At 43.1% G+C, this 72,089-nt stretch overlaps 1 pseudogene; it reads left to right on the forward strand.

Annotated features, from left to right (window-relative positions):
- Positions 1 to 7,942: 7,942 nt before the first annotated feature.
- On the forward strand, positions 7,943 to 36,116 carry LOC142767509 (luciferin 4-monooxygenase-like; annotated as a pseudogene).
- The last annotated feature ends 35,973 nt before the right edge of the window (positions 36,117 to 72,089 follow it).

Below are 72,089 nucleotides of genomic sequence, written 5' to 3' on the forward strand. Positions count from 1 at the left end.
GCGCCGAACGCCCTCTACTACCCGCCTTGGCGCCCGTCTCGCCCAACATGCTTTTACTGTGGATATCGTGGCCATATATCGCGCTTCTGCCGCAAGCGCCAGCAGGACGAGCGTCGCGGGTACGACATGTGCGAACGGGACTTTTCCAGAGGGGATTCTTACGCTCGGTGGTATTCATCTGGACAGCAGCGGTCTCCATTTCCGCCCGCGTCGACTGAGACGCGGAACACTTACCGTTCAAGCCGACGCCGATCACCTTCGCCTTTCCGTCGCTCCTCCTCTCCTCTTCGGCCAGCCTCGTTTACTACCGACAACCGGTCGGAAATATAAATGATGCAGTTTTCGGAGGAGGAACTGCATGTAACAGTAGGACTCATATTCCTCCAGCACGCCCGTTCATCATGGTTTCTGTTACGGTGGAAGGAGTTCTCGTAGACGCTTTGGTGGACACCGGTGCTACAGTTTCTGTGATTAGGTATGATTTGTGCAAACTCCTAAAAAAGTAATGACAGCTTATAATGGACCCAATCTAGTCGAAGCCCAGGGGAACGCTATCCGCCCTTTTGCTCTTTGTACTGCTCGTGTGTTTATTGATGACATTTTGAATTACATCGAGTTCAATGTGCTTACCCGGTGCTCTCACCAGCTAATTCTAGGATGGGACTTCCTATCTTCTTCTTCAGCCGCTATATGTTGTGGTGAACGGATTCTGCACCTAACTAATACGGACTCCATGTTCGACGAAGGCGTCTACAAGCCTCTACGCCTGTTCGCTCGCGAAGATCTCGAACTACCGCCACATCGAGAACGAATTGTGACCCCGATCTCTAAGGACATCGACCATTGTGACGTCTTGGTGTCCCCTTCGTCGACTTGCGTCACAAAAGGCGTAGCCCTTGCATCAGGTGTCGTACGCTTTCACCATGGCTCCGCGCTCGTCATTGCTACGAATGAAACGCCAGAGAAAGTTCTCCTGCCAGAGGGCACTGCAGTAGCCTGTGTTTTGGATGCTGAGCCTGTCAGCGTCACGCCACTTAACCCTGCCTCTACCAACGACCGTTCTATGAGTAAGCCTACCTCATCATCTCACAGCTCTTATCAGTGATGACTTAACAGCTATGCAGGTGCAGCAGTTGCTTGCGTTATTAACGAAACACGCCGATTCTTTCGACACCTGCTCCTCAACGTTGAGCCGAACTACCACTGCAGCGCATCGCATTCAGACGGAGGGAACATCTATTGTACATCGCCGCCCGTACCGCGTGTCTCTCGCTGAGCGAAAAATCATCGGGGAAAACGTCGCTGACATGCTCCAAAGAGAAATAATTCGTCCATCAACTAGCCCTTGGTCATCCCCTGTTGTTTTGGTACGAAAAAAAGATGGCTCCGTGCGCTTTTGCGTTGATTACCGGGCACTTAACAACATTACACGCAAGGACGTATACCCCATGCCACGCATCGACGACGCCCTTGATTCACTGCAAGGCGCCAAATACTTTTCAAGCCTTGATTTGCGTTCGGGATATTGGCAAATTCCCATGCACGATGACGACAAAAAAAAACGGCATTCGCAACCCCCGATGGCCTATACGAATTTAACGTGATGCCTTTCGGGCTCTGCAATGCGCCCGCGACGTTTGAACGCATGATCGACACCGTCCTGCGTGGTCTGAAATGGAAGACGTGTCTCTGCTACCTTGATGACATTATCATCTTTTCATCAACGTTTTCTCAGCACCTGAGCCGCTTGGATGACGTCCTAACATGCCTCGCCGGTGCGGGTCTGCAGCTCAACACTAAGAAGTGCCGTTTCGCCACCAAATCCATCAAGGTTCTCGGTCATGTCGTCAGCAAGGACGGTATTCGCCCTGACACCGAAAAGATCGCGGCCGTCCTTCAATTTCCATGCCCCACAAGACTTAAGGATTTGCGAAGTTTTCTTGGCCTCGCATCATATTTTCGGCGCTTCATACGAAATTTCGCTTCAATAGCTGCACCACTTCACAAACTACTTGCATCTAATGCACCCTTTGTGTGGTCCGAGGAATGTCAGTCGGCGTTTCACCTATTGATGAAAGCTTTGACGTCAGAGCCTGTACTCTGCCATTTTGATGACACCACCCCAACACTCCTGCATACCGACGCCAGCGGTTGCGGTATAGGTGCTGTTCTCCTCCAACGCGCTAATTCTGGACGGGAAAGGGTCATCGCATATGCTAGCCGAGTGCTAACTTCTACCGAAAAAAACTATACCATCACTGAGCAGGAGTGCCTCGCTGTGGTTTGGTCCATACAAAAGTTCCGTCCTTATCTGTACGGCCGTCAATTCACCATCGTAACGGACCACCATGCCTTATGCTGGCTTTCTACAATGAAGAACTTGTCTAGACGCTTGGGTCGTTAGATTTCACGCCTACAGGAGTATCAGTTTGAGATTATTAAAAAATCGGGCAAAAAACATCAAGACGCCGACGCTCTTTCTCGTTGCCCACTACCTACGGTGTCGTTCGACACTCCAGCTGCCACCTCCAACGACACCAGTGCGGACGTGACTCCCACTTCTGTTGCCTTGCTCGCCTCGCTGTACCAACCGCCAATCGACGATGAACAACCCTTCAGTTCTCGCCAGCAGGCTGACCCATATTGTCGGCGCATTATAGACCACCTTTCAGGAGCTACGCGTCCACCCAATTCACGCCTTCGTCGACAACTCGAGCACTTCAAATTTCAGGACGGTGTGCTGTATCGTCACATATATCATCCTGACGGCCAACGCTGGGTACCTGTTCTGCCACGCGCTCTTCAACATCATGTACTTAACGCCTTTCATGACGATTTGACTGCTGGCCAACTAGGCTTTCACAAAACCTACGACCGCATTCGAAGCCGCTTTTATTGGCCTGGGATTTCTACCAGCGTAGCAAAGTACGTGGGTTCCTGCTCTCCATGGCAACTTCGCAAACTTCCGACATCTCCTCCGGCTGGTCAGTTACAGCCAATGACGTGCCCTACAACACATTCCGAGGTCGTCGGTGTCGATCTTTATGAACCCCTTCCTGTTACTGGTGCTGGAAATCGATGGATAGTCACCGCCGTAGACCATATGACACGCTACGCCGAGACAACTTCAGTAGCTACTGGTTCAGCATCGGAAGTTGCTGACTTCGTCCTTCAGGCCGTAATACTACGTCATGGTGCTCCTCGTGTACTTCTAAGTGACCGTGGAAAGGTGTTCTTATCACAGCTTTTAGGTGAAATTCTTCGCGTTTCTGGTACCACACAAGATGGCATCTAGCTACCATCCTCAAACAAACGGTCTGACCGAGAGATTTCATCGAACCCTTGCCGACATGATCGCCGTATACATTCAACCGGATCACAGAAACTGGGATAAACTTCTACCGTTCCTCACTTTCGCCTACAACACCGCTGTTAAACGCACAACCGGCTACTCACCGTTTTATCTCGTTTACAGACGTTCACCTACTTTTTTTATCGATGTTTCCTTCTTCACCAGCAATGGCCCTCCATCACCATCTTCTTGCGAAGAATATATTTCTCGCTTGCCCAGTGCCGCCAGCGCGCTCGTAAGAACACGGAAGCTACGCAACAAGCAAGGAAGGCCGTCTACGACACCTCTCATTGTGTGGTATCATTCCGACCAGGTGATGAAGTGCTGCTATTGACACCAATTCGCACACCTGGTCTCTGCGACAAGTTCCAGCCTCGATTCATCGGCCCATATGTTGTTTTAGAGCAGACATCACCTGTCAACTATCGTGTGACGCCTCTTGTCGTGCCAACTGACCGCCGTTGCCGCAGCACCGAAGTTGTACACGTTTCCCGCATGAAGCTTTTTACACGACGTTCCTCGTCACCTTGACTACCCGCCCGCAGCGGCCAGGCTGGCCGCTTCCACGGGGGGGGGAATCAGTGTAGGCATCTATTATGCGCTTCATCCTCATCTGAACAGCAGTCAATCATCATCATATGTTCTGGCTGACAATCATCATCTTCTTGGCACGTGCGCTTCTTGGTCGGGTCCGTTGCGCTTGTTCGTTCCCGAGTTCACGACGAATAAACCTCGTTACAACCGAGTCATCATAATATATATATATATATATATATATATATATATATCCTCCTGACTTCCGGGTTGGATTTTGGTCCACGGAATTTCCTGAAACTTTGACAACTGGGTGTGTAGGTGACGAAGATAAAAAGTGAAGCTTATTATTTCCGTTATGCCTGTGCTTTTGGTATGGCGTGATGTCCAGCTAATTGGACGCTGAAACTTAATTAAAACGTTAAGTAGTGGGCCTGAAGCAACACAAAGCAAGGTTACTGAAGAAAATTGTGACAAATTCCGGAATAACTGCAAGCTATTATTCAAAATTTAACAAATAATAAAAAAACAACAGAAAAGTGGACCTTAACTCTCGCCGTTTAACTTCTAGAAGATTGCTCTGTTGAACGCCACCATGTTTTCTTCTTTGTTTCGCGATCTCCTGGCGCAATTTCGACAAAACTTCATGGAGGGCGCCAGTGGATGTCCAAAATATTGGACAAATGGTTTTTGAGGAAGAAAACATGCTGAGATCTTTGTAGTGATGGGGTATTTCATGTCCAATATTTTGGACAAATCCCCATAGCTGGAACTCAGGAGGATATATATATATATATATATATATATATATATATATATATATATATATATATATATATACATCTCTAAGCAATCCAAGAACAAGTCCAGAAAATGCTCAATGATGAAATCATTGAGCTCTTCTCGCTTCTTCTCGTCGATGGACCTGAAAAGCGGTTATTGGCAAATTGAGGTCGATGAGCGGGACAGAGAAAAGACTCTTTTGTTAAGCCTGACAGGCTTTGCGAGTTTAAAGTCCTGCCCTTCGAATTGTGCTCAGCCCCAGCAACATTTCAGAGACTGATGGATACCGTCCTATCAGGCTTTAAGTGGCAGACGTGTCTGGTATACCTCGACGACGTCATTGTTTTCTCACCAACATTCGAGGAACATCTAAGACGGCTGCTATTATTATTTCGAGCAATACGGTCCGCTGGCTTAACGCTGAAACCTGAGAAATGTCATATCAATTTCAAGAAACTCCGATTGCCCCGCCGCGGTGGTCTAGTGGCTAAGGTACTCGGCTGCTGACCTGCAGGTCGCGGTATCGAATCCCGGCTTCGGCGGCTGCAATTCCGATGGAGGCGGAAGTGTTGTAGGCCCGTGTGCTCAGATTTGGGTGCACGTTAAAGACCCCAGGTGGTCGAAATTTTCGGAGCCCTCCACTACGGCGTCTCTCATAATCATATGGTGGTTTTGGGACGTTAAACACCACAAATCAATCAAGGAACTCCGATTCTTAGAACATGTGGTGAGCCATGAATGTGTTCGTCCGAACCCTGACAAGATCGACGGCGTCCGAAAATTTCTGGTGACATTAGAAAAGAAGGCCGTAAGACATTTTCTTACCTTTTGCGCCTACTACCGCAGGTTTATCGCCAATTTCTCGCACATAGCGTCGCCCTTAACACGCATAATGAGAGGCGATGTTCCATTTTTATGGGGCGAAGAGGAACAAGCAGCATTTGACGGTCTACGACAGCGCCTGCAGACATCACCTGTGCTTGCTCACTTTGACGAGGACGCTCCTACCATGATCCACACCGATGCCAGTAACGTAGGTTTAGGTGCTGTACTCGTCCAGTGGCAAGACTTAGCCGAGAGAGTGATTGCATATGCAAGTAGGACGCCCCACCGCGGTGGTCTAGTGGCTAATGTACTCGGCTGCTGACCCGCAGGTCGCGGGTTCAAATCCGGGCTGCGGCGGCTGCATTTCCGATGGAGGCGGAAATGGTGTAGGCCCGTGTGCTCAGATTTGGGTGCACGTTAAAGAACCCCAGGTGGTCGAAATTTCCGGAGCCCTCCACTACGGCGTCTCTCATAATCATATGGTGGTGTTGGGACGTTAAACCCCACATATCAATCATTATGCAAGTAGGACGCTTTCCCGTGCCAAGTCCCATTATTTCACAACGGAAAAGGAATGTCTTGCTGTAGTATGGGCAGTTCTGAAGTTTCGCCCATACCTCTATGGCCGTCCCTTCCACGTAGTCAGCGACCACCACTACCTTTGCTGGCTGACCAACTTGAAGGACCCATCTGGTCGGCTAGCGCGCTGGAGCTTACGTCTACAAGAATCTGATATGACGGTCGTCTATAAGTTGGGACGGCAGCACTCTGATGGTGATTGCTTATCCAGGTCGCCCATAAAGCAAGACGATGTCTCCGAAGATGATGACATGGCATTTTTAGGAGTGGTCGACACGGTCACCGTTTCGTCTAAGCAGAAAGAAGAGAGTGAGTTGCTTCATCTTATTAATTTTATTCACGGCCAGTCTACAAGCGTTCCCAAGATATTTGCAAGGAGCCTGCCATCATTCTGCTTGCGCAGTGGTGTCCTATACAAGAACTTCTCCCCCAGCGGAACTGCCCACTTACTTGTCGTCCCGACATCCATTCGCGATGAGATCCTGAGCACTTGCCACGATAAGCCAACCTCCGGCCACCTCGGATACACGCGCACATTGGCCAAAATCCAACAAAAGTACTACTGGCCGAAGCTTCCAGGCATTGTAAAGCATTACGTCCGCACGTGCCTCGATTGTAAGCGACAAAAATCGCCATCTTTAAAACCAGCCGGATTGTTGCAACCAGTTCAAGTGCCCACCATGCCTTTTGCACAAGCTGGAATGGATCTCCTTGGACCATTTCTGACCTCGCATACTGGAAACAAGTGGGTAATTTTTGCTACGGACTATCTTACTCGCTACGCAGAAACAAAGACTTTATCAAGGGGAACCACAGTAGAAGCGGCACGATTTTTCATTGAAAATATCGTTCTGAGGCATGGTGCTCCTAGAATTATGATAACCGAGAGAGGTGCCACTTTCACGGCCATGCTCCTCAAGTGAGTGCTTGAGTTCAGTGGGACAGCGCATCGAAAAACTACCTCCTACCACCCACAAACCAACGGCTTAACAGAACGCCTTAACAAGACAATTGCTGATATGCTGAGTACGTACATCGACGTGGATCACAAAAATTGGGACGACGATCTAACGTACGTGACGTTTGCCTCTAATACGGCGCTGCAGGAAACTACCCGAAGCACGCCATTTAGTCTTCTTTATGACCGTGAAGTGACGACAATGCTTGATGCCATGTTGCTGCACGACTGCGACGATACAGACACGGATGTTGAAGCCTTTACCCAACGAGCTGAAGAGGCGCGGCAGCTAGCACGCGTGCGAGTCACCCGGCAGCAGAGTTACGACGCACAACGTTATAACCTGCGACACCGATACGTCACTTATCAACCAGGCGAGAAAGTGTGGGTCTGGAGCCCTATTCGCTGACGCGGCCTTTCTGAAAAGTTACTGAAGAAGTACTTTCGTCTCTACAATGTTGTACGGCGCCTAAGTGACGTGAATTATGAGGTCATTCCTGGCAGTTCCTCGCGAACTCAAAAATCTGAAATCGTACACGTTGTGCGGATGAAGCCATATTGCAGTGAGCCAGTTGCGTAATACGTCAACTACATACACCACGTATTCTGTAGCCGAGCATCGGGACGATGCTCTTTCTGGAGGGAGGCAAATGCCGCATTCAACCTGCAGAGGAGAGCTCGCGCAGCCAGAAAGGAAGACGAAGCTCTTGCCTGGTCCTCTTTACGAGCGTCTTTCATTTTAATTAAAGTGAGCTCTTCTATATCGGACTTCTGCTGTGTCTGCGCCGTGACAATATATATTATGTATATATATATATATATATATATATATATATATATATATATATATATGTGTGTGTGTGTGTGTGTGTGTGTTCGTGTGTGTGTGTGTGTGTGTGTGTAAGCCTGAATGTAGGATCATAGGGGGACAGCCAATCAGAAAAGTTGCTAGCTTCGGAGCTGGCCGGTGAAGCACCGCCTGAGAAAGACCGAAGCGGTCTCGAAACGTATGGTCAGTTTTTTTTATACTGTGCACTAAATGCACGTGCACAGTCCACTTATTCGTGTAATTTTACTTAGCCAGACAAATCTGCCGTCATCTTTACTTTTAGGAAAATATCTTGATTGATATGTTGTGTTTAACGTTCGAAAACGACCATAATAATAAGAGAGACCCCGTAGTAAAGGGGTGCGCAATTTTCGGCCAAATGAGGTTCAGTATTATGCACCTAAATCTGAGCAAACGGGCCTGCAGCATTTTCGGCTTCATCGGAAAAGCAGGTACCGCAGTCGGGATTTGATCCCACGACTTCCGAGTCAGCAACCGAGTACCTTAGCCACTAGACCACCGTGGCGGGGCAAAGTGGCTAAACGTAGAATCTTTCCAACTACGCGGGTTAATGTAGTATCTCCCACCGTTCTTATGTGTGTTTCGAGATGGTACTGCGCCGTTTGATGACGCTTGTTTTGGTGAAATAAACCGCGAAACCTCAGTGATGCTACGTCGACTTTATTGTTGCTCTTTTAGGCGCTCATAGAAAAACTAGTTCTTTTATATTTGTTACTTTTGTGGTCTATCATTTCGCAGGAGAGCTGTGTGGGCAGATCGTCGACAGTGACAGCACACATGTTCTTACAGACGTTGAACAGGCCGAAAAAGTGAGGAAAGCAATTTCGTCTCTTGATCTCAAGGTACGTGAATAGAACAAGCATATATTTTTTGAGAGAACATGAACACTTAATTGCATTGAATAAATCTTCGGTCTCAGAAAAACTATTCACTCTGAGCGAACAGTTTCGAGACTAAAGACGTTGGCACAAAATGGTGAATAGTGGAGTGTAGGGGCTTATATTTGTGACTTTTTGGGTGCATCAGGCCCCGTAGTCCATGCCCCGTATTCCATCTCCACTGCGTGGAGATGGATTAGTATAAAATACGGGCATCAGGCCCGGTAATCTATCTCCACTGCGTGGAGATGGATTAGTATAAAATGCGTCACCTATTTTTCAATGTAAAAAGTTATATTTTAGTGGCTTATTCATTTTATTTATTCTAAAATAATCTTATGACGAGGAATTTTCAGCGCAAAGCAGCCTTAAAAATTGTCATTTTACTAAATGTCAATTTTTTGATTACTTTAGAATAGGACTCTTAATTGGAAGCTGATTAAGAGATCACTGAATTATGCTAGATTTGCTGCCACCTTTATTAGCTCATTTCAGAAGCCACGTAACTTCAATTGAAAGTGCATTGCTATGTCGAAGCACATTAAGCAGGTATTCATTTCAATTCAATTCTTTATTTGCAAACTGTGAAACATACAGAAACATCACGACTGGTTGAAGCAATATTTGAAGTTTGAATGCAATATTTTAGAAGCCAAGTGTGCACATAAATGCAAGTATGCACTTTATACTTCACATGCCCACCAAGAATGCCACTGGGTACCACGAGATATTCTCCTCTGTAAAGACTTCACCAGGGTGGAGGAGTGCTGGCTTCTCCACTTCTTCACCAATACTGTACTATGCCCTGCAGTATTGAAGCATTTCAATTCGACCTTCTCGGGCGCGTGCTGCACTGCGTGGAGATGTCTTGTGGCACATATCTAGTGTTGTGGGCATGCCCCTCAAATTCCATCTACCCCCCACTTCTCCCCATGCGAGTGAACTGCGAAGCTGTGCTGCTCAGCTTCTCTGACTTCCAAGCCCAACAGGCGTTAGGGGCTAGAGCCCAAGGCGCCACGGCAGCGGTAAGGATATTGGACTAGGGATCCCTTCTAGTGTTTATCAAAGGCAGGCCCTTTAGACGTGCCTTATTTGCAACTCTCACTGTAAATATAATAGTAAATGCTTTTCACCACCACCACTCGTCGATGGTTATTAAAATGGGTTGGTGTGTTGGTCTGCCATAAAAAAGCTTATCACGCAGCCTTTCGCTATAACCTCATGGAGTTATTAGGGGCTGAACTCCTTAAGATGTGGCTCTGTCACTCATCCGTCGCTTTCCTATAAAGCAACCGGGATGCGAGATGGGAGATAGCGGTACTTGGAGTGTTCACTAGATTAACGCATAGATGAAAGCATGGAGGGATGGACAGACAGACTAGCAGATGGACAGACGGATGGACGGATGCATGGAGCGGGTATGTGCCACAGGGGATGCGAGATGGCGATGCTTGGAGTGTTAACTAGATGGACGCACGGACAGCTGGACAGAGAGACTAGGGGACGGATGGACAAATGGACAGATGGATAGACGCATGGACAGATGGACGGACGCATGGATGGACGCACGGATGGTCGGGCGGACGTACGGAAGCAAGAACGAATGGACGGACGGAAGCATAATGGTCTGACGGACGCTTCGCCCCACTCATCATCATTCACGCTGTGAATATGCCGTGATTTTTTTTCTCGTATATCTCTTCGGTAATTGGTATAGAGGGTGCCAGTGGACACTCGTTTCGAAAGAGTCCAAAAGATTCATCAACATGTTGTTGTGAATCGCAGCATGACTGATCGCACGGCAACGCTGTTGATAACGGAAAAAAGAGAGGGAGAGGTGAAGAAAAGCTGTAGTTTATATCAGCTGAACCGGCCCACGTGTAATGACTGCTTAGATCCTGCTGGTTCCATAAAAGTGGACAAAGTTCAAAAGGGTCGTTAAATTGGAGAGCGTGGGACAAATCCGAATATTCAAAATTTATACGCATGCATGCTTATCCAATAATTGTTTTGTATTTATGCGAAGGCACAGAGCCCTAATTATGATATTCGACACATCCATGACGAATGCAGCGTTCGTCCTCTGTATTCCCGCTCAAGAGCACGCCGAAATAAAAAGTTGCATAAAGCTGTACATGCCAGTGCATGCCGCTAAGTGACTAAATAAGGTGATGCAACAGTGCCACCAGGTTTAATCACACCTTGGCAGACGCGTGACGTCGTGCCTCTGAAGCATCAGCGAAAATTCTTTGCCCCTCAAAATTCTCTAGAAAATGTTCCACTAAGTCATTTATTTCTCTGAATCGACGCTAACAGCGGCACGACAAAATTGCCTGCAGGTACAAATTTAGCTAGCATTTCTGTAAAGCAGGGCCTATAATTAGACAGCTCATAGCTATAGATAGGTGGCTGTGAGGCGAAAGAATTGCGCATGTTTACTGCGATACCGACTGGCTCTGCGGGCTGGCTTCCTTCACTCAATTACTATTATGGGCTAGTGGTTATCTTATCTGCACTTACATACCGTGACAATGCTATATCTTCGTCTAAATTTTGACTGTTATGTCCTTAACAGTAATTTGTTCCCTGGCCCTCCTTGTTATCTCCTTTCACCTTTCACGTTACACTTTAAATTTTCCTTTCAATGACTTCCCATTTTCCGCCCGCCCTGATACGGTGGTGTAGTGGCTAAGGTTTTCAGCGGCTGACCGGCTGCGGAAGCAGGATTAAATTCGGGCTGCGGCGGCTGCATTCTTAATGGAGGCGAAAATGCTGCGGGGCCATGGGCTCATGTTTGAGTGCACGTTAAAGAACCCCAGTTGGTCGATATTTCCAAAGCCCAACCCTACGGCGTCTCTACTAATCATATAGTGGTTTTGAGGCGTTAATCCTCGAATATCTATCTAAATTTCCGCCACGTTTCTGCTCCGTATAAAAGGACCCGTAAGATGCAGCGGCAAATTTAGGCTAACTCTCTTGAGGGATAGTAAACTGCAAATCTTGATTCGAAAATGCCCGCCTAAAGCGCCATACCCCATTACTTAGTACTGTTTGTATGCTCTACAAAAACACGATCTTGTTCAGGGTCCATTATCAATGGGTCCTGTGTCTGGTTTCACAGATGCCGCATCATTCAAGTACCTGGACCAGTCCACCTTCAGGGAGTGCCCTGTCGGAGACCCGAGGGAAGCAGTCTTCGTTGTTGTCTACACGTCGGGCACCACGGGACTTCCGAAGGGCGTCGAGCTCACTCACCATAGCTTCGTTGCAAACTTCTGCATATCAAAGTACGTAGTCTTATGAGTTAATATCTAACGATAAGCTTGTATCACCGTTACATTTGTGTGACCACATAAAGTATCGCAGATGGTAAAGAGCTGAGAAGACATGCTAGTAAACTGTCAAAGGGTGCAGTTGGGCAGAACGAATAATGTCAAAAATAGCGTGAACAGAACAGTGCGCATGGCGGATGAGCTTAGTTACCTTAGACACGCAAGCTGACGACACTAAGGAGAGCGAATGAGCAAGCTTCATCATATAACGCAAATATAGTGCACTTAATGTGCTCGCGCTTCTCGCTTTCCTTGATGAGACGCTTGGCGCACATGAGCTAGCGTATGCACAACAACACTGCAGTCGATGTTGCAAGAAAGAATACAGTCATTATAAATGTCTTCGAAGCTTCGGGAGATTGTTTTTGTTGGTCAGCTCTTTTCGTTGCTGCAGTTGGTTGGTTTGCACCTTTGTGAAGAAAAATCACACAAGCTGGGACCAAGTTTGTCATGTCGTCACTTTGACTTACGACATTCCGGCAGCAGGTATTACGGCACTTTCCCCAGACTTTCTTCAGTAGGGACGTAAACCCTCCAATAGATTCTTTCTTCTAAGGGAGAAACGTTCGAGATTACTTTTATCTCTGAAGCGGCCAGGTTATGCCGTGGGCTCTACAGCTATGTTGACGTTCTTCCAAAATAGGAACGAAAGGTCGTTTCTACTTTCTTCGAAATGTTGAGTTGAACTCACTGAACAGGTTCTTTTATCGAGAAATGAAAGCGTTCCTGTTACATTTAAATAATTGAACCGTTTCGCTGCAATAATGCTATATTTGCACTTCTTTATCTACATGTATTTACCCTGAGCTGTAATAAGTACAGAAACCGCAAACCCATTTCAAAATATGAATGTTATAGGAACGTGAGCATCAACGATAACAATTGCCTTTTCGTGCGGCCACCTTACGTGTCGATGACCCGGGTGGTGCTAAAGTTGATGTGATGGTCCATTTTTCCACTATATTCGACGAGGGCGTTTCGCGACGAGTTCAAGCTACGTACGTCATTTCTCCTCTAGGCCACTTAACCCCTTAACTGCTTCGTACGAACAGAGCTCGTCCTGCCCAAACTGTCACCAAACTTCTTTGGACGAATAGAACTCGTCCAAGCAAAATAATTACTCTCTTCTAGCGTTCAGATGGAGAAGCGCGCACTTACGACTCACATTGCGTGTCATCTTCTAGATAGCGGCATTTTAGCGGGGATTTGTTTTTACCCTGTGGCGTAAGTGCAGTTTTTGTATGGAAAAACGGCGTGCAGTGGCGGCGACACATGCATAGCAGGCACGTGAACATGAAAGAAATGCTATTCATTTTCGTCATCTTCTTTTAGCAATGATGATTAGAGCACAGCTATTTATCGTGTTCCCACTAATAAAGAAAGCGATTACGGTGAATCGAGAAGTTGCTCCGGTGATCATCAAGGCGGCTAGGACACAAACGCTGCAAGTGACCGCCAGTGAAGCCGCCTTGCGATACTACCCATTCGGAAATTGTCCACGCAGTTCCGAAGCTCCTCGAGTGAAATACCCGAAGGATTCGTAGCCTACCGAAGCGAAAAAAGGTGTGGCGCCTGTAACTCTATGCTTCATAAGGTTTTAAACTTTCATTAGCATCATGTAGCTGGTTTTCTTTGTATTGTCCAGAAATACACTTTATTCATTTGATTTCACTGAGCATGTCATGAAAATATTTTTTACCATTGACTAGCTACTTTTTAGTGCAGTCAGATTCTAAATAGGCAGTAAAAATAGGCACTTTTGGATGGAAAATATTAAAAAAAACGAGCATTTAAGGGGTTAAGTCAATAATGATTACCGCAAGCACGTTAACCATGGCGGAGGCTGCACGATCAGCAGATCGTGTGAGCCTGTTCTGCATAAGTGATTGTTACAAGATAAGTGTACTACATTTCTTTGGAATCTAGTTAAACAACATATGTGCACTGAGGAACGCTATCTGACATGTGGCTTCGCATCGAGTCTGCTGATATAGTCAAGCTCGAATCGTTTTCTCTCGTATATGTTCGGCTATGATAAACAACCGCGACGGCCAAACATAACAAACCTTCCTTCTCAGGCCTTGTATGTCATCAGATGAAACGGATACTGTGCTCGCTTCGGCTCCTATCGGCCACCTGTCTGGACTGCTGCTCGGATTGATGGCTGTTCTCGATGGATCGGTCTGCGTCCTTGCGCAGCCAGGCCTGAGCCTTCAAGAAATCACTGAACTTGCTGATGAACACAATGAAAGTTATTCGTTAAGCATTTAAGCCTGATTCTTTATTCCGGACATGCGCAGGCATTTACATGGCTCAGATGAGAAAAAAAGCCGCTCAATAAGGGCTTGACGATTGAACGAAAAAAAAAATGCATTTCTTACGCACCTTGGAAATCGACATTATGCGGAGCCTGCCGATATGAGGACGTTAGCTTCACGCACTACCAGCATGAAGTGAACTAGGCAGAAATGTTTCATTAGCACGTGTTGGTGGTTACGTGTGCACACATCACGAATACGTATACATCTGTGACGTATGTATGACGTCCACGTATTGATAGGTCACTGTGAAATGTGAGCACCATGAGCAGAAGTATAGTTGTTTCTATGATCGTCCGTTAATGCTGTAATGAGGGGTCCATGTACACTGAAGAACTAGTTGATTTAAATTGATAATACTTCTTATAAAGAAGTGACCAATGACACCTGCGTTCCTCGTACTGGGTACGAGATTTTCAAACGCTATGTCTACATAGGCAACGTCTTACATGAATTGTGTGAATCAAGTAAGGTTATTATTTTAAAATTTCCACAATAACGATGTCAGTGACTGATGGATCTAAGTAAGCGAATGACGGAACTTGAGCAACGCTACCAGGCACTCATGCCCTTACGCAACGAATTAGAAGCAGTACATCCTGCTACTGGCGTAACTGGTCACCTGGTGGCTATTCTTGGGGGCCACATAAACGACGCTCACAACCGGTTTCGTAAAAATAACCTAATATTGTATGGAATTCCTGATTCCAATCCTTCTGAAACCTTTACCCAGTGCGAAAAATTATTCATTGATAAGATTCGTGAGCACATGCACATAAGCCTTGATGATAAGGAATTAGAGCGTGCACACCGGCTGGGACGGTACTCACCTGGCCGTAACCGCCCCATCATAGTTAAATTTGCGCTCTACAAAACTAAAGAATTAGTCCTGGCTGGCGGTCGTAAGTTAAAGGGGGTAATTGCGCAATTGGCGAAGATTTTTCACCAGCCTTTCGAAATGCCCCCAAACATCTTACTGCTTTCGGCAAAAGCAAAGGACGACGATTTCATCGACGTCTGTATAAACTTTAATCTTTCACAGCTTGTTTTCGAACCAACACGTGTTACGCATGACTGCGCGAACGTCTTAAACCTTATACTAACTAATCACCCAGACAGCTTATCATCTTTAACCTTTCTTCCTCCTATCAGTGTTCACAAAGTTCTTCACGCCACGTTTTTATTTTCTGCACCACCACGTGCAAAATGTAGCAAACAATCAGCCTATACGATAGAGGAAACTTTCGAGCCATTATTGACGAATTAGCTGCTTTTCTACCTAACTTTGAGTCTCAATTTCAAGAGCAATCTATTGACGATAACTGGGTGCTCTTTAAAAGTAAAATGATTCAATCACCAGAGAAACATATACCGAAAATTACCTTCCGTGAGAATCGGCAGATGCCGTGGTTCACTATTCACTTAAAGCGTTTAGAAAATAAGAAGAAAAGACTTCCGAGCTGCTAAACAGGGTACGAATGCTAACGTTTGGGAAAATATTATTCTCCCGAAAAAATGTATCTTTCTGCTGTTCGTGGTGCCAAGCAAGCTTTTTTTAACAATGACTTGCCCAAAATACTTAGAGAAAACCCAAAGAAATTCTGGCGCTAACATGACCCAAGTCATGTTAGCGCCTTAACACTGGCTGATAATTCGGAGAACAATATGTCTGATACTGACTGCGCCACAACTTTCAACAATGCCTTCGTCTCAGTTTTTACTGAGGATACTAGTGCTCCTCTACCTTTACTGTCTAGCAACAAAGTATCCAGCATGCCGGCCATTATGTTCAGCGTAGATGTATTTCAAATGTGATTGATAACCTAAAACTTTGGTCCTGTGCTGGTATCGATGCTATTAACTCAAAACTCTTAAGAAACACTAAAGATATATCTTCGTCATTTTTGTGTCTGTTGTTTGCTCAGTCGTTTTCAGTAGGTTGCATTCCTCACGACTGGAAAGTGGGAAAAGTGATTCCCATCTACAAAGCAGGTACCAGGCTTCACCCGCTAATTTATCGCCCCATCTCCCTTACGAGTCTGCCAAGTAAAATCATGGAGCACGTCCTGTAATCACTCATTATGTACCATTTGAATGCCAATCATTTCTTTCATCCTGCACAACATGGATTCCGCAAGGGCCTTTCTTGCGAAACGCAGCTAGCTATTTTCATTCACGACCTTCATACGAATCTTGACTGTAACAGACAAACTGACGCTATCTTCCTCGACTATGAAAAATCTTTTGACAAGGTTTCTCACCGACACTTGTTACATAAACTTTCCTTCTTAAACTTAAACTCCGACGTACTAAAATGGCTTGAAGCATTTTTTGTCAACTGTTCGCAATTCGTCAGTGTCAGTGATCAGTCCTCCGTCCCACTTCCGGTTACTTCAGGTGTCCCTCAGGGGTCTGTTCTTGGCCCATTTCTTTTTAATATATATTAATGACTTACCCTTCATGTAACTTGTAAAATCCGTATGTTCGCAGACGACTGCGTGATTTATCATACCATTAACAATATTACTGACGCAGATATATTACAGCAAAATCTTAACCACGTGTCGTCTTGGTGTACCCGGTGGCTAATGACTCTCAATCCAAAAAATGCAAACATATATCAATTACCCCTAGTCACAGCCCCATTACTTGTTCTTACATGATAGCCAATAGTCTCATTGAAACAGTCCCATCATTCAAGTACCTAGGAGTATTATTTTCGTTTGATCCTGACTGGGGCACATATATAAATAGCATTTTGTCAACGGTGAACCAATAGCTCGGCTTTTCGAGGCGCCACTTACGTCATGCCCCACGCGACGTAAGATTACGAGCGTTCATAACACTAATCAGGCCTAAAGTTGAATATGCTTCACCAATCTGGGACCCATATCAAAAATACGTCATCAACGCACTTGAGTCTCTTCAAAATCGCGCAGCAAGATTCATTCATTCATACTACTTATATGACGTAAGCATATTCACCCTAAAAGAAAAATCTAAGCTACAATCCCTCTTACACCGCCTTACGATATCCAGCCTTAGTATTTTTCATAAGTTTTTTACAGTTCACTTTACCGCATGCCGTACATCACCCCACCATCAATAATATCGCAACGCACTGGTCACCCACTACAAGTTTCAAAACCGCACACACACACTGCTACTTTCTCTACTTCAATTTTTTCTCGTACAGCGTCAGAGTGGAATGACCTTCCGCACCATGTTGTATCTACCAATAACTGTCACATGTTCTATGCTGCTGTGTCTTCTGTTTCACCAAATTAGTTGCCATTGATTGTACTTAACGCCAGTCTTTATTTCTACAGTGTTCATTGTGTGTTATTGTTGTATTTATTTGTACAGTGTTATTTTTGTGCAAGATTTTCAATGATTACTACGTTATATTGCCACATCATGTTGTTTCTTCTAATGTTACCAAAAGAATTACTTAGCGCGTGCGCGTGTTCTCGTTTTCACAGTGTATCAACATTTCTTTCTTTTACATTCTCCTCTTTTTCCAAAGTTCTATTGGTTTTTACCTTTATTTGGATTTACCCATTACATGTTGTCCCCACCCCTTATGTAACACCCCTTAAACGGGGCCTTTAAGTAAATAAACTGAACTTAACGGAGCTGAATGAGAAGTGGTAGACTGATATACCTTGCATGTGCAAGCAAGGATGGCGGCCCTGGACACTCCTAGACAAAAGAGCTTAAGTGGATGGCGCTTAACTACAATTGCCGTTACAGGTCGAGGGATCGAATCTTGACTGCAGTGGCTACAATTTCGATGGAGGCGAAATCGTTGTGTGCCCGTGTGCTCCTATGGGCGCTTGTTAAAGAGCCCCAGGTGGTCAAAATTTCCGGAGCCTTTGATTATGACGTCTCTCATAAGCATTAGGTGGTTTCCGAACATTAAGTCCTACTTATCAATCAGTTAATACAATTGTTGTTATCTCAAAGTGACGGGTGTATGATAAAAATACAGATGTACTGTTTATAAGTTTGCATAGCCAGGACTGCAACCACAGGTAACGTTTTACGAACATTGCGAAGTAATTGACAACAAACTCCGAGAACTAAGACTATAATACGATTAGATAATTTTCGAAGGCTGTAGTCGATTTAGCCTACATATAAACTTGCATAGGTTTACATAAATGCGGTATCTTTTGATGGTTAGATGTAACAGCGTTCTTATTATGTTAAAACATCTGAATATTCGTTTGAAATAAGATGGTGTAGGATTTCAGGCTTATATCTTGAAACACTGTGCCATGCTATTCCAATTTTTTTAGTAGTATTCAATAAGTATTCGTAATCGATTTTGCTCGATTACCATTCCCTTCAGTTCTAAATTTCACTCTTCGCACAACACTAAGTAGAGGTGGCTGACATTTCCGGTGTCTCCCATGATCACATCAAAGTCTAGCAGATAGTATTAAGTTAACTAAGGCTTTACACCTTCTTTGTTATACTATCGTCGGGCATTTAAATATGGTACAATTGTATTAGGCCGTTGTCGAAAGAAAACGTTCGTTAGAAAAAGGAGACGAGATTCCGACGTCTCTACATACAAATATGAATTGCTTATTCACACGGTAGATGATAAAAAATGCCATGAGCCGATATGTCCTTGGTTGCTTTTGTATATCGCTCATCAGTAAGAACCTCAGTGATCACTTCAGTGGTCATCACCTCTACGGTGGTGTTAGTGGTAAACAATTCATCAGCCTTTGAAGAAAGCCTCTGCCTCGCCTTATCGTCACTTCTCACTCTTCCATGCAGATTACGTCTATGTTCTCATTTCCGACACGACTTCAGACTTTAGCAGAAGAGATGCTCCATGACGGAAAGCAGATCAGGAGCATCCGTCGCATCGGCGTGGCCGGTTCTTTACTTTCACAAGCAACGTATGATGCGGCCTTCAAGGCATTCGAGAATCTCGACAGCTTGGTCATCATGTACACTATGACGGAGAGCGGTGGCATCGTCTGTTCAACTTCTTTGCACGAGGCGATAGGAATTGGCATGGGTTTTCCAGGGGCCATGGTTGAAATCAAGGTATTTGTATAACTGTTCACAACGAAGTTTTTTTATGCAGTACTGACCGTGTAAACTGAAAAGAATAAGAATTTTGCAGTTTAGAAACTTCGTTCGTGAGAACTATTCTCTTAATCTTGTAGATTTATGAAAGTAACCACCATCAACTCTAAAGCAAATAATATCTCGCCCAAACACTCCTAATTTTTTATTTCGTTTAGAACGTACCTAGCCCAGCTGCATTGTGTTTGTCGTAGAATTTGTGTCTACCTAAAGCGTTGTGGTGCACACAAGTTAGGTGATTTTTAACGCTCTTGCGTAAGGAGCTCGTTTTGCAGAAATTCCGGCGTCGGAATTGTTGGTTGTGAGCGAAAACCCATCTTATGCATGACCGAAAAATTGAGAAAGACACAAGTGAAATAAATACTATTAAGTAAATCCGGGTCTGCGTTTGAGATCAAACCCGGGTCATTTGCGTGTACGGGTCATCTGCTTGCGAATGCGATGAAAACAACTATCTCTGCTTGGAAATGCAGTGATAGTAACTTTCATGTTTTACAAACACACGTGAGCTAATTACGTGCTTCGTAATAAATTATGAAATAAGGCAATAAGAATGCCTGGTACAAGCGTACATGGCCACCGGGCATCAGAACATGCGGGTACTATAATGATTTCCATGCTTAAAGCCAGTCACACACTACAAAAGGCACACACGTTACTGCTCCTATTTCCTAAGTGCGACGTAGCCGGTGCATAATTAGCTCACAAAGATTTATTCATTTAGCATTTGGAGTGTGCAATAAGGACAGGATATAGCTAGCTGTCAAGTGTTAAATTGAAGCCTAAGGAGCCCCAAGTTCTTATTGCAATTGCAATTATGTGGAGACTCTCAGCTGGGTTTTGCCACCGATATCGCCGTCACTACCCATATATGTATACGTATCTGTATATATGAAAACACAAGAAAGAAAAATAATCCTGATAATTGCTTTGATGCTCGGAATCAAAAAACCGAACCTACGTTTGTGAACGCGCGGCCTTAGCCACTGAGCCACCAAAGAGGACCTTTGAACGACAATCTATTTATATCTACCACTGGTAAATGGTGCGTTCTTAGCATTACCAGCGAGATGGCGTGATGAGTGCGTTCAGTGTAGTTCAGCGCAAAGGTCTGCGCCCAGCTCGTCACGATGCATCGATGCGTGCTCAATTCCCACGCATGCTTTGCTCCGCGGAGGCAGGGGGCTTTATCCGTTCATTTATCCTGTGGTGGGGGAGAATCGCGCGCCTTTGGCTTTGATCGAATGATTGCGTTCAGTTGCCGAGCGGACACATATCACTTCGCTCACTGGACAGGCCCTGTTGTCGAAAAGAGCGTGCTAAACAAAACGAAGTAACTGGGACAGTTGTTAGTTTGCATTCATATCTGTACCGATGATTACGTTTTGTGCATTGTTTTTGTTTAAACGGCGCGTTGAGTGCCAATCTGTAAACATTGTTAGTTAGCTGTCATCCTGTGTGTGTTGTTTTCGTGCATTTTTTTGTGCGTGAGCAGCACGCTGCACGTTTCGATGTGCTTGCCATTCTAAATGTTACATTCCAAGTTTTTGATCTCGCATTCATTGATTCGCCCTTGCGGTGAAACTGTGACTTTTTCTTGCTTTAGCAAAACAACGTACTGCTGCGTGGATGGATGGATGGATGGATGGATAGATGAATAAACTTTATTGAGACTTCCGGAACGCGCTTCATCTCGTAGCGGGCCGTTTTCATGTCCAAACAGAAAGACGAAGTCTTTCTACTGCATCGCGTCCGAAGAAAAAAAAGTAGGTTTACACAAGTCTTTCCACAGGACCAAAATAAAGTTCTTTTCCTGCTTCCTTCCTCGCACTCGTTGTGCAAGGCGGCCGCATTGGTGTCTGCGCAAGCAGGTGTTTTGTGAGTGGTGTTACCACGGACCTTAGCCTACGGGCTGGGGGGGGGGGGTAATTAAGTTTTTTTTCACTCTTAGCCGTGCATGTCTTTGCCATGTCTGGGGAAAGGGAATGGGGGGGGGGGGGTGACTTACTCAGGGTGATTGGACTTCTAAGGCCTTCTGGTAAATGCAACGCACCCCTTCAACACCGGCTTGGCGTCTTTTTCGATGTTTCTCTAAATATCTATTTTTCTTTCTCCTTTAAATTACAGCTTTTTCTGTATTGTCTTCTCTTCCATTTACATCCTTGTTTCCTGGCGGCAAGTGAAACTTTTTGAGGTTTTAAGTCAGATTTGGTTATAGTAATGGCGTGCTGCTGGCTTTGTGCAGACCTGCTCACATGTTCTGCCACGTTGTAGGCGCTGTTGCCGAACGAACAACCTTTTCCATGGAATCGAAGAAATTACCCATGAATCGCCCCGCAAGAAGTGGCGCACAGATGCAAGTACACATCCCCCCACAAAAAAATAAACATGACTCGTTCTCCAAGTACCACGTTAGTCATTGTGTGTATCCTGACAAGAATGCTCGAAACATATCACCACTCCTTGCACCCAGTCACCTCACTGGGACAATCGGAAATATGCACAAGGCCACGAAGATGACCACTGGGTACTTTCTGGTGGAGGTCAAGGGGGAAACTTCGTATGAGAAGTTCACTGACCTTGTAGCGTTTCAGGAGAAGCCAATAACCCTCGCCGCTGACCGAGCTATGAACACCGTCGAATAAGTCTTGTCAGACAACAACTTAGGGTCAATTTAGTGGATCTTTCGGATGAGGTAGTTCTAGGTAGCGGATATCCGCGATGAACGACCATGTGATATATAAAGCGATAAGTATTCGTATAGTTCAATTCAGTATATTATGAAACAATTATTAGCGTAGACAACAATACAATGTTTTTTTTTCACATCGTCTAAGTTGTCAGTGTTTCGGGATTATGTATTTCGAATATGAGCAACACCAATGTTTTCTAGATGAGAACTCAGTTCGACAATATAACGTTTCATTTTTGAGCTTCCTGTTAGCAGTTATCTGCCGTTGTATGTGCCTGATTCTGTGTACTTTGTAACCAATACATGTTTGTTTTTAGTTGATGAATTCTGACCTAGAAAACAGTTTATTTTTTCGACAGGGTGGCACCATCAGTTTCTAGTTGAGGTATATTTCTGAAAGTGACTGTGCTAACTAACTAGCAGGCATGTTCATGATCAGGAAATATTCATAAATTAGAGAGCCCAGATTAGAAGAAAACCCCTGCCACACGCAGGTGGTGGACCCTGTGAGTAGAGTCAAGCTGGGTCCAAATGAGCCAGGCGAAATCTGCTTCCGTATACCGACAGTGATGCGTGGCTATTACAACCGGCCAAAAGAGACAGCGGAATTTTTTTGAAGGAAATGGCTGGTGCCGATCAGGTGAGTAGCAGTTTCAGGCACTATAAAGAGACACTAAACAGAAGCAATAACTCGGTATAAATTTATAAATTTTGATTAGTTATAAACTTCAATTGATCAGTATATGCCACTATCAAAAGTTCGTTATCAGCGGAGAAAAGCTCCGTATGTGACGTCAGAAATTTCAAAACGCATTTTTCGCATTTTTTCGACACTGGTATGAAAAAATTGGCTGAAATTTCTTGTGCCAGGTGATTGGCACCCGCAGGTGGCTACGTACTTCATTTTTAGTGATTGGAAGTTGCGTAGGAACTAGTAAACTCCTTCAAAATCTATGACGTCGTGGTGTTCGGTGCGAGGCCGAAAGTCGAGACTCCACCCGCATTTTTTTTCGCGCGTTTTCTTTAGGGATCCTTCATGTGCCGCGGATCCGTGTTTTAGGGTCGTGACAACTTCGATCATGGTTGCTTACTCTGGCTAAACCGGCTGCCATACTTCACGGGTCGCCATGTTGGTTCTGAGTGGTCGCTCATTTACATTAAAGGGAGCGTGGGTTTCGACAAGGTTTGGGGTAGGTTTTTTTTTCCCCTACAGCAAGTTCTGAAGGCTGAAGGGTTGTATTCTGAAGTTAGCCGCGGTTTTGTAGAAGAAGAAAGACATGTTCGTGGCTCTAGTTTGTTTAAAATACTGTTAAAACAGTTCATTTCTCCTACCTGTTAGACCCACCGCATCGGTGGAGTGAGGATATTTAGAGAGCCTTTATATGCGAGGGGGAGAACCTCGATGTCGCTGTCAATGGACTTCAATGCCTGCACGGCATTGCTAAAGCAAGTTCACCTCAGCACTGCAGACACCTCAAATGCCTTCTAGTGCAAAGCTCGAAACCGTGCTGTTTATATGGTGGTACCCATAAAACAGGGAAGGCAGATCAAACATCTGGGTAGCTCGCGATGTTCTATGTCAACCGCATATCTCCGCTAGCTTGTTCCTCGTACCTGAAATGTTGCTTTTGTTCATAATGTATTTTACTGCAGTAATTTTAGTTCCTTCGAACGAATCTGCACATTGGACTCCTTAAAATCCTTACAAGCTGTAAGCATTTCCCGAAAATAGTAAGGCACTCAATCATATTACACCAACCCTAACCCCACAAAAGCCTGCAGATTAGGCTAGAAGAAAACAAAGGGGAGCAACAAGGGACAAACTAAGTTTTTTCAGGTCATGTTTTATTGCAAACTGCATGCAACCGGCATGTGGCCTTAATTTCTTCAAACCATCCTTTCTCCATTGCTAAGATCTCGTGTCCTTGCAGTGGGCCTACAATAAAGCAAGAAGACGAAAAGTCATACACGGCGCCGACCACGTCAGAGTCCATACTTATTTTCTCTACAAGCACTAAATAAAAACTGAGTTTACGATATCAAAGCATCCGTGTGGCTGGTTATGAAACAAATGCAGCACATAGGGCATATTTGAGTTATGGGCCAACAACCAACTTGCTAAGTGCACATAAACTGCACCATTCATACCGACAGACAGACAGAAAAACAGACGGACAGGAACAGTAAATCTGTCGCATTTTATGTTAAAGAGCAATCTTTTTTGTAATTATTGAGCGAGTTTCGGTGTGGTTGCGCGTGTCATTCAAGGGCAGAACGAATACTCCATGGCAAGCTGCACAAAATTTAGTTGTGTTGCAACTGTGCGAGACTTCGAGAGTCTACAGAGAATGCGTTCGTCGGCTCGTCTGTCTACCTTTCCCAATGCCCTTCCACAGCGACCGAGGTGAAATTGCAGGAACACGAACATCTGCAAGCAAAAGAAGATATGAACACGAGCTTCTCTAGATGGTTCACGGGCCTGGTGTTTTCCGCAACGAATGCGGTGACGGCTTCGGAAATAAATGAAGCGCAGATAGTGAATGCGTGCAGGACCACTCATTCGACTAGTCATATCATTCGGTTGGTGAACTGTGCTTCGACTACAGGAATAAACAAGCATACTAAACCAGCTTTCGCTCGCATAGCCCGGCGTAGCCGAACGAAGCCTGATTCATTTTTAAACTGTGCACGTTGTCGTGTTTTTTTTCCTCAGACTGCTTTTCATCTCATGGCTAAGTCAGCCTTTTCAAGAAGTGTGCGGTAATATACTCAACCCACTCGCAATACAACGGGTACTCACCTCACAAACACGGGGAAGTGATCGGCTCCAAGCAGTCTCAGTTCACTTGTGTAATCTAGGTTTTCCGTTGGATAGCGCAAGTCGGAAAGTGGGGAAGTCTCATTGCGGCACGCAGCGCCCTGGTATTTACACTTCAAAGTCATTGCAGGTGTGCTCAGCGCGGAGCTGGTGTCGTAGTGGAAGATACGTGTACGGTGTAGCCAAACGTAGCTCATACCGCAGCTTGCTCGCCCGCGCCATCATGCAGCTGGTCAAGTGCGACGCAGCAGGAACGGCTGGCCGCAAGAACCAACATGGCGCTAGTTTCCATGAAAACCGGGACTGGCAACAATGTGTTTTAGCAGACGGCGGCAAGTCAAGACAAGTCAAGATTATTAAATAATTCATTTGAGTTACAAGGTTAGGGGTGGGTCGTCAAAGACTGACACCACCCTAAAACACGGAGACGCGTGCACATGAAGGCTCCCTAGTTTTTTTAGCTTACCAAGTGTCATGTCGCGGTAACAGTGGTGTTTACGCGGTTTTAGAAATGTACTTTATTATTGAGCGAAAATTAATTTAGCTGTTTAGTGGCCCGTTATGTCGATGTATATTTTCTTTGCAAAGCGGTGCCTCGACTATCAGTCCTCGCGTCACTTTAATATATCAAAACAGTGGCCCACATGTTGGAGTTGTCGCCGATTTCTCTATAGTAAGAGGATGGCGTCTGTTTATGAAAAGTGTTTAATGATTTCAAGTACATCGCACTCAACTATGACAGAGCAGTGAGTCATCCCAGATGTACAGTAAACATGCAAATACTGTCTAAAGCACAAAAAGCATCGCCCTGTAGGTGAACAGTCATTCGATCGTGCGATCCTGGCCTGTGTTATATTGCTCCAAAGGTGGATTAATCAGTTTTTTAAAAAACTCAGCAGCCAATTTCTAATCAGTTAGCTCTATCTAAAAAACCACAGCGCATATGTCCGTCACTTTCGAATGACAGTCATGCTCGTTTGTTTTTTCACTTGAACCGTTAGTATGTTTTCTCGGATAACTCAACCACGCGCATTAAGAGGTAAAGGTTCGTCATAATACCTAAAACACTGTTTCGTGAAGGAGCAATCTTGCGATCTCTAGAGAAAGATTAGGCCATTCATGTTTATGACCAAAAACTTGTGCCACAAAGATGGGTCATTACTCAGTTATCCAAAATGCGCGAGAGGTGCTTAACATGTATATTTAAAAACTCATAGTGCTCTTCCTCCGATTTTTTTCAGGTGACATTGGTTATTACGACGAGGACGGGCGTTTCTATTTCGTCCAGAGGCTGAAAGAGATGATAAAATGCATGGACAACCAAGTTGTTCCTGCTGAGCTTGAGCAATTGCTGCTTCAGGAGCACTCCGTAGACATTGCCGAAGTGACAGTGGTGGGGCTACCGCACCCTTTATACGGAGAAGCACCAGCGGCTGCGGTAGTGCCCCGGGACCAGTACATGTGTCACAAGGCCGCGGCGTCTTTGGCAGACAAGATTAAGGCTACCATCGCAGGTACGGTTCCGCTTTGATACCAATAGTGTTTTTTATATATTTTGAATACTGCTCGCCTCTTTCCGAGACCATAGTAGATGGGCATACAAGTTTGACACACAGCTACAAAAATTAAATCGAGACTCGACGAATTTCTGTCGTCGTGTTCATGTCTTGTATGTATGTATGTATGTATGTATGTATGTATGTATGTATGTATGTATGTATGTATGTATGTATGTATGTATGTATGTATGTATGTATGTATGTATGTATGTATGTATGTATGTATGTATGTGTGCATGTATGTATGTACGTATGTATGTAATGTATGTATGTATGTATGTATGTATGTATGTATGTATGTATGTATGTATGTGCGTATGTACATACGTAGGTAGATAGGTAGGTAATACATGTAGGTAGCTAAGACAGGTAGGTAGGTAAAGCCACGAACAAAAATAAATTGGTCGAAGGAGTTTGCGACCGGCGCTGTTGAGACTTCAATCTGTGACTCCTAACTCCGCAGCCTACCGCTTTCGAAAGCTCTGCCACGTGCCACTGGTTACTTGGAATGGTAACGGTGAGCATTTACCGCTGCTGGTACGCAGATCTCGGAAGCGCTTCGGCATGTTCAGTACCACCCTCCAGGTGTTGCTAAGGATGCGCTTTAAAGCAACGCTACTAGATCTTGTTTCAGCTGTTTTTGAAAGGTCCATGGAAGAGAAACCCGTTTTTGTACCAATTCACACTGTGCGACGCCGAACAAGCAATGCTTGGAACGCCATACGCCGAAGGCGGCGCTGAGGGACACCCCACGCGTCGCAATGTCCAGTGAGGAGGCGCTGGCGTAGTCATCATCCGCTGATCAATCAGGAAGAAGTAATAACTGTTCCAGCTGTATATGTGCACGTGTTCTGTGTATACCTGTGCATTCTTATCAAGCGTCATTCTTTGAGATTGAGCTGCGGGCTGGCCCCGCCGCGGTGGTCTAGTGGCTAAGGTACTCGGCTGCTGACCCGCAGGCCGTGGGTTCAAATCCCGGCTGCGACGGCTGCATTTCCGATGGAGGCGGTAATGTCGTAGGCCCGTGTGCTCAGATTTGGGTGCACGTTAAAGAACCCCAGGCGGTCAAAATTTTCGGAGCCCTCCGCTACGGCGTCTCTCATAATCATATGGTGGTTTTGGAACGTTAAACCGCACAAATCAGTCAATCAATGAGCTGCGGGCTGAGAGTGTTGCCCTGACCAAGCATTAATAATGGCGTCCCACTAGTCTGTAAGCTGATCAAGGTTCTTCAAAGAATGGTTCCGGCTACAACGCAGAGGCCAAAACAATGTACGTTTACATGGAGTTGTTTACCAAGAGGGTCCTTACAAAACCTTGATTTACCTCATGATTTTATTCCTAGCTTTCGGCTTGGTAGGGGGCTGGTGTATCTCAGATATCATGAGATCTTTTACACCAGCGACATTACGGCAGGTGGTGTTCCACGTACTAAATATTTCCAGGTTTTGTTTAACAATGTCAATTTCTAACGCAGTTCAGTTCCGGCTAAGTATTTCCCATGTCTCTGTTGAGTCACCTGTATTGCTAGCTAAGGGTAGCACTTAAGACAAGTTTTGTCTGAAGATGTAGACACCTGCGAATGCACCCGCTTACAAAAAGTACCAAAAAAAAAACATCCATAATAGCAGGTCGAGTGGTGTGCAAAGAAGATTTGCCTCAGATGAGTTGTCAGTGTAATTTGCAGCGTAAATAAATTGTACATGGCTGTAAATAAATTACAGCCAAGTTCTTTCGAGGATCCCTTCTCTTGTAATATTATTTCACCATGATTAGAGTGTCGTTCTCACTTTCCGAAAAGTACTAAGTCCGGACGTCCTCAATAGCTGCTATATTAGTGGGCATACTGTGGAATATATGATATTCTAAATTTACACTAGAGGGAACTCTGACGCTAGTGTATATGTTAGCTGCAAGGCATGGTACTTAAGCTAGCAAGGGAATCATGAGTAGTACCGAAATTTGTATGATCTTTGTTCTATCGGCTCCGTTTGACTTCGCGTGGCATGGAGCCCATTTGTAACAGGGCGACCATCGGAAAATGTGCAGCAGTTGCAATTCACTGAAGTTCACATCATGAAGGTCATGAAGTTCAGAACCAATTGCTCTTTTACTTCAAACACAAACAAACTAGAACAATAAACATAGCCGCCAGTGCGCTCGAAGCTCGCAGGCATGAAGACTAGGCAAATTAGTGTACATACCGTCATTCTCTTGGTGGTGGAACGATAACAGCGCCAGAGTCCCTCTAGTTAGTTTCAGGAAGTTATGCTTCGGAAGATTTCGTTCTATTATAAAAGCACGTGAATCTTGTGCCCTCCTAATGTATTGAACTTAAAACCTGTGTGTGTCTCCCGGCCAGAGAGAAAGGCGTGCAGAAGCAATGGAGGTTACAGTTACGAATGCGAGTGATTGGAGGGAAAGTCGTGGTAGATCAAAAATGTTGCAGTGTTTTATTAGTTTATATTTGCTGTGGCTAAGCTATATTTGGTACAGCTGAGCAATTCTGCCCAATCTTTTCGCAGGAAAACTGGCTATCCACAAGCACCTTTACGGAGGCGTCTTTCTGTTCGACTCCTTGCCGAAGACAGAAACGGCAAAAGTAAACCGAAGAGCAATAGTGGAACAGTGTGCTCATAAAGTAAGTTAGTAATAAATAAAGAAGTTACAGTCTTTTAAACACACGTGTTCAAATTTTCATGGTGTTTCCTTTTCTAAGGAGATTATACTGCTGGCTTATAGTGTAGGCCGCATAGTCGTTGCTCAAACTCCGAGCACTTTCTTACAAATTTATCGAACTGGTGAAGACAGAGCAAGGATATATAGAATATATGATAAACAGTCATGTGATTATTTTTCTAAAGTCCAAGGAGCCGCACAGTATGTGGATGCAATCGACACCAGTTAAGTATTTTCCGCCTCGTCGTGGCCCACACGTGTCTCTCGGAGAGGTGGCATATTTATTTATTTTATTTATTTATTTAGGTACCCTAAGGGCCCAAATGGGCATTACATAGGGGGGGGGGGAATGGGTTTAAAGCCGATACAACGTACAAAATTGTTAAAAGAAAGAATCAACACAACAAAAGTGACATTACAATATCATAAAGGCAGCAAAAGTACACAATTGCAAAGTACAGCGTGAAACATATAAAAAAGTGTAAATGTGACAGAAAATCTGGTATTTGGAAGGCAGGAACACACATTTACAGCCTAGAAAAGATGAGCATGATGAAGACAAGTTACAGGGTATTTTGATTAGCTAGAAAAGCGAGGAGTGCGGTTTGAAAAGAAGAGGTGTCTGTTTGGTCCACTAGGCTACTAGGTAAAGAATTCCATTCATTGATTGCCAGAACAAGGGGTGAGTTCTGATATTTGTTTGTTCGGGCAAAAATTGGGCCAACTTTGTGAGCGTGGTCAGCGCGTGCGGACGTATGGGGTGCCGGGAGTATAAATTTGCGAGCGAATGGTGTTGGATGATGGTACAGTGTGTGAAAAAAAAAATTAATCTTGACAACTGCCTGCGTTGGGTGAGAGGGGGGAGATTAAGTTCGTCCTTCAAGGCAGATACACTCTGGTATCTTGAGTACGATGACAGAATGAAGCGCGCGGCCTTGTTCTGTACGGATTCAAGCATGTTAGTCAGACGCATCTCAAGTGGATGCCAGATGATTTGCGCGTATTCTAGTGAAGAGCGGATAAGAGCATTATACGCGTGGAGTCGTGTCTCTGAATTAGCTAAATAAAGGTGACGCTTCAGCAGGCCGAGCTTTTTACACGCCTTCGATGTGATTTTTTCTATATGGGGGGCCCAGCTGAAATCGGAGGTGAATGCAACTCCCAGATATTTGAAAGATGAAACTGTTTCTATTTTGGCATTATCTATTAAGTAATTATAAGTTTCGGATCTTGTCCTAGAAGAAAATTGCACATGCTTAGTTTTTTCTACGTTTATTTTCATCAGCCATTTTTCGCACCATTCAGTCACAAAGCGAGATGTTGCGTTGTGCTTGCGTTCAAGCATAATCATCATTAATATAGTTAGAGCAGTAGCGCTGGTAGTGCCGCCCAGCGGCGAGGCTAGGTGACCGCACAGAGATGATTCGGGGCTCTCTTTGGCGAGGGACGGCTGACGCGATTGGTCGTCTTTTCACGGGTATTCGCGGGATCCGAAAACTGTGGGCCGTCTCCTGTAGGTGCCTTGTGGTGATTCGATCATTGGGGATGGCATCTTCGCGTAACCTTCTGTTAGTTTTTCTGTTTGAGTGTCTTATTGGGATTATTGTATAAGGTTGTTTCTAGCGTGTCACCAGTGAGGTTTTCGATCGGCTGGCGATATTGTTGTTTGTAACGGTTGTTGAATAAATGTTCACGATGTATGGATTAATTATAGTGCATCTCTCTGTGCGTGCGTTTCAAGAGCGGCACTCTGGTCCGCGACTCCACAACAAATATTTTAATAATGCTATATTATAGTATTGCTAAACAAAAAAATTGAGGACCCTTAGCTTCACCTTTCAAAGTTAAACGCGATCGTGGATCTGGCCCTTAGTGCGCCCTTCAACTGCAAAGGGCATACCTGATAATGTTTTGTTACATACACACACACGCACACAGTAGATTGTACCAGCGCGCGCGCGCGAATATAACATACAATTTTTTTTATCTAAAGCAAGATTTGCAAAGCCTCTAAGATACATGTCGCACGCTTGCCATCTTGGAGACCATAAAGAGTCTCACAATGCCTCACAGATGGCAGCACATTATCTAGCGTTTGCCATTTGCTTGATCAATGCCTCTGGAAAGTCATGATAGGTTTTCCGCGATATCGACATAGTTTTCTATTTTTACAGCTATTTGAAAGTTCCGGTGTGTTTTTAGCGTTGATGGCTCCACTATCTCGGCCTTTTTCTACATAACTGAAGGCCTCCCAAAGGCGCGTACAAATTACCAAATGAGCTTGTTTTCGTCATGACACCTGCCGAACAAAATGCGTTCACCTCATGATCACCAGCGCGCGCGCTAAACACTGGAACACAAAGCGTACTTTTTTCCTTTAATCCATGAAATCATCACCAGTAATGGTGAACTAAAAGCGTACGTTATCATGGCTGCTAACGGCAAGCCATTCATATACACCATATACTATTTGGCAGTCTTCAGAGCTCAGCCTCTTTAGCGTATTTTAGTCATCAGTAGCGAGCAAGTAACCGAAACAGGACGTCTTGGTTTGTGTTTCCTTTTTTTGGATAATCTTTTCGCGTAATATTGCGCCTGCATTGCGAAACATTTCATTAGGTGCATGACCTTCGTGTACACTAGTTCAGTTTGAATATTAGCAGGAAATACGGTGGTTTTATTGGCAATAGGGTTCATGAATGTATGACGGCAATGCCTGAGAACTGGATGTTGCTGCCGCTGAAGATTCAATGAGCGTTAGCAAAAATGTGGAGGGGCACGAACAATGTCAGCTCGCCCGCCGAAGATTTCACCTGCGTATTCAGTTCTGTTTTATAGCCTATATAATTGTAATATTTATGACTTTAGACTTGAAATGTAATGCTATCAAAGTATGCAAGTTCTTCTTTCTTGCCTGTATATATTACGATGGCAACGCTCATATGTCTTGCATACAGTTCGCCTTGTCGATTGTCCACACCTTTAAAACGCGATACGGTCAATTCTACTGGGCGTATCGTTGCTACTAAGTAATGCACTGCAGAGGGCACTGTCTGCCTTTCGGACATGGTGTTGCTCACAATTAAATCATAGGTCTGTATCTAAGTGATCGTACCTGAATACTACCGATGGTAACATCGTTTTCGTATATGTAAATTTCTCGCATACAACCTCCCCCCCCCCCCAAAGAAATGAAAGCAAGAGAAAACGAGAGATTGGTCTTAAAAAGTTTAGGGGCATATTCGGGGTTATGTACATGCATTTTGTTGCATTCATTTGTAGAAATGAAGTTGCGGGCTTTGTGACAGGGCACATTATACACGGCAGAATGTGGTACATGTACATTGATGTGTGAGACTTTTAAAAATGACGGATTACCGGAAACCCTTGAAACACGCTATAGGTACAGACATTTCCAAGATTGTGATTCTTGTTACGTGGAAAAATCGCTGTTTATCCGTCTCTTTACACCTCACCAAAATACAAATATTCAAAACATTTTCAGTGGCCAGTCCGCGCTAAACTTCCTGCTGTCTGGCCTTCTGCTTTTCGTTGTCCTCCTTTTCGGCATGGCAGTCATGATGGCCTAGGCTATGGCAGGTAAGCCACAGGATATGCACTCAATGGCACTAGCAAGCTTAAAAAAGTCCTGACACGAATATATTTTCGGGTTTTTGCTCTATATAGAAACACCAGTATTGAGAACCCTATGGAAAAGTTTTGTAGTGCTTGGAATTGGATTCATCATATTTTATAGCCACTACCTTAAAACAGCAATTACGGTGTTGGTATCGAGAAATGGCTTCTCAGCGTTGTGTCAACCCAAGTAGGACGTCACCAGGAGACTGCAAGGCATGACGTACTAACGAGAGCTGTCAATTCGCTGTCAGTCACACGTGTAAGCAACGGAGAGTGAATTGTCATTAAAAAGCTTTGGACTCTCGCAGCGAATTCCATCAATTTAGACTGCATGCCCGACACAGATTACGCTAACTCGGGGAATTCTAGTAACGTGTCTTGGCAACGTCCACAGCAGTGACATTCGTTTTCAAGTAATCGCAGACGACAACCCTAAATAAACTAAAATATTTATACTTGTTATCTCACTGCGGTGTGTGGAGAATGTTGATAGTGCACACCTTGGAAACGAAAAATCTCACTTTTGGGATTGCTGAAGATCATGTCAGTGGTCCTGTATGTGTAGTCTCTAGCACTAAGTCCTAGCGAAAAAACTTTAGTCAGTGTTGCCAGATTTGTGATGTTTTCTGACTAAGGTGGCTATTTGGCTTCGTTTGGCAAGCGGGTTTAATAAAATCGGTCGTCTATAACTTACCACCACAAGGTAAGCCGCTCGCACTGAAGAACGTTGGGTACGTCACAGGTTTTCAGGAACCAGTTATAGCTTTTAAATAAATAAAAACATATTACCGACACTGAATAAATCTTTTCATGACGCCGGCATTGATAGTACAAGTATAACAAAGTCTGAACCACGGTCTCTCATTTAAACTCTGTAGATCTCCATGACTTACGCGTAATTTCTTCCGCCATTGTACTTGCATTCAAATATATAGACGGTCAGTAACTTAAGTACATGCTTTTGAGTTTACCTTGTGAGATTGTGCATTATTGTTGCTGTAAATGTTCTACTTGCCACTGTTATATTGCGTTGTTTTTAATTGATTGCCTTTCATTGTATTGCACAAACAATGCAGTTTTTTACTTTTCTTTTAACACCGTTTTTCTTTATTATGAATGCGCAACTCACTGCCGCAGTGTACATCATGGGCTAAGGGCACCTCAAGCTGTCCCATTACAGTAGAACCCTTCTGTTTTGTTCATCACTGCTACGCTTTTCCGGCTGCTACGTCGCTTTTGTTGGTCAGGGCACTGTATCCTTAGGACCCAGTGTATTGGGAACCTCGCTGTTGGGAACAATCGCAAGACAAATGCCGTATAATACACCATAAAAGGCGCTCTATGCCAAACCAGAACCGCGAAAATGGGTGATCATGTCGCCTCTTCACGCAGCATGTCCTGGCTTGGCTGTAGGATTATTCACACGAGTGTTGCAAGCGACAAGCATAATGTACATAGGTTTCGACGAACACAATCATAGTCGTCGAGATTCTTATTGCGGAGACGGCGTATGGGACGTCATTGGTTTTCATATTGCTTAAGCTCTAGAGAAAGAAAGGCTTTCGAGATTGGCGTTCGTTTCCATCGTATATTTTTGGTTTCGTCGTATACGCGTTGATTTTCCTACATGCGCATGTTGAAACCAGTTCACCGAAGAGATTGGACAAGTCTAGTTATTTGGTTAACTCGGGCCTCGTTCGAAATTTTAAATTGTAAAGTATCGACACCTCAAAGCTACCGCGGTATTTTATTCACACTAACATATGCCTGCAGGTGCGAAAAGACCGAGTGGGCGTCCTGAGCATGAAGTACTCCCGTTTCAAATCAATACAGGCTGGGTTGACTGTCATGTGATGCGTCGGCATGCAGTCGAGATTCCAAGGCAGGCGGAGTGAATGCATTAAACGTTCAAGTAGACAAAGCAAGAAAGCTCTAAGGTAACCATCAGACCACATTTGTGTAAACCAATAAATAACAAAATCAACTACCATCTTTCTGTAGGAGTACTTGCAAGTAAAACAAACCACTACCACCTAGTGCCACATAATACGTAAAAGTGCTACCAACTGCACCGGGAGCTTCCCCTGATAAAACTAATATTGTTTCTACATTGCTCAGATGTTTTAATGATATACTGTTATGAAGCACGTCCGAATTGAAACCGTCTGTGAAAAATTGAGAATAAATAAAAAAACAAGGCAATGTATTAACACAACACAAAGATACGATGGGGTTTTTGCGCCAACCCTGTCCTTCGATCAGCATACACCTAATAGTCCCACAGGTAGCATTATATACTGAAGTATTTAACAGCGTAGCTGTTTTTAATGCTCTTAGTCGTGCCTTGAACGTCCAGTATTCTTGGTAATTAGAGTGGGTATCGTAAACGGGTATGCATGACAGATACTCGATAAAGTCGTCCTTGGTCCACTAAACATGAAGGCAGCAGTTCGCAGAACAACCAGGTATATGCTACAAAAATTTGTGCAGCCCTTCAGAAAATTATAAACGCGTATTTACCAGAGTAGTTGGCTAAAATCGCTTCACACGTAACTCCCGCTGAAAACAAAGGCGTCGTAGCCAATGGCATGCGTATCACCATAGTCACTCTGTTGTGACGTTATACCTCGTCGTTTTAAAAGGTAGTGGTTGTACTATACCATAGTCACAATAATGGGACGTTATACCTCGTGGTTTCAAAAGATAGTGCATATATCATACCATCTAGCCACACTACTGTGAGGTTATACCTCGTGGTTTTAAAAAAGTAGTGAATATATTATACCACCTAGTCACACTACGGTGACGCTATGGCTCGTGGTCTCCGTTTTGCGGTGATGGCCGTGGAGCATGCCAGAGGCCTGTCTGGTCACAGGTTCTCACACCCGTCAACCGCAAGGAAGCGAGCTGGCTCTCCCAATGACACTGAGGATACTGATCTCTATTCTATGCCGAAAAACGAAACATCCGATGGCAGCTTTATACCTGTCCGGGGTAAGAGGGCGAAGAGAAGGACGGTGAATACAGCAGCATCAGCTCCTGCTAGCACAGCAACTGTGCAGTCAAGGCCTGCGCGCTGGCCGCACGTCATCATCTTCATGCTCAAAGATCCATCAAGCAACCTACGGCTTCTGAACAGGCAAGCCCTTTCCGTTGCTCTCGAATGTGCGGTGCCACATGAAATTAAGGACGTACGAGTAAACCCAAGGAAGAACACTCTCGCCATAGACGTGCACGATGCGAGTGCGCTAGGACAGCTGCAGCAAATGACTGAGCTAGGTGGCATTAAAATGCGCCCCTTTATCCCGATGGATGACAAATCAATTGCCGGGGTAATTTATGACATCGACACTGCCATTCCTAATGCTGACTTGTCTACCCTCATCAAGCCTGCAAACGAGGGAACTGTCATTACGCAAGCGCGGCGCCTTGGAAATACGCGCTGCGTAAAAGTGTTTTTCAAGGAAGATTGCATACCGTCCCACGTTAAAGTTGGACATTTTTGACATCCCGTTCAACCATTGATCCAAAAGCCATCTCAATGTCATCAGTGCCTCAGGCTAGGACACGTCAAGGGAGCATGCCCCAACTCACAACTGTGTCCCCGCTGCGCTGAACCTCATGCTGAAGACGCCTGTCGGGCGACTACTCTGAAGTGCGCCAACTGCAGCAGTCCTCATGCTGCCTCGTCGAAAGACTGTCCTCGAATCCAAAAGAAGCGCGCGGTTCTCAGACAAATAGCCCGAGACAACTCGACAAACAGGGAGGCAGGCGAAGTAGTCCGGCGTCGGCGTCGACGTCGGCATCAACGAAAGTCTTCAAAAATGGCACATTCCCGAGACGTTCTTTCCCACTCTTTAGCGGTTCCATCCAGTATTTTAGCGGTTCCATCCAGGTTCCATCCAGTATTTTTGTTCCATTGGAAACACTTTTTTAGGGTGTCTAGGAACACCCTTAACAATAAGGTGTTTATAAACACCCTAAAACTTTAGGGTGTAAAGAAACCTTACAACCTTCTATAATAGTTGTTTATGAACACCCCAAACAATGTGTGTTGGATGAAGCTACACCCATGCGAGTGGGCTGTAACACTAAAAGCCCCCTTGAAACCATGGCAGTTACACGGATAAGCATACTAGAGTCAAATGAAGCGCGATTAACGGGACAACACAAGCAGACAGAGGAGGTGACGCTTAGTCTTGTGTTTTGAGGAGAGCCGTTCATAGCACTTCATTCCATCAAATATGCATCACCAACTGGCCCAAGCCTCAATTGTTTTCAGGGAGGAGCATATATGAACCTTCTCTGCGGCTGACAGGGAAGAAGGAAGATACTGGTGTCACCCACTGCACTTATACCTGCATGCATGCAGCTGATAAAATAAGGTGCCATGGTCTTGAATGAGCTGCATGAAACCAGTGTATATATGTGTACGTAGACTGGGCCGAAAACGACAAAGTAAGACGTGGAAGGCACTTAGACATACACACACACACACACACACACACACACACACACACACACACACACACACACACACACCACACCACAGTAGTGCAAGCAGTAACCTGTAGCGTAAGGTTCGACCAAACATAACGCCGAAGCAAAAAACAATTAAGACCATATGTTAACATCTGCCTTTATTATAGGAAAACTGCAAGTCGGACAAACAGGACTCTGATGGCATTCTGAAACATTTTGAAATATATCACGTGACCAAGTTTTTTTTCTGTACTAGAAATTCATTGTTTTCAATACAATAAATCTTCACAACTTTCACAAACATTACCGCTAGTCGGGCAAACGACTGAGAGGTATCGCGTTGATTGACACCTATAAAATATTAAAAAAACACGTAGAAAGAGTAAGCGAGTTTCTGGGGTCACTTTTACAACCTATTACATCTCGAAGTATAAATTTCGACATTAAAAAGAGAAAATTCGACAAGGTAGTCTAAGCTTGTTGTAATAATGTAATGTCAGTGTTGGTATACTTCTAACTGCAAAACCACTCGTCACTGCTGCGTGCACAATAATCTTCAGCTGATAAGATGACTGGTGCCTTCGAGAGAAGTGGGGCGAAGCTGTTCTTTCTGTACAGGAAATTCAATCCTCGGAACCTAAAATAAATACACAAGGAACAACAAGCGAAATTTCACAAAGAGTGAAACCTACAGTATGCACCCTGCATAACTAACTGCTTTCTTATGTGTAAGTATAAACTGAGTGAATAGCAAGCATATTCAGTGGTATCGGGCTCCACTACAGTGAGAAATACTAGAAAAGGTATGCCGAGCAATAAACGCCATAAAAAGCGCACTGTGGCAGAATCAATATACCTTTCGTGCCATAGATATGAACCTTACTTTACCCTTTCAGCTTGCTCGCGCAGTCAAATAAAAAGGTGCTGCTCCAAGTTGATAATGTTCCATTAGCTGCATGCATCGACCAATCTAAGTGAATGTCAAATTCTATGCTTAAGTATGCATCAACACAGCTGCATGTGTATTTCTGCAGATCTACCATGGTACTCATTCGATTAGTTTATTAAAAGGCATACAGTATGACGCGCAACAACATATATATATAACTATATATATATATATATATATATATATATATATATATATATATATATATATATAATCTCTATTGCACAAAAGGACAATGCCACTGAGCATACATGACGGAATGAGCATTGAGAAAATATTCAGTGCAGGTAACTTGTTAAACAAGTACTGAATAGTTACGTATTAAAATGCGAATGATACTAGTGTTCTTGAACTGGCTCACATTTACACGATCATGTAATGAAAGAATTTGCCATTGAGTCATTCCATGTCAAACATCCCAGCCATTTTGGCGACCACCTGAAATGTATTCGAAAACCATCGCGCTGATTTTACTGCTTTAAAAAAGGTAACTGCTAGAATATTTTGCAGACAAATAATTTTTGATCACGTGGCTGCCTCTTGAACTTCCCGGAATCTCGTCTAGATGTTTGTGAAAAAAAATTTATTCGTAAGTGTCTCTTTTTCCGTGCGAAATTCGGTCTACAAGTTAAGTGAAGGACTTGCGTTAAGTGTTTGTAGCTCAGTAATATTATTAGCATTTTTCGACTGCATACGTCGCCAATAATTTAGCCGAAATGTGTTATATCTGCATTTTTCTATATCAATACTTCACTTCGAATGAATATCTGAGGAGTGAATACTTAATCCACATAAGGTATATTTGCAGGAAAAATATTTTAGACCTCTCAAGCTGTCAAGCTTTACGAGAAAAAATCGCAAATTTCACAAAATAGTTGTTTTGTATTTAATGAGACGCAACTTGCACCATATGGGGGTTGAATGAAAAAGACTTCGTACCTAAGTCTAAAGCAAATAAACAGTTCTTTTCATGTGGCAAATTTTGTCACAGCAGTTTATGTTTTGAGAAAAATATCACAGCATACCCACGGAGTGAATGATGATGAGTGGGGCATAGCGTTCGTCCGTCCGGACGTACAAACGAATGGACAGACAGTCTGACGCCAGTATGGACGGACAGAAAGACGGACGGACTCACGGACAGACCGACACACGGAAGCCCGGACGGATGAATGCACAGACGAACGTACGAAAGTACAAATGTACGGACGAAGGATTCGCCCCACGAATCATCATTTTGCCCATGTATATGCTGTGAAAACCAGTAACGCTATCGATTGTGCAACTCATCAAGTGGCTACATAATACTACTACGACTTCAGAGGAGGGAACGACCCACTGCCTCAAGAGCTTTGCCCCTAAATGATTTTCGAAGTTCCAAGTTCCTCATTTGCCATTTGCTCATATGGCAGCCGACGCCTCGAAGCTCCTCAATGCTGCTGATGGGAAAATTAAAAAATTATTTTATTCCTTGAAATAGAAATTGTAAAGATGAAACTTGTCACATAAAAAGAGCTGTTTATTTGCTTTCAATTTAGGTAAAAGGTGATTTTTAATTGGACCACCACATGGTGCAAATTGCGTCTCAATACGGACAAAAATGACAATTCTTTGAAATGAGTGATCTTTTCTCGTAGAAGTTAACAGCTTAAGATGTCTAAAAATAATTTTTCATCAAAATATCTTTTCTGTGAAGTAAGTAGTCTCAGCAAAGATATTCAAACAAAGTAAAGTATCGCAATGAGAAAATGCAAACATAACACATTTTGACTAAATTGGTGCAGACGTATGTGGCCCAAAATTCGTGTTAACATTGCCGAGTTTCAAACACCCTACATAAGCCCCGTTACTTAACATGTACCAAGCTTGGTATAAAAAAAAGAAGCAGTACTTGTAAAATATTTTTTTCACAAACAACAGTCAAACAACATTCTGGAAAGTTGGAAAGGCAACCACGTGACCAAAAACTTTTTTCTCCAAAATATTCAAGCAGTTCAATGTTTTCAGTGCATTACATCAGCACGATTTTTTTTCAAACACATTTGCCATATCCGCGAAATTGGCTGGGAAATTTCGAATAAAGTGGTCCTTTACCTTTAACCAATGACCATCGCATACTGCTAAATTAGGACCATTTTTTTCAATCATGCTGGCAGGCTGAGAAAGCATAACTCTTTCCCGATGCAGCATAGGCTGTTCAGTGACTGTGCTTGTTGTGCTCCAAGATAAATATGCTGCCCAGTCTTACATTTTGGCTGCAACACATGCTTAGATATCGTTCAGTATGTATAACATTAAAGTGTTTTTGTTAGCGTTTCGTTTTCATATATCACATCAAGCTGATACTGTTACTGACACTGACAGCTTAGTCTCACTCATAGAAAGCAAATTAAATTATTGTTCAAGTTTGTTAAAATTCCTGAAGGTTACGTTGGAGTAGACGCTGAATACGAAAGACTTAGGGCCATTCGCCGCAAGGCTGAAAGAAAATATAGACGCACGGGTCTACTTGAAGATTACCGCGACTGTCAAAAAACACATGACCGCATAAGACGAGAACTAGATAGACTAGGTAAAAAGCGCTGGCGGGAATTCTGCACTTCGCTAACGCCATTTGCACCCGAGTCAAAATAATGGAATTCTCTGCGCTCTTTAAATTGGACAGTAACACTTCAACAACCATTTAGAGCCTGAGCTTTAGTGAAGAATGTACCGGAAACAACCGTTGCGGACGAATTGTGTCAGCATAATACACGGCCTAGTGCAGCCGGGCACACGCCTGAATACATTAGGTCTGTTGGGGATATTAAAGCATGGATTATTTTTTCTCTCAATAGACATCATGATGACCTAGATCATCCGTTTTTACTGCAAGAATTAAATAATGCTCTTGCAGTGTGCCGACAGAGGAGAGCAGCTGGTCTCGATGGGATAACGTATGCAGCATTAAAAAAACTTGGGTCCTGTGGCCACATATACTTTGTTGAAGATACTTATTGATGCATGAACAACAGAGTGCGGCCACCCTCCTGGAAAGTTGCAAGAGTGGTCCCAATTCTCAAACCCGGAAAAACGCCTTCATTTATAGATTTTTTCCGTCCTGTCAGCCTGACTAGCTGTCTTTGTAAACTTAAGGAAAAGATGATCGACGCTAGACTTCAGTGGTGGGTGGAATGTACGAAAGTGCTTCCAGAAAATATGGCCGGCTTTCGTAAACGCCGCTGCATCATGGATGCCATTCTAGACATTGTAACTTATGTGGATCATGAGAGGAGCTGTGGAAGATTCGTCGTTGCAGTGTTTTTAGATATAAAGCGAGCATTTGACACAACCAACGACGCTCTTGTATTACACGGTTTAATTCAGTTGGGAATAGTAGGCAGGACACTAAGATGGATTGCAGAATTCTTAAGAGACAGGAAAATCTTCATTGACACGGCTGACGGTAGAAGTAAAGAGCATGAAGTTAGTAAAGGAGTTCCACGGGGGAGCATACTAAGCCCATTTTTATTTGTTTGCGTTAGGGCTGAAATATCCCATATCTTACCTACTAGTTTGAAATATTCCATATATGCAGACGATCTGTGCATTTGGGCATTAGACACGAGCATTCAAGCAGTTCAGCAAAAACTTCAAGATGGTCTGACAATAATCAATGGCTTTTTCAAGAGTAGAGGCATGATTCTTTCGCATGAGAAAACGTCTGTACTTGCGCTCAGAAGGAAATGCCTTAAGAAATTCAAACTTCAGATAGACTCTCAGCGCTTACAACTTGTGCTGCAGCACAAATTTTTAGAGGTTATTTTAGACAGACGTCTGTCTAGGGCACCACAGATAATATCACTAGAGGACAAAGTCAACTCTCTAATCAATATATTACGTCGACTGACCGGAGTGAGAGGGGGAAGTTCATGTTCTTCTTTATTGCTTGTACATTCAGGAATAATTCGACAAAGAATAGCTTACTCTGCCCCGGTTTTACATGAGATATCACGTAACTTAGAGGAGAGGATTCAAAGATTGTTGGCCAGAAGCCTTCGTGTATGTCTTGGTGTACCGCGAGCGTCTGCCAGTGCTTTAGTAATTGCAGAGTCTAGTCAACCGACTTTCCATGCTATGAGATTTACAGAACCTTGCCGGCATTATCTTCGGTTGGCAACTCAACACGCTAATCATCATCTATAGCGAGATATTCAGGAGAGATCAGCTGCAAGAATACATAAAAATATAGTATAATTCAAAAGTTTACTGCCTACGCACGAATACTGGCCTACATGTGCATTCCACCCACCATGGCGACTCTCTATCCTAGATATTAAATCATAGATTCCGGGAAAAAATGTAAGAACGATCTGCCCATAATCGTATTAAAGCAATTAACTTTAACACTCCTTTATGCTAACAATGAAGACTATATTCACGTGTACACCGACAGATCATGTCTGAATCAAAGCTCTACGTCGGCATTCTTTGTACCTGCATACCGAGCGAGAAAAGCTTTTAAACTCAGCCATTTCACAACATCCACAACGGCAGAACTCTATGCAATACTCTGCACTTTACGCTTCATAAGTTTACAGCCAGGTCCCCTTCGATGGGTAGTTATTAGTGATTCACAGTCCTCACTAGTTTCTTCAAAAGGAATGAGCTTTGGAAACAAAGCTAGTGAGCTCGCCTATAATATACAGAGGACGTAAGCTATAGCAAAAGATTTAAACCACACCATAATGTTTCAGTGGGTGCCAAGCCACTGTGGAATCACAGGAAACGACATACCTGATCATATTGCACGTGCAGCACATCAAGAAAATAATATATCACTGCTACCTCTATCGATGAGCGATGCACGGTGACTAATAAATAAGCTGAGCTGTCAACTGTCTAAGGAAACCTGGTTCAAAAATGGTGCGCAAAACTCTCTGTTGTATAACATTGATCCCGGTATAGAACTGAATATTCCGTTAAAGGTTAGCCGATCGGTAGAAACAGTCATTCATAGGCTTCGACTTGGTACAGCCTACACGAAGGCTTTCCTGTATAGAATAAGGAAAGCTGGCAGTCCAACCTGCTCATGTAGAGAAGCTCAAGAAGAGGTGGAGCACATTCTTTTGCATTGTAAAATTCATAAAGTACCTCAAAAGAACCTTTTTCAAAAACTCAAGTCTTTAGATAGAGACCTCCATCAATTGCAAAAATCTTGGGTCCATGGCCAAAAGGAAAGCTACAAGTCACTGCAGCGCGTGCAGTCGTTCACTTTTTGGAGGAATCAGAAATAGCTCAAAAGTACTAAAAAAAAACAAATGTTATCCGCGGTATGTTTCAAAACAGTATTTTCGTGTTTCACTACGATATTTTTAGGAAAACCTTTCTGAAAACATGCCAGTATTTAAGCGACAAGTACACCTTAGACATTTTATTGAACTTTCACGTTTTTGTGTGAACACTTAAATTGGCGTGATTACTTGTGGTTTTTTTTACAAACTCAGTGTGGTGCGGACACAGTTCTATGCAGTGTGGACCCATTTCTCTTTAGTGTGGACACTCAGTGTGGAAAAAAACGTTAATTCAATGTGTAAGTATTGTGCTATGTACATATGTATAGCCTTGTGTTTGCTACAAAATGTGCGATGTTGGCAAGAGAAGAGGAGTAGCCGGCGCCACGCATTGGCACCAACCTCTCCTTACATACATTTTTGTTTTTGTTACAAACATTTTTGTTTTTTATTAGTGTTTTTGTACAACAAAAAAACTAATTATACGCTTCACATAGCAAAATACCTTTAAAACTGAAGTACTTGGCGAATTTACACGCCAAAGCGAGCCGATGGCAATATAACTCTGAATAACAAGAATATTTTGAAAGTTACACATGATGGAAACAATCTGAATAAAATGTGCTCGAACTTTAGCAGTTATGTTCAAACAAGCGTTTGCGCTGTTCAAGTAGGCAATTCGACCACACACAAAGACGAAAGGTCTGTTCAAACAAAAGTCCAGCTTCAGTGCTCGATCCGCTACACAGGCACGGTTGTCGGCAGTGTCACGCTTCGTTGCGGGTGAACGAAAATACCGGTGAAGACAAATTTAACGAAATTGAATGTATTAGCAAGTAGGCAAACTTCGCGAGGCGCACCTAACGCGAAGAAATATGCTGTGTTGTCACCCGATGCATCAACCCGAGTTATCACGGTAGTGTTACCGCACAAAACGAAAAAGAACCGAAAAAAACGACATGGACACTACGCCCTTGTTTTCCGTTCTCAATCTTTTTGTGCAATAGGAAAAAAAAGAGAGTAGGTGAATTACCAACAAGCCCAAGCATATGCGTCTAAGATACGGCTGATGCTTAGAGCTAACAGGCGCCGTCCCCACACATGTATTAATTATTAAACTAAAATTGATGTACATAACAAGCGGGCCCCGTTAAAAACAGCTGCCAACAAAGGGCACCGCAAAAATCTTTTCAATTTCTTCGCTGAACTTCAGCGGTGCACGCTCACTCTGCTTTGTACTCCAAACTATCTAAACAAACAAACAAAAATTGCCCACATTCACACTTCGCCATCATCCCCGTCTAACAGTTCGTACAAATATTCTCGCTAAGTAAACAAATGCTGATTTGTCATCAACTAGTTGAAAACAAAATTGTTTGAAGGCGTTATTCTCGTGTTCACGCAGTTAACAAAGCGCTGAACGGAACAACGTGAAAGCGGTACTCACTGTTTCACTTCATGTGCTCCACAATATGAATCCACAGGTCCAGTCTTCATGATGGTGCACCTTCGCAATAATCAGCACTGACAGAACCCACAGGTCGATCACAGAGCGCAGGCACATCTCAAACTAAACACCGACTAATAAACTCTACCGATCGAGACGCCACGCGCACAACACACACACACACAAGGGAGGGTTTTTCGGCAGCTCACGCAGTGACATATAAGACGATCTGGGTCCCTTTCCCGCGCTCTGCGCCCGGCGCGCAGCAATACCGGGAAGCAAAGGTTGTCTCGGCGACGAGACTTGATGGCGCCTTGTGGCGCTCTCAGACCGGCTATATGTTGTTTAACGCTAGCTTCGGCTCTCTGCTAATAGCGCAGGCACTGCTTTTTTTGCGGCAGCGATTTGTTGCGTTATACTCGTTTTTTTAACAGTGCATCTGAATCGCAGTAAACCTTGTGACTGCGCAGTGCGGCCAGCGTGGCGCCGGCTACTCCTCTTCTCTTGCCAACATCGCACATTTTGTAGCAAACACAAGGCTATACATATGTACATAGCACAATACTTACACATTGAATTAACGTTTTTTTCCACACTGAGTGTCCACACTAAAGAGAAATGGGTCCACACTGCATAGAACTGTGTCCGCACCACACTGAGTTTGTAAAAAAAACCACAAGTAATCACGCCAATTTAAGTGTTCACACAAAAACGTGAAAGTTCAATAAAATGTCTAAGGTGTACTTGTCGCTTAAATACTGGCATGTTTTCAGAAAGGTTTTCCTAAAAATATCGTAGTGAAACACGAAAATACTGTTTTGAAACATACCGCGGATAACATTTGTTTTTTTTTAGTACTTTTGAGCTATTTCTGATTCCTCCAAAAAGTGAACGACTGCACGCGCTGCAGTGACTTGTAGCTTTCCTTTTGGCCATGGACCCAAGATTTTTGCAATTGATGGAGGTCTCTATCTAAAGACTTGAGTTTTTGAAAAAGGTTCTTTTGAGGTACTTTATGAATTTTACAATGCAAAAGAATGTGCTCCACCTCTTCTTGAGCTTCTCTACATGAGCAGGTTGGACTGCCAGCTTTCCTTATTCTATACAGGAAAGCCTTCGTGTAGGCTGTACCAAGTCGAAGCCTATGAATGACTGTTTCTACCGATCGGCTAACCTTTAACGGAATATTCAGTTCTATACCGGGATCAATGTTATACAACAGAGAGTTTTGCGCACCATTTTTGAACCAGGTTTCCTTAGACAGTTGACAGCTCAGCTTATTTATTAGTCACCGTGCATCGCTCATCGATAGAGGTAGCAGTGATATATTATTTTCTTGATGTGCTGCACGTGCAATATGATCAGGTATGTCGTTTCCTGTGATTCCACAGTGGCTTGGCACCCACTGAAACATTATGGTGTGGTTTAAATCTTTTGCTATAGCTTACGTCCTCTGTATATTATAGGCGAGCTCACTAGCTTTGTTTCCAAAGCTCATTCCTTTTGAAGAAACTAGTGAGGACTGTGAATCACTAATAACTACCCATCGAAGGGGACCTGGCTGTAAACTTATGAAGCGTAAAGTGCAGAGTATTGCATAGAGTTCTGCCGTTGTGGATGTTGTGAAATGGCTGAGTTTAAAAGCTTTTCTCGCTCGGTATGCAGGTACAAAGAATGCCGACGTAGAGCTTTGATTCAGACATGATCTGTCGGTGTACACGTGAATATAGTCTTCATTGTTAGCATAAAGGAGTGTTAAAGTTAATTGCTTTAATACGATTATGGGCAGATCGTTCTTACATTTTTTCCCGGAATCTATGATTTAATATCTAGGATAGAGAGTCGCCATGGTGGGTGGAATGCACATGTAGGCCAGTATTCGTGCGTAGGCAGTAAACTTTTGAATTATACTATATTTTTATGTATTCTTGCAGCTGATCTCTCCTGAATATCTCGCTATAGATGATGATTAGCGTGTTGAGTTGCCAACCGAAGATAATGCCGGCAAGGTTCTGTAAATCTCATAGCATGGAAAGTCGGTTGACTAGACTCTGCAATTACTAAAGCACTGGCAGACGCTCGCGGTACACCAAGACATACACGAAGGCTTCTGGCCAACAATCTTTGAATCCTCTCCTCTAAGTTACGTGATATCTCATGTAAAACCGGGGCAGAGTAAGCTATTCTTTGTCGAATTATTCCTGAATGTACAAGCAATAAAGAAGAACATGAACTTCCCCCTCTCACTCCGGTCAGTCGACGTAATATATTGATTAGAGAGTTGACTTTGTCCTCTAGTGATATTATCTGTGGTGCCCTAGACAGACGTCTGTCTAAAATAACCTCTAAAAATTTGTGCTGCAGCACAAGTTGTAAGCGCTGAGAGTCTATCTGAAGTTTGAATTTCTTAAGGCATTTCCTTCTGAGCGCAAGTACAGACGTTTTCTCATGCGAAAGAATCATGCCTCTACTCTTGAAAAAGCCATTGATTATTGTCAGACCATCTTGAAGTTTTTGCTGAACTGCTTGAATGCTCGTGTCTAATGCCCAAATGCACAGATCGTCTGCATATATGGAATATTTCAAACTAGTAGGTAAGATATGGGATATTTCAGCCCTAACGCAAACAAATAAAAATGGGCTTAGTATGCTCCCCCGTGGAACTCCTTTACTAACTTCATGCTCTTTACTTCTACCGTCAGCCGTGTCAATGAAGATTTTCCTGTCTCTTAAGAATTCTGCAATCCATCTTAGTGTCCTGCCTACTATTCCCAACTGAATTAAACCGTGTAATACAAGAGCGTCGTTGGTTGTGTCAAATGCTCGCTTTATATCTAAAAACACTGCAACGACGAATCTTCCACAGCTCCTCTCATGATCCACATAAGTTACAATGTCTAGAATGGCATCCATGATGCAGCGGCGTTTACGAAAGCCGGCCATATTTTCTGGAAGCACTTTCGTACATTCCACCCACCACTGAAGTCTAGCGTCGATCATCTTTTCCTTAAGTTTACAAAGACAGCTAGTCAGGCTGACAGGACGGAAAAAATCTATAAATGAAGGCGTTTTTCCGGGTTTGAGAATTGGGACCACTCTTGCAACTTTCCAGGAGGGTGGCCGCACTCTGTTGTTCATGCATCAATAAGTATCTTCAACAAAGTATATGTGGCCACAGGACCCAAGTTTTTTTAATGCTGCATACGTTATCCCATCGAGACCAGCTGCTCTCCTCTGTCGGCACACTGCAAGAGCATTATTTAATTCTTGCAGTAAAAACGGATGATCTAGGTCATCATGATGTCTATTGAGAGAAAAAATAATCCATGCTTTAATATCCCCAACAGACCTAATGTATTCAGGCGTGTGCCCGGCTGCACTAGGCCGTGTATTATGCTGACACAATTCGTCCGCAACGGTTGTTTCCGGTACATTCTTCACTAAAGCTCAGGCTCTAAATGGTTGTTGAAGTGTTACTGTCCAATTTAAAGAGCGCAGAGAATTCCATTATTTTGACTCGGGTGCAAATGGCGTTAGCGAAGTGCAGAATTCCCGCCAGCGCTTTTTACCTAGTCTATCTAGTTCTCGTCTTATGCGGTCATGTGTTTTTTGACAGTCGCGGTAATCTTCAAGTAGACCCGTGCGTCTATATTTTCTTTCAGCCTTGCGGCGAATGGCCCTAAGTCTTTCGTATTCAGCGTCTACTCCAACGTAACCTTCAGGAATTTTAACAAACTTGAACAATAATTTAATTTGCTTTCTATGAGTGAGACTAAGCTGTCAGTGTCAGTAACAGTATCAGCTTGATGTGATATATGAAAACGAAACGCTAACAAAAACACTTTAATGTTATACATACTGAACGATATCTAAGCATGTGTTGCAGCCAAAATGTAAGACTGGGCAGCATATTTATCTTGGAGCACAACAAGCACAGTCACTGAACAGCCTATGCTGCATCGGGAAAGAGTTATGCTTTCTCAGCCTGCCAGCATGATTGAAAAAAATGGTCCTAATTTAGCAGTATGCGATGGTCATTGGTTAAAGGTAAAGGACCACTTTATTCGAAATTTCCCAGCCAATTTCGCGGATATGGCAAATGTGTTTGAAAAAAAATCGTGCTGATGTAATGCACTGAAAACATTGAACTGCTTGAATATTTTGGAGAAAAAAGTTTTTGGTCACGTGGTTGCCTTTCCAACTTTCCAGAATGTTGTTTGACTGTTGTTTGTGAAAAAAATATTTTACAAGTACTGCTTCTTTTTTTTATACCAAGCTTGGTACATGTTAAGTAACGGGGCTTATGTAGGGTGTTTGAAACTCGGCAATGTTAACACGAATTTTGGGCCACATACGTCTGCACCAATTTAGTCAAAATGTGTTATGTTTGCATTTTCTCATTGCGATACTTTACTTTGTTTGAATATCTTTGCTGAGACTACTTACTTCACAGAAAAGATATTTTGATGAAAAATTATTTTTAGACATCTTAAGCTGTTAACTTCTACGAGAAAAGATCACTCATTTCAAAGAATTGTCATTTTTGTCCGTATTGAGACGCAATTTGCACCATGTGGTGGTCCAATTAAAAATCACCTTTTACCTAAATTGAAAGCAAATAAACAGCTCTTTTTATGTGACAAGTTTCATCTTTACAATTTCTATTTCAAGGAATAAAATAATTTTTTAATTTTCCCATCAGCAGCATTGAGGAGCTTCGAGGCGTCGGCTGCCATATGAGCAAATGGCAAATGAGGAACTTGGAACTTCGAAAATCATTTAGGGGCAAAGCTCTTGAGGCAGTGGGTCGTTCCCTCCTCTGAAGTCGTAGTAGTATTATGTAGCCACTTGATGAGTTGCACAATCGATAGCGTTACTGGTTTTCACAGCATATACATGGGCAAAATGATGATTCGTGGGGCGAATCCTTCGTCCGTACATTTGTACTTTCGTACGTTCGTCTGTGCATTCATCCGTCCGGGCTTCCGTGTGTCGGTCTGTCCGTGAGTCCGTCCGTCTTTCTGTCCGTCCATACTGGCGTCAGACTGTCTGTCCATTCGTTTGTACGTCCGGACGGACGAACGCTATGCCCCACTCATCATCATTCACTCCGTGGGTATGCTGTGATATTTTTCTCAAAACATAAACTGCTGTGACAAAATTTGCCACATGAAAAGAACTGTTTATTTGCTTTAGACTTAGGTACGAAGTCTTTTTCATTCAACCCCCATATGGTGCAAGTTGCGTCTCATTAAATACAAAACAACTATTTTGTGAAATTTGCGATTTTTTCTCGTAAAGCTTGACAGCTTGAGAGGTCTAAAATATTTTTCCTGCAAATATACCTTATGTGGATTAAGTATTCACTCCTCAGATATTCATTCGAAGTGAAGTATTGATATAGAAAAATGCAGATATAACACATTTCGGCTAAATTATTGGCGACGTATGCAGTCGAAAAATGCTAATAATATTACTGAGCTACAAACACTTAACGCAAGTCCTTCACTTAACTTGTAGACCGAATTTCGCACGGAAAAAGAGACACTTACGAATAAATTTTTTTTCACAAACATCTAGACGAGATTCCGGGAAGTTCAAGAGGCAGCCACGTGATCAAAAATTATTTGTCTGCAAAATATTCTAGCAGTTACCTTTTTTAAAGCAGTAAAATCAGCGCGATGGTTTTCGAATACATTTCAGGTGGTCGCCAAAATGGCTGGGATGTTTGACATGGAATGACTCAATGGCAAATTCTTTCATTACATGATCGTGTAAATGTGAGCCAGTTCAAGAACACTAGTATCATTCGCATTTTAATACGTAACTATTCAGTACTTGTTTAACAAGTTACCTGCACTGAATATTTTCTCAATGCTCATTCCGTCATGTATGCTCAGTGGCATTGTCCTTTTGTGCAATAGAGATTATATATATATATATATATATATATATATATATATATATATATATATATATATATAGTTATATATATATGTTGTTGCGCGTCATACTGTATGCCTTTTAATAAACTAATCGAATGAGTACCATGGTAGATCTGCAGAAATACACATGCAGCTGTGTTGATGCATACTTAAGCATAGAATTTGACATTCACTTAGATTGGTCGATGCATGCAGCTAATGGAACATTATCAACTTGGAGCAGCACCTTTTTATTTGACTGCGCGAGCAAGCTGAAAGGGTAAAGTAAGGTTCATATCTATGGCACGAAAGGTATATTGATTCTGCCACAGTGCGCTTTTTATGGCGTTTATTGCTCGGCATACCTTTTCTAGTATTTCTCACTGTAGTGGAGCCCGATACCACTGAATATGCTTGCTATTCACTCAGTTTATACTTACACATAAGAAAGCAGTTAGTTATGCAGGGTGCATACTGTAGGTTTCACTCTTTGTGAAATTTCGCTTGTTGTTCCTTGTGTATTTATTTTAGGTTCCGAGGATTGAATTTCCTGTACAGAAAGAACAGCTTCGCCCCACTTCTCTCGAAGGCACCAGTCATCTTATCAGCTGAAGATTATTGTGCACGCAGCAGTGACGAGTGGTTTTGCAGTTAGAAGTATACCAACACTGACATTACATTATTACAACAAGCTTAGACTACCTTGTCGAATTTTCTCTTTTTAATGTCGAAATTTATACTTCGAGATGTAATAGGTTGTAAAAGTGACCCCAGAAACTCGCTTACTCTTTCTACGTGTTTTTTTAATATTTTATAGGTGTCAATCAACGCGATACCTCTCAGTCGTTTGCCCGACTAGCGGTAATGTTTGTGAAAGTTGTGAAGATTTATTGTATTGAAAACAATGAATTTCTAGTACAGAAAAAAAACTTGGTCACGTGATATATTTCAAAATGTTTCAGAATGCCATCAGAGTCCTGTTTGTCCGACTTGCAGTTTTCCTATAATAAAGGCAGATGTTAACATATGGTCTTAATTGTTTTTTGCTTCGGCGTTATGTTTGGTCGAACCTTACGCTACAGGTTACTGCTTGCACTACTGTGGTGTGGTGTGTGTGTGTGTGTGTGTGTGTGTGTGTGTGTGTGTGTGTGTATGTCTAAGTGCCTTCCACGTCTTACTTTGTCGTTTTCGGCCCAGTCTACGTACACATATATACACTGGTTTCATGCAGCTCATTCAAGACCATGGCACCTTATTTTATCAGCTGCATGCATGCAGGTATAAGTGCAGTGGGTGACACCAGTATCTAGATAGATAGAAATGCTTGAGGTGCCTTCAGTACGCAAAGGAATATTTATTAAACAGACCTGTGCAGCCGCATGCTTTACTGTTGCTGTTTCTGATAGTGATAAATAAAGATGCCTTTTTGCTTTTTAATGAGAGAGTTTAAAAACACACCTTTGTTGTGCAAATGACCTGGCACGACACCTGGTGCAATTTTGCGCCTCCAATTTACATATGTTAAGGTGAAAAGCAAAATGTCTAGTTTTTGATTTCGGCTCGAAACTCCTAAGTTTGTATTTTCTACCAATCGCAATTTTTCATTCATGAACACCACTGTTTTTTTACACTACACACTAAAAATATGGACGCCCTGAAAGGTGTAAAACAGGTGTACTCAATAAAAGCATCCATATGAATGCCCTTGTTACACCCTATACTTATATTTTGAGGTGTTCGTGAAAAAAACACCCCCAAACACCCCATTTACACCCTTATATTTGGGATGTATTGAAGACGGCTACAAATGATTGATTGATATGTGTGGTTTAACGTCCCAAAACCACCATACGAATATAAGAGACGCTGTAGCGGAGGGCGCCGGAAATTTCGACAACCTGTGGTTCTTTAACGTGTACCCAAATACCAAAATTCCAAGTACCCAAATCTTAGCACACGTGCCTACAGAAGGCTACAAATGCACGACATTTTCGGGCTGTTTTGCTTATGCTGTTAGTACAAATTAGCCATCTCGATACTAGCAAGGCTCCTACTACTAGCTGCTTGCGAGTCTAGTAATGAATCGAACCAGGAAGTAGTGTGACCGAAACGCAGTTTTCATCGATAAAGCACGCAAACTACTATAAGATGGAACATACAATGGGAGCGCCACTTGTTGAATAGAGTAAGGGCCAATTGTCCTGTACCTGTTTCTTTCATCTGTGTCATTTGCGTGATAAGTCGACAGTCACAAAGAGCACTGATTTGCCTGAACAAGGTAATGTGGCGCACATTGGTGTAGCCATGCATAGAACACTCCCCCCCCCCCTCCCCCGTCCCCCATAAGATCGAAACTTTTAAAGCTGGAGATAAAATGTCCGTCACCTGCAAAAAAAACAAAAAAAAACAACAACAGCACAGTTGTTTGGTCATAACCACTACGTCAGGAGGCCATCAGGTCCCTTAAAAACGAACATTGACGTCATCTATTTTTAGCAGGACGTTTTAGTTATTTACTGTAGCAAATGTTCCTCTTTTTGTGTCCTTAAAAGTGCGTCATGGAAATTAGGAAGAGGACACCGACCATAAAGAAAAATGCAGAATAAGGACATTTCGGTGACCTTGACTAAGCCTTGCACACAATGACGGGAGCCTTGATGACTAACTTGCGAAGAAAGCTCTCCTCAGGTGGGCTGAAACGCATTCCCTAGTTCTCTTTCTCTCTCTCTTCGTATTCTTTGTGGATTCCTTTTTTTATTTGTGTAACTTTCCCAGCAGACGTGCTTCGGTCAATGCGTTGACTTTGTAGGTAGTGAGAAAATAACATTGATGAAATATTTTCAGCCGTGGTCTTGTTCCAAGGACTGAAAGCTAAGTACAAATGTATTGCCGCAACGTGAAGACAGAAGTAGTATTTAACAGGTTGAGAAAGTAGCAGCAGGTCAGTATTTTTATTTAGTGCGCGCCAGAGCGTTCCTCTTCTTTCTTGTTATCGCTTGCTGCCTAAAAGCGTGTAGATGTGCGTATGCGCTGTCGTCTTCGTCTTCCTAACAGTACGCACGTGGCAATATGTTCTGATCAAATAGTGTGACGGCCGATGCATGCAATGTTGCAATGTCTTTACGGAAATGGAAGTGCTGATAAAATATCGCCTGCGTGACCCTGAATGTGCAGTCCCTAAAGACCCATAGAGCTAAGCAAACAGCATGAGCTTAGCTTTTTCACCAAAATTTACTACATTAGGTCGGTGAAGGTGCGCTAAATATTGCTGCTGAATATCACAAATGCGGGTTCTGACTAGTAGGTCATGCTGGCCGCACTGCGCAGTCACAAGGTTTACTGCGATTCAGATGCACTGTTAAAAAAACGAGTATAACGCAACAAATCGCTGCCGCAAAAAAAGCAGTGCCTGCGCTATTAGCAGAGAGCCGAAGCTAGCGTTAAACAACATATAGCCGGTCTGAGAGCGCCACAAGGCGCCATCAAGTCTCGTCGCCGAGACAACCTTTGCTTCCCGGTATTGCTGCGCGCCGGGCGCAGAGCGCGGGAAAGGGACCCAGATCGTCTTATATGTCACTGCGTGAGCTGCCGAAAAACCCTCCCTTGTGTGTGTGTGTGTTGTGCGCGTGGCGTCTCGATCGGTAGAGTTTATTAGTCGGTGTTTAGTTTGAGATGTGCCTGCGCTCTGTGATCGACCTGTGGGTTCTGTCAGTGCTGATTATTGCGAAGGTGCACCATCATGAAGACTGGACCTGTGGATTCATATTGTGGAGCACATGAAGTGAAACAGTGAGTACCGCTTTCACGTTGTTCCGTTCAGCGCTTTGTTAACTGCGTGAACACGAGAATAACGCCTTCAAACAATTTTGTTTTCAACTAGTTGATGACAAATCAGCATTTGTTTACTTAGCGAGAATATTTGTACGAACTGTTAGACGGGGATGATGGCGAAGTGTGAATGTGGGCAATTTTTGTTTGTTTGTTTAGATAGTTTGGAGTACAAAGCAGAGTGAGCGTGCACCGCTGAAGTTCAGCGAAGAAATTGAAAAGATTTTTGCGGTGCCCTTTGTTGGCAGCTGTTTTTAACGGGGCCCGCTTGTTATGTACATCAATTTTAGTTTAATAATTAATACATGTGTGGGGACGGCGCCTGTTAGCTCTAAGCATCAGCCGTATCTTAGACGCATATGCTTGGGCTTGTTGGTAATTCACCTACTCTCTTTTTTTTCCTATTGCACAAAAAGATTGAGAACGGAAAACAAGGGCGTAGTGTCCATGTCGTTTTTTTCGGTTCTTTTTCGTTTTGTGCGGTAACACTACCGTGATAACTCGGGTTGATGCATCGGGTGACAACACAGCATATTTCTTCGCGTTAGGTGCGCCTCGCGAAGTTTGCCTACTTGCTAATACATTCAATTTCGTTAAATTTGTCTTCACCGGTATTTTCGTTCACCCGCAACGAAGCGTGACACTGCCGACAACCGTGCCTGTGTAGCGGATCGAGCACTGAAGCTGGACTTTTGTTTGAACAGACCTTTCGTCTTTGTGTGTGGTCGAATTGCCTACTTGAACAGCGCAAACGCTTGTTTGAACATAACTGCTAAAGTTCGAGCACATTTTATTCAGATTGTTTCCATCATGTGTAACTTTCAAAATATTCTTGTTATTCAGAGTTATATTGCCATCGGCTCGCTTTGGCGTGTAAATTCGCCAAGTACTTCAGTTTTAAAGGTATTTTGCTATGTGAAGCGTATAATTAGTTTTTTTGTTGTACAAAAACACTAATAAAAAACAAAAATGTTTGTAACAAAAACAAAAATGTATGTAAGGAGAGGTTGGTGCCAATGCGTGGCGCCGGCTACTCCTCTTCTCTTGCCAACATCGCACATTTTGTAGCAAACACAAGGCTATACATATGTACATAGCACAATACTTACACATTGAATTAACGTTTTTTTCCACACTGAGTGTCCACACTAAAGAGAAATGGGTCCACACTGCATAGAACTGTGTCCGCACCACACTGAGTTTGTAAAAAAAACCACAAGTAATCACGCCAATTTAAGTGTTCACACAAAAACGTGAAAGTTCAATAAAATGTCTAAGGTGTACTTGTCGCTTAAATACTGGCATGTTTTCAGAAAGGTTTTCCTAAAAATATCGTAGTGAAACACGAAAATACTGTTTTGAAACATACCGCGGATAACATTTGTTTTTTTTTAGTACTTTTGAGCTATTTCTGATTCCTCCAAAAAGTGAACGACTGCACGCGCTGCAGTGACTTGTAGCTTTCCTTTTGGCCATGGACCCAAGATTTTTGCAATTGATGGAGGTCTCTATCTAAAGACTTGAGTTTTTGAAAAAGGTTCTTTTGAGGTACTTTATGAATTTTACAATGCAAAAGAATGTGCTCCACCTCTTCTTGAGCTTCTCTACATGAGCAGGTTGGACTGCCAGCTTTCCTTATTCTATACAGGAAAGCCTTCGTGTAGGCTGTACCAAGTCGAAGCCTATGAATGACTGTTTCTACCGATCGGCTAACCTTTAACGGAATATTCAGTTCTATACCGGGATCAATGTTATACAACAGAGAGTTTTGCGCACCATTTTTGAACCAGGTTTCCTTAGACAGTTGACAGCTCAGCTTATTTATTAGTCACCGTGCATCGCTCATCGATAGAGGTAGCAGTGATATATTATTTTCTTGATGTGCTGCACGTGCAATATGATCAGGTATGTCGTTTCCTGTGATTCCACAGTGGCTTGGCACCCACTGAAACATTATGGTGTGGTTTAAATCTTTTGCTATAGCTTACGTCCTCTGTATATTATAGGCGAGCTCACTAGCTTTGTTTCCAAAGCTCATTCCTTTTGAAGAAACTAGTGAGGACTGTGAATCACTAATAACTACCCATCGAAGGGGACCTGGCTGTAAACTTATGAAGCGTAAAGTGCAGAGTATTGCATAGAGTTCTGCCGTTGTGGATGTTGTGAAATGGCTGAGTTTAAAAGCTTTTCTCGCTCGGTATGCAGGTACAAAGAATGCCGACGTAGAGCTTTGATTCAGACATGATCTGTCGGTGTACACGTGAATATAGTCTTCATTGTTAGCATAAAGGAGTGTTAAAGTTAATTGCTTTAATACGATTATGGGCAGATCGTTCTTACATTTTTTCCCGGAATCTATGATTTAATATCTAGGATAGAGAGTCGCCATGGTGGGTGGAATGCACATGTAGGCCAGTATTCGTGCGTAGGCAGTAAACTTTTGAATTATACTATATTTTTATGTATTCTTGCAGCTGATCTCTCCTGAATATCTCGCTATAGATGATGATTAGCGTGTTGAGTTGCCAACCGAAGATAATGCCGGCAAGGTTCTGTAAATCTCATAGCATGGAAAGTCGGTTGACTAGACTCTGCAATTACTAAAGCACTGGCAGACGCTCGCGGTACACCAAGACATACACGAAGGCTTCTGGCCAACAATCTTTGAATCCTCTCCTCTAAGTTACGTGATATCTCATGTAAAACCGGGGCAGAGTAAGCTATTCTTTGTCGAATTATTCCTGAATGTACAAGCAATAAAGAAGAACATGAACTTCCCCCTCTCACTCCGGTCAGTCGACGTAATATATTGATTAGAGAGTTGACTTTGTCCTCTAGTGATATTATCTGTGGTGCCCTAGACAGACGTCTGTCTAAAATAACCTCTAAAAATTTGTGCTGCAGCACAAGTTGTAAGCGCTGAGAGTCTATCTGAAGTTTGAATTTCTTAAGGCATTTCCTTCTGAGCGCAAGTACAGACGTTTTCTCATGCGAAAGAATCATGCCTCTACTCTTGAAAAAGCCATTGATTATTGTCAGACCATCTTGAAGTTTTTGCTGAACTGCTTGAATGCTCGTGTCTAATGCCCAAATGCACAGATCGTCTGCATATATGGAATATTTCAAACTAGTAGGTAAGATATGGGATATTTCAGCCCTAACGCAAACAAATAAAAATGGGCTTAGTATGCTCCCCCGTGGAACTCCTTTACTAACTTCATGCTCTTTACTTCTACCGTCAGCCGTGTCAATGAAGATTTTCCTGTCTCTTAAGAATTCTGCAATCCATCTTAGTGTCCTGCCTACTATTCCCAACTGAATTAAACCGTGTAATACAAGAGCGTCGTTGGTTGTGTCAAATGCTCGCTTTATATCTAAAAACACTGCAACGACGAATCTTCCACAGCTCCTCTCATGATCCACATAAGTTACAATGTCTAGAATGGCATCCATGATGCAGCGGCGTTTACGAAAGCCGGCCATATTTTCTGGAAGCACTTTCGTACATTCCACCCACCACTGAAGTCTAGCGTCGATCATCTTTTCCTTAAGTTTACAAAGACAGCTAGTCAGGCTGACAGGACGGAAAAAATCTATAAATGAAGGCGTTTTTCCGGGTTTGAGAATTGGGACCACTCTTGCAACTTTCCAGGAGGGTGGCCGCACTCTGTTGTTCATGCATCAATAAGTATCTTCAACAAAGTATATGTGGCCACAGGACCCAAGTTTTTTTAATGCTGCATACGTTATCCCATCGAGACCAGCTGCTCTCCTCTGTCGGCACACTGCAAGAGCATTATTTAATTCTTGCAGTAAAAACGGATGATCTAGGTCATCATGATGTCTATTGAGAGAAAAAATAATCCATGCTTTAATATCCCCAACAGACCTAATGTATTCAGGCGTGTGCCCGGCTGCACTAGGCCGTGTATTATGCTGACACAATTCGTCCGCAACGGTTGTTTCCGGTACATTCTTCACTAAAGCTCAGGCTCTAAATGGTTGTTGAAGTGTTACTGTCCAATTTAAAGAGCGCAGAGAATTCCATTATTTTGACTCGGGTGCAAATGGCGTTAGCGAAGTGCAGAATTCCCGCCAGCGCTTTTTACCTAGTCTATCTAGTTCTCGTCTTATGCGGTCATGTGTTTTTTGACAGTCGCGGTAATCTTCAAGTAGACCCGTGCGTCTATATTTTCTTTCAGCCTTGCGGCGAATGGCCCTAAGTCTTTCGTATTCAGCGTCTACTCCAACGTAACCTTCAGGAATTTTAACAAACTTGAACAATAATTTAATTTGCTTTCTATGAGTGAGACTAAGCTGTCAGTGTCAGTAACAGTATCAGCTTGATGTGATATATGAAAACGAAACGCTAACAAAAACACTTTAATGTTATACATACTGAACGATATCTAAGCATGTGTTGCAGCCAAAATGTAAGACTGGGCAGCATATTTATCTTGGAGCACAACAAGCACAGTCACTGAACAGCCTATGCTGCATCGGGAAAGAGTTATGCTTTCTCAGCCTGCCAGCATGATTGAAAAAAATGGTCCTAATTTAGCAGTATGCGATGGTCATTGGTTAAAGGTAAAGGACCACTTTATTCGAAATTTCCCAGCCAATTTCGCGGATATGGCAAATGTGTTTGAAAAAAAATCGTGCTGATGTAATGCACTGAAAACATTGAACTGCTTGAATATTTTGGAGAAAAAAGTTTTTGGTCACGTGGTTGCCTTTCCAACTTTCCAGAATGTTGTTTGACTGTTGTTTGTGAAAAAAATATTTTACAAGTACTGCTTCTTTTTTTTATACCAAGCTTGGTACATGTTAAGTAACGGGGCTTATGTAGGGTGTTTGAAACTCGGCAATGTTAACACGAATTTTGGGCCACATACGTCTGCACCAATTTAGTCAAAATGTGTTATGTTTGCATTTTCTCATTGCGATACTTTACTTTGTTTGAATATCTTTGCTGAGACTACTTACTTCACAGAAAAGATATTTTGATGAAAAATTATTTTTAGACATCTTAAGCTGTTAACTTCTACGAGAAAAGATCACTCATTTCAAAGAATTGTCATTTTTGTCCGTATTGAGACGCAATTTGCACCATGTGGTGGTCCAATTAAAAATCACCTTTTACCTAAATTGAAAGCAAATAAACAGCTCTTTTTATGTGACAAGTTTCATCTTTACAATTTCTATTTCAAGGAATAAAATAATTTTTTAATTTTCCCATCAGCAGCATTGAGGAGCTTCGAGGCGTCGGCTGCCATATGAGCAAATGGCAAATGAGGAACTTGGAACTTCGAAAATCATTTAGGGGCAAAGCTCTTGAGGCAGTGGGTCGTTCCCTCCTCTGAAGTCGTAGTAGTATTATGTAGCCACTTGATGAGTTGCACAATCGATAGCGTTACTGGTTTTCACAGCATATACATGGGCAAAATGATGATTCGTGGGGCGAATCCTTCGTCCGTACATTTGTACTTTCGTACGTTCGTCTGTGCATTCATCCGTCCGGGCTTCCGTGTGTCGGTCTGTCCGTGAGTCCGTCCGTCTTTCTGTCCGTCCATACTGGCGTCAGACTGTCTGTCCATTCGTTTGTACGTCCGGACGGACGAACGCTATGCCCCACTCATCATCATTCACTCCGTGGGTATGCTGTGATATTTTTCTCAAAACATAAACTGCTGTGACAAAATTTGCCACATGAAAAGAACTGTTTATTTGCTTTAGACTTAGGTACGAAGTCTTTTTCATTCAACCCCCATATGGTGCAAGTTGCGTCTCATTAAATACAAAACAACTATTTTGTGAAATTTGCGATTTTTTCTCGTAAAGCTTGACAGCTTGAGAGGTCTAAAATATTTTTCCTGCAAATATACCTTATGTGGATTAAGTATTCACTCCTCAGATATTCATTCGAAGTGAAGTATTGATATAGAAAAATGCAGATATAACACATTTCGGCTAAATTATTGGCGACGTATGCAGTCGAAAAATGCTAATAATATTACTGAGCTACAAACACTTAACGCAAGTCCTTCACTTAACTTGTAGACCGAATTTCGCACGGAAAAAGAGACACTTACGAATAAATTTTTTTTCACAAACATCTAGACGAGATTCCGGGAAGTTCAAGAGGCAGCCACGTGATCAAAAATTATTTGTCTGCAAAATATTCTAGCAGTTACCTTTTTTAAAGCAGTAAAATCAGCGCGATGGTTTTCGAATACATTTCAGGTAGTCGCCAAAATGGCTGGGATGTTTGACATGGAATGACTCAATGGCAAATTCTTTCATTACATGATCGTGTAAATGTGAGCCAGTTCAAGAACACTAGTATCATTCGCATTTTAATACGTAACTATTCAGTACTTGTTTAACAAGTTACCTGCACTGAATATTTTCTCAATGCTCATTCCGTCATGTATGCTCAGTGGCATTGTCCTTTTGTGCAATAGAGATTATATATATATATATATATATATATATATATATATATATATATATATATATATATATATAGTTATATATATATGTTGTTGCGCGTCATACTGTATGCCTTTTAATAAACTAATCGAATGAGTACCATGGTAGATCTGCAGAAATACACATGCAGCTGTGTTGATGCATACTTAAGCATAGAATTTGACATTCACTTAGATTGGTCGATGCATGCAGCTAATGGAACATTATCAACTTGGAGCAGCACCTTTTTATTTGACTGCGCGAGCAAGCTGAAAGGGTAAAGTAAGGTTCATATCTATGGCACGAAAGGTATATTGATTCTGCCACAGTGCGCTTTTTATGGCGTTTATTGCTCGGCATACCTTTTCTAGTATTTCTCACTGTAGTGGAGCCCGATACCACTGAATATGCTTGCTATTCACTCAGTTTATACTTACACATAAGAAAGCAGTTAGTTATGCAGGGTGCATACTGTAGGTTTCACTCTTTGTGAAATTTCGCTTGTTGTTCCTTGTGTATTTATTTTAGGTTCCGAGGATTGAATTTCCTGTACAGAAAGAACAGCTTCGCCCCACTTCTCTCGAAGGCACCAGTCATCTTATCAGCTGAAGATTATTGTGCACGCAGCAGTGACGAGTGGTTTTGCAGTTAGAAGTATACCAACACTGACATTACATTATTACAACAAGCTTAGACTACCTTGTCGAATTTTCTCTTTTTAATGTCGAAATTTATACTTCGAGATGTAATAGGTTGTAAAAGTGACCCCAGAAACTCGCTTACTCTTTCTACGTGTTTTTTTAATATTTTATAGGTGTCAATCAACGCGATACCTCTCAGTCGTTTGCCCGACAAGCGGTAATGTTTGTGAAAGTTGTGAAGATTTATTGTATTGAAAACAATGAATTTCTAGTACAGAAAAAAAACTTGGTCACGTGATATATTTCAAAATGTTTCAGAATGCCATCAGAGTCCTGTTTGTCCGACTTGCAGTTTTCCTATAATAAAGGCAGATGTTAACATATGGTCTTAATTGTTTTTTGCTTCGGCGTTATGTTTGGTCGAACCTTACGCTACAGGTTACTGCTTGCACTACTGTGGTGTGGTGTGTGTGTGTGTGTGTGTGTGTGTGTGTGTGTGTGTGTGTGTGTGTGTATGTCTAAGTGCCTTCCACGTCTTACTTTGTCGTTTTCGGCCCAGTCTACGTACACATATATACACTGGTTTCATGCAGCTCATTCAAGACCATGGCACCTTATTTTATCAGCTGCATGCATGCAGGTATAAGTGCAGTGGGTGACACCAGTATCTTCCTTCTTCCCTGTCAGCCGCAGAGAAGGTTCATATATGCTCCTCCCTGAAAACAATTGAGGCTTGGGCCAGTTGGTGATGCATATTTGATGGAATGAAGTGCTATGAACGGCTCTCCTCAAAACACAAGACTAAGCGTCACCTCCTCTGTCTGCTTGTGTTGTCCCGTTAATCGCGCTTCATTTGACTCTAGTATGCTTATCCGTGTAACTGCCATGGTTTCAAAGGGGCTTTTAGTGTTACAGCCCACTCGCATGGGTGTAGCTTCATCCAATACACATTGTTTGGGGTGTTCATAAACAACTATTATAGAAGGTTGTAAGGTTTCTTTACACCCTAAAGTTTTAGGGTGTTTATAAACACCTTATTGTTAAGGGTGTTCCTAGACACCCTAAAAAAGTGTTTCCAATGGAACAAAAATACTGGATGGAACCTGGATGGAACCGCTAAAATACTGGATGGAACCGCTAAAGAGTGGGAAAGAACGTCTCGGGAATGTGCCATTTTTGAAGACTTTCGTTGATGCCGACGTCGACGCCGACGCCGGACTACTTCGCCTGCCTCCCTGTTTGTCGAGTTGTCTCGGGCTATTTGTCTGAGAACCGCGCGCTTCTTTTGGATTCGAGGACAGTCTTTCGACGAGGCAGCATGAGGACTGCTGCAGTTGGCGCACTTCAGAGTAGTCGCCCGACAGGCGTCTTCAGCATGAGGTTCAGCGCAGCGGGGACACAGTTGTGAGTTGGGGCATGCTCCCTTGACGTGTCCTAGCCTGAGGCACTGATGACATTGAGATGGCTTTTGGATCAATGGTTGAACGGGATGTCAAAAATGTCCAACTTTAACGTGGGACGGTATGCAATCTTCCTTGAAAAACACTTTTACGCAGCGCGTATTTCCAAGGCGCCGCGCTTGCGTAATGACAGTTCCCTCGTTTGCAGGCTTGATGAGGGTAGACAAGTCAGCATTAGGAATGGCAGTGTCGATGTCATAAATTACCCCGGCAATTGATTTGTCATCCATCGGGATAAAGGGGCGCATTTTAATGCCACCTAGCTCAGTCATTTGCTGCAGCTGTCCTAGCGCACTCACATCGTGCACGTCTATGGCGAGAGTGTTCTTCCTTGGGTTTACTCGTACGTCCTTAATTTCATGTGGCACCGCACATTCGAGAGCAACGGAAAGGGCTTGCCTGTTCAGAAGCCGTAGGTTGCTTGATGGATCTTTGAGCATGAAGATGATGACGTGCGGCCAGCGCGCAGGCCTTGACTGCACAGTTGCTGTGCTAGCAGGAGCTGATGCTGCTGTATTCACCGTCCTTCTCTTCGCCCTCTTACCCCGGACAGGTATAAAGCTGCCATCGGATGTTTCGTTTTTCGGCATAGAATAGAGATCAGTATCCTCAGTGTCATTGGGAGAGCCAGCTCGCTTCCTTGCGGTTGACGGGTGTGAGAACCTGTGACCAGACAGGCCTCTGGCATGCTCCACGGCCATCACCGCAAAACGGAGACCACGAGCCATAGCGTCACCGTAGTGTGACTAGGTGGTATAATATATTCACTACTTTTTTAAAACCACGAGGTATAACCTCACAGTAGTGTGACTAGATGGTATGATATATGCACTATCTTTTGAAACCACGAGGTATAACGTCCCATTATTGTGACTATGGTATAGTACAACCACTACCTTTTAAAACGACGAGGTATAACGTCACAACAGAGTGACTATGGTGATACGCATGCCATTGGCTACGACGCCTTTGTTTTCAGCGGGAGTTACGTGTGAAGCGATTTTAGCCAACTACTCTGGTAAATACGCGTTTATAATTTTCTGAAGGGCTGCACAAATTTTTGTAGCATATACCTGGTTGTTCTGCGAAGTTGTTCTTCATCATAAATAACTGCACACAGGTGCAGTTATTTATGACAATATCAACTGTTATAAGTACCCAACTACGCAAATACATGTGTCGCCTTACGGACGAATAGTGGGTTCTTGGGCCAGTCGCGCAAGCAACAATTATTGCCCTGCGCAACTAGGGGGGTGGAGGGGGTAGCGTCACCTGGCTAGAGACTGGTAATGGCGTGTGAACGGGATCAAACTACGCTTTCGCGTTACACTCTTGAAGACGGAATTCGAGCTTTATACAAGTGTTGTTGGATTCCCAATGGTGGTAGTTCGGGCGTTTTGGTATGGCACGATCAATAAATGTTAAAACAATGAGTCATGCTAGACAGTTTGACTCGTGATGTCTTAATTTAGGCCTCCTTCGCCTGTATCATGTAAGGTCACGTGTGCGGTTATTATTCCCTACCCCTTGCTTTATTAAAATGGAGAAAGTTAGCGCCTGCGCGTCGTGCGTGCTTGTTGGTCATCGTCTGTTTGGCGCTCATAATTTATTGTTCATGTTGGCTTGCATGTCGCCTAGTTTCTTGATTTAGGCGAGTCACTTGGTCGACTCACCGACTTCAGCATTTGCTTAATTCTTGCCATTGGTGCTCAGCGATTGGACTTTTACTGCCAAGGTGCACGTTGGAACCCTTGACATAAATTTGAAACTTTTTACTCGAAAATACGTGTACCTTATAACCGTACATGTGTGTCCAGCTTGTTGTCTTGAGTGTAGACTGTAGTTGCGCATATATTTAAGCCTCTAGAGGTCTGTATACTCCGAGTTGAAAATGGTGGAACAATGAACGGTGTTGGGTCTGGTCCTTTTTGCTGATCGGTAAATCTTGTTACACTCTTTATTGTGCCGTTTAGTACATACACGTCGTGAAAGCCTGTGGCCGATGGAATTGCTACACGTAGGGGTCTGCCGAAGCATGCACATAACATAGCGTTTGTTATTTATTTACAACCTAACAATAAGTACAGGCTCCGTCCACACAGTTGCAGTGCACGTGTCATTCATCTGAGAATGACCGTTAAGCTAGGCAGTTTCCGCTAACACATTAGGTACGTTTTGGCTGTGAATATACATAACAGGCATAATAAGAAATAAAAGTTTGTTATCTTTACCTAAAATATTGGGTATGGGGGAGCAGTGGTGTCGAAATAGTTGCTCAAGTTTCACTGGAAGTTGAGTCTTCAAGTGAGAACCAGGGACACGTGGTCTTCCATATAAATATTTTATTTCTGTTTTATTATGAATTTATTCAATTACCTTTTTTTCCTCTCACGAATACTTTATGCTCAATATTTTGTTATTCTCTCTGCTATGAGTTCAATATGCAGGGTGTCCCACGTGACTTGAACCAGAGTTTAAACTTATGCCGGAACACGTAATTACGACGCGACCAAATGCATGTTGCTCACTGTTGCCTGCAGCTAGTCAGACAATTTTTCGTGTTCTCAAATACTAGTCAATTAACTAACTTTTCAAGGAACGAAGATAGATAAAATTTGCAAAGAAAAAGTTGTAGATCGGTTCGCAAAATGTCCGATTGGACAGTTTTGAACTATATATCTGTTATGTAATAGTGCTTTTTCTGCGGCTTACAAATGCCCGTGAAATACAAAAAAATACCACGTGACGAACCCGTTCGTGCGCCAGCGCGTGCAATGGTTCTATTGCTCCCTAACTTACCGCTTACGATTGACCACAGAATTTGCCCCATTTTGCTGTCTCGGCAGGGCCGCAACGATGGTGATGGCATTACGATGAACACGCTTTGCTATCAGTCACAAAAACAATAACCGCTGTGACTGCTTATTGTTTTCATGAATCAGTGCAAGGGAAGCGTGTCGCTCGTACGTGGAATGTTCGGGAGCACTAGAATCATCGCGCGCACTGATGTGCGCACGGGTTTGTCACATCGTATTTTTTGTATTTCACCGGCATTTGCGATTAGCAGAAAAACACTAATACCTAACAGATATAGAGTCCAGAACTGTCTAATCGAACGTTGTGCAAACTGGTCTACAACTTTCTCTCTGAAATTTTTTATGTCTCATCGTTTCTTGAAAGTTAGCTAAATAAGCATATCTAATTAAGCAATAGTTGAGAACACAAAAAATAGACTGAATAACTCCAGGCAACGGTGAGTACCATCCATTTGGTCGCGTCGTAATTACGTGTTTCGGCATATTTTTTAATTTTGGCTCAAGCTACGTGGGACATATATATATATATATATATATATATATATATATATATATATATATATATATATATATATATATATATATATATATATATATATATATATATATATATATATATATAGGCAGGCATGGTGGTTGAGTGGCCGTAGCGTTGCATATAGTCTAGTAGATCCTCCGTGAGCGGTCACAACGTGGTTTATTTCGACGTTTCGGCCTAGAGTCTGGCCTTCATCAGGAATAGATACAGTTTGTCGGTGCTCAGCTTTATACAATCTCAAATCAGAGGGCAAGGTAAGAGGAAAAAAAAAAGGAAAGAAAAGAAAAGGAAAGAAAAAAAAGAAAAAAGATAAAAATAATATACGGTGAACGCCCCTCGGGTGCCCCCCTTCCACTTTTCCCTCCACTCCCCCCCATCTCTCTCCCCCCTCTCCCCTTCACCTTTCTGATGTCAGCGGTCTGTGTATGTTTCCGTTCACTAGCGCATTACTCCCGATCAGACGGTCCCTCCTGGCACTGGCGGTTCGGTGTGGGGCAAAAAAGAGCTTTTCAGGAAGTCCTAAGCCTTTAACTGCTCGGGGTCCCGTAAACAATTCGTCGTAGAAGGACGGGGGCCGCGTATTGTGGCAGAGGCTGGTCAGCGGGCATTTTAGGAAGTTCTAAGCCTTTAACTACTCCGCGCCCTGTCAACATTTCGTCGTAAAAATAGGGGTGCCCCGTATTGCGGTAGGCTGTGCAAGCGCGTGCAATGCGAATTCCTGGCCCGCTTCTAAATTACGCGTGTCGTGGGGGCCTCCCGGCTGTGCACATGGTTGCTGTTGGGCATGTCGTGCATGGCACAATTGATTGGGTAGTAAAATAAAACAGAAATAAAACAGAAAACAGACGACAGCTGCACTTAGGAAGAGTAGTTATACTTGGAATTGTTTTAGGTTGTCCAGTGCCCTTCGCAGCTGCAGTGCCGTGAACTCAGTTACTATTTTCATCGTTGCCGTTATTGTTTTCTAATGCTTTATTTGCTGCAAGTGTACCAGGATTCTCATTTATTCCTCTATCGAGGGTGTTAAATCGGTGGATAAGGTATGACTCTCGTTGTTCACGTTCTCGATTTGATTTAAATCCCGTCTCTAAGAGCGTTACTGATAGTTTGTCGAATGCATGGTCGGGAAGATTGAGATGTTTTGATAGAGGTAGACTTGGGGCTGATTTCGCATGGGCTCTGTGATTATTGAAGCGAATCCTAAATGGTGTTTCTGTTTGTCCGATGTACTGCATACCACACACGTTGCATTCGAGTAGGTACACCACATTAGAAGAATCGCATGTTAGGTTTCCTCGTATGTTAATCAAAAACTTGGATTGCGTGCTGGTTGCTTTGTCTGTTTCTCGCATCGCCTTACATACAAGACATCGTGGCTTTAAGCAAGGGCGGCATGAATTATTGGGGGGTGATGTGTTAATTTGGGAGTGGACCAGGGTGTCTTTGAGGTTACGTGGTCGTCGGTAAACGACGCCTGGAGCGGATGGGAATGCGCGTTTCAGACGTTCACTTTGTTCCAGAATGTTGTAATGTCGTTTAAGGATTTTGTTTACATTGGGGAAGTTTGTGCTGTAAGTCAAGCAGAGGTTTGTTCGTTGTGGGTCTTCTCGTGGTGGTCGCTTCATAAGTAAGTCTTCACGCTTTAGTTTTCTCGCTTTTTGAACAGCGTTATTAATTACATGTGGGGGGTATTTTTGTTGCTCGAGCATAAGTTTTAGCCTCTGTGAGCTCGTGTCAAAGTCAGCGTCTCTAGAGCAGATTCGCTTAAACCGGTGAGCCTGGCTGTATGGAATACTGTTTTTACAGTGGCGTGGGTGATCGCTTTGGTAATGAAGGTATTGTTGTCGATTCGTTGGTTTGCGATATAGGGTTGTAGAGAGCTTCTCTTCTTCTATCGTTATGGTAACATCAAGAAAATTTACGGTAACTTGCGAGTATGTGTGTGTGAAGTGTATGTTCGGGTGTACAGCATTGTAAGTGTCTATAAAGCTGAGAAGTTCGTCCTCGCTGTGGGTCCAAATAAGAAAGATGTCGTCTATGTATCTTCTGTATAACATTGGTTTCAAGGAACTTTGTGCAAGAAATTCAGATTCTAGCTTTCCCATAAATATGTTGGCATAATTAGGTGCCATTTTGGTGCCCATAGCGGTCCCGCTGATTTGTCGAAAATACTCTTGGTTAAACTCGAATGAATTTAATTCGAGGACCATCCTCGTCAATGTTGCAATGGCAGAAAAATCTGGGGTGTTAGATTGTCTATGGTTTGTGTACATGTTTCTTAGTGCAGCTATGCCGTCATCGTGAGGAATATTTGTATATAATGAAGAGACATCAAGGGTAACCAAGTACGAGTTTTTCGGCACACAGATACCCGCAATGTCTCGAAGAAAATGTGTGGTGTCTTTTATGTACGACGCGAGGGTGCATGGAATGTGGCTTATTAGTTTGTCCACGTACCCTGATATGGGTTCAGTTATTGTACCGATGCCTGATATGATTGGTCGACCTGGGTTACCGGGTTTATGAATTTTTGGGAGGATGTAGAAGCGACCTGTACGAGGGTATGCTGCTTGCATCAGTTTGTGGTCAGTGTTGGTTATCTTTTCTGCGTCCAACAGTTTCTTTAGTTCTGTTGATACGGTACGTTTGTATTCGTCTGTCGGATCACCTGGGAGGCGTTCGTAAAATCTTGAGTCGTCTAGTTGGCGGTATGCTTCTTGTAGGTAGTTGGTTGTATTAAGGACTACAATTGCTCCTCCTTTGTCAGCGGGTTTTATTGTTATGTCTGTCCTAGATGCCAAATTTTTCATGCTTATTTTTTCAGATTTGGTCAAGTTTTCTCGGTTTCCTTTCTGTCTGTGGTATTCGTGTACTATATCTTTCTGTACTGCGGTGATATAAAGGTCCAAGCTGCGGTGATATAAAGGTCCACTTACTCCGAGACCTCGACAACTTCGCTCGAAGCTTAAGGTTGCGCGAATATTTCTTAGATAGGCCTTCTAACCACAAAACAATTCACCGTCGTAAATCAAATGATTGGACACCGAACAGTAATCGAGACAACTGCTTGGACCTTTATATCACCGCAGTACAGAAAGATATAGTACACGAATACCACAGACAGAAAGGAAACCGAGAAAACTTGACCAAATCTGAAAAAATAAGCATGAAAAATTTGGCATCTAGGACAGACATAACAATAAAACCCGCTGACAAAGGAGGAGCAATTGTAGTCCTTAATACAACCAACTACCTACAAGAAGCATACCGCCAACTAGACGACTCAAGATTTTACGAACGCCTCCCAGGTGATCCGACAGACGAATACAAACGTACCGTATCAACAGAACTAAAGAAACTGTTGGACGCAGAAAAGATAACCAACACTGACCACAAACTGATGCAAGCAGCATACCCTCGTACAGGTCGCTTCTACATCCTCCCAAAAATTCATAAACCCGGTAACCCCGGTCGACCAATCATATCAGGCATCGGTACAATAACTGAACCCATATCAGGGTACGTGGACAAACTAATAAGCCACATTCCATGCACCCTCGCGTCGTACATAAAAGACACCACACATTTTCTTCGAGACATTGCGGGTATCTGTGTGCCGAAAAACTCGTACTTGGTTACCCTTGATGTCTCTTCATTATATACAAATATTCCTCACGATGACGGCATAGCTGCACTAAGAAACATGTACACAAACCATAGACAATCTAACACCCCAGATTTTTCTGCCATTGCAACATTGACGAGGATGGTCCTCGAATTAAATTCATTCGAGTTTAACCAAGAGTATTTTCGACAAATCAGCGGGACCGCTATGGGCACCAAAATGGCACCTAATTATGCCAACATATTTATGGGAAAGCTAGAATCTGAATTTCTTGCACAAAGTTCCTTGAAACCAATGTTATACAGAAGATACATAGACGACATCTTTCTTATTTGGACCCACAGCGAGGACGAACTTCTCAGCTTTATAGACACTTACAATGCTGTACACCCGAACATACACTTCACACACACATACTCGCAAGTTACCGTAAATTTTCTTGATGTTACCATAACGATAGAAGAAGAGAAGCTCTCTACAACCCTATATCGCAAACCAACGAATCGACAACAATACCTTCATTACCAAAGCGATCACCCACGCCACTGTAAAAACAGTATTCCATACAGCCAGGCTCACCGGTTTAAGCGAATCTGCTCTAGAGACGCTGACTTTGACACGAGCTCACAGAGGCTAAAACTTATGCTCGAGCAACAAAAATACCCCCCACATGTAATTAATAACGCTGTTCAAAAAGCGAGAAAACTAAAGCGTGAAGACTTACTTATGAAGCGACCACCACGAGAAGACCCACAACGAACAAACCTCTGCTTGACTTACAGCACAAACTTCCCCAATGTAAACAAAATCCTTAAACGACATTACAACATTCTGGAACAAAGTGAACGTCTGAAACGCGCATTCCCATCCGCTCCAGGCGTCGTTTACCGACGACCACGTAACCTCAAAGACACCCTGGTCCACTCCCAAATTAACACATCACCCCCCAATAATTCATGCCGCCCTTGCTTAAAGCCACGATGTCTTGTATGTAAGGCGATGCGAGAAACAGACAAAGCAACCAGCACGCAATCCAAGTTTTTGATTAACATACGAGGAAACCTAACATGCGATTCTTCTAATGTGGTGTACCTACTCGAATGCAACGTGTGTGGTATGCAGTACATCGGACAAACAGAAACACCATTTAGGATTCGCTTCAATAATCACAGAGCCCATGCGAAATCAGCCCCAAGTCTACCTCTATCAAAACATCTCAATCTTCCCGACCATGCATTCGACAAACTATCAGTAACGCTCTTAGAGACGGGATTTAAATCAAATCGAGAACGTGAACAACGAGAGTCATACCTTATCCACCGATTTAACACCCTCGATAGAGGAATAAATGAGAATCCTGGTACACTTGCAGCAAATAAAGCATTAGAAAACAATAACGGCAACGATGAAAATAGTAACTGAGTTCACGGCACTGCAGCTGCGAAGGGCACTGGACAACCTAAAACAATTCCAAGTATAACTACTCTTCCTAAGTGCAGCTGTCGTCTGTTTTCTGTTTTATTTCTGTTTTATTTTACTACCCAATCAATTGTGCCATGCACGACATGCCCAACAGCAACCATGTGCACAGCCGGGAGGCCCCCACGACACGCGTAATTTAGAAGCGGGCCAGGAATTCGCATTGCACGCGCTTGCACAGCCTACCGCAATACGGGGCACCCCTATTTTTACGACGAAATGTTGACAGGGCGCGGAGTAGTTAAAGGCTT

This window comes from Rhipicephalus microplus, chromosome 7 (genome assembly GCF_043290135.1).
Source record: "Rhipicephalus microplus isolate Deutch F79 chromosome 7, USDA_Rmic, whole genome shotgun sequence".
Taxonomy (NCBI): Eukaryota; Metazoa; Arthropoda; class Arachnida; order Ixodida; family Ixodidae; genus Rhipicephalus; species Rhipicephalus microplus.